The sequence below is a fragment of the Mytilus trossulus genome, chromosome 12 (genome assembly GCF_036588685.1).
Source record: "Mytilus trossulus isolate FHL-02 chromosome 12, PNRI_Mtr1.1.1.hap1, whole genome shotgun sequence".
NCBI lineage: Eukaryota > Metazoa > Mollusca > Bivalvia > Mytilida > Mytilidae > Mytilus > Mytilus trossulus.
This window is the reverse complement of record NC_086384.1, coordinates 43,574,453-43,646,541: the sequence shown is the minus strand read 5'-3', so window position 1 is coordinate 43,646,541 and position 72,089 is coordinate 43,574,453. Positions and strand designations below refer to the sequence as shown.

General features: G+C 32.6%; 2 protein-coding genes and 1 long non-coding RNA gene across 3 annotated transcripts; 2 read left to right on the top strand and 1 right to left on the bottom strand.

Moving 5' to 3' along the window:
* The first annotated feature begins 7,389 nt into the window (after positions 1–7,389).
* Positions 7,390–10,987, top strand: LOC134692478 (uncharacterized). Its single transcript, XM_063552931.1, has 2 exons — positions 7,390–7,450; positions 10,122–10,987. The coding sequence occupies exon 2, from the start codon at positions 10,187–10,189 to the stop codon at positions 10,985–10,987; it is 801 nt and encodes a 266-aa protein (XP_063409001.1). The 5' UTR covers positions 7,390–7,450; positions 10,122–10,186.
* Positions 10,988–15,112: 4,125 nt separating this feature from the next.
* On the bottom strand, positions 15,113–16,690 carry LOC134693811 (uncharacterized). The gene is made up of 3 exons (XR_010102482.1): positions 16,575–16,690; positions 15,507–15,585; positions 15,113–15,246 (listed from the first exon to the last, which is right to left on the bottom strand). It is a non-coding gene; the product is annotated as an uncharacterized LOC134693811 (long non-coding RNA).
* A 9,934-nt stretch (positions 16,691–26,624) lies between these two features.
* Positions 26,625–55,699, top strand: LOC134692161 (globin-like). Its single transcript, XM_063552604.1, has 4 exons — positions 26,625–26,678; positions 51,489–51,628; positions 53,287–53,512; positions 54,399–55,699. The coding sequence occupies exons 2-4, from the start codon at positions 51,495–51,497 to the stop codon at positions 54,534–54,536; spliced, it is 498 nt and encodes a 165-aa protein (XP_063408674.1). The 5' UTR covers positions 26,625–26,678; positions 51,489–51,494; the 3' UTR covers positions 54,537–55,699.
* Positions 55,700–72,089: the final 16,390 nt, after the last annotated feature.

The following is a 72,089-nucleotide window of genomic DNA, read 5'->3' as shown; positions in this document are numbered from 1 at the left end:
TAAGCGGTCTCGGGTAGGTTTTCGCTATATATTTTGAATATCCAACTGGCACTTTGGGCGCTCCGTAAACATAGAAGACAGGAAGTTTACCCAAATTCCTTTTAGTCACGTTTGTATCTACCTATTGACTAAATGTCTGTCAAATATTAGAAAGATTGAGAGATCAGGGGGCTCTCACCATTACCCTGTGCCCTTTGTCCTAAAATTTTGACATTTTTCGACTGAAAAGTGACAATCTTAGCCCTCCGTAGATATGGAAGATGACGTTATTCTGGTAAATCCATCTAATACAACCTTTATATATACAGAGTCAATGATTTGGTTGAATTTTATGGACATTGAAAGACCCGGGGGGTCTCAACCTCATTTAAGCGGTCTCGGGTAGGTTTTCGCTATATATTTTGAATATCCAACTGGCACTTTGGGCGCTCCGTAAACATAGAAGACAGGAAGTTTACCCAAATTCCTTTTAGTCACGTTTGTATCTACCTATTGACTAAATGTCTGTCAAATATTAGAAAGATTGAGAGATCAGGGGGCTCTCACCATTACCCTGTGCCCTTTGTCCTAAAATTTTGACATTTTTCGACTGAAAAGTGACAATCTTAGCCCTCCGTAGATATGGAAGATGACGTTATTCTGGTAAATCCATCTAATACAACCTTTATATATACAGAGTCAATGATTTGGTTGAATTTTATGGACATTGAAAGACCCGGGGGGTCTCAACCTCATTTAAGCGGTCTCGGGTAGGTTTTCGCTATATATTTTGAATATCCAACTGGCACTTTGGGCGCTCCGTAAACATAGAAGACAGGAAGTTTACCCAAATTCCTTTTAGTCACGTTTGTATCTACCTATTGACTAAATGTCTGTCAAATATTAGAAAGATTGAGAGATCAGGGGGCTCTCACCATTACCCTGTGCCCTTTGTCCTAAAATTTTGACATTTTTCGACTGAAAAGTGACAATCTTAGCCCTCCGTAGATATGGAAGATGACGTTATTCTGGTAAATCCATCTAATACAACCTTTATATATACAGAGTCAATGATTTGGTTGAATTTTATGGACATTGAAAGACCCGGGGGGTCTCAACCTCATTTAAGCGGTCTCGGGTAGGTTTTCGCTATATATTTTGAATATCCAACTGGCACTTTGGGCGCTCCGTAAACATAGAAGACAGGAAGTTTACCCAAATTCCTTTTAGTCACGTTTGTATCTACCTATTGACTAAATGTCTGTCAAATATTAGAAAGATTGAGAGATCAGGGGGCTCTCACCATTACCCTGTGCCCTTTGTCCTAAAATTTTGACATTTTTCGACTGAAAAGTGACAATCTTAGCCCTCCGTAGATATGGAAGATGACGTTATTCTGGTAAATCCATCTAATACAACCTTTATATATACAGAGTCAATGATTTGGTTGAATTTTATGGACATTGAAAGACCCGGGGGGTCTCAACCTCATTTAAGCGGTCTCGGGTAGGTTTTCGCTATATATTTTGAATATCCAACTGGCACTTTGGGCGCTCCGTAAACATAGAAGACAGGAAGTTTACCCAAATTCCTTTTAGTCACGTTTGTATCTACCTATTGACTAAATGTCTGTCAAATATTAGAAAGATTGAGAGATCAGGGGGCTCTCACCATTACCCTGTGCCCTTTGTCCTAAAATTTTGACATTTTTCGACTGAAAAGTGACAATCTTAGCCCTCCGTAGATATGGAAGATGACGTTATTCTGGTAAATCCATCTAATACAACCTTTATATATACAGAGTCAATGATTTGGTTGAATTTTATGGACATTGAAAGACCCGGGGGGTCTCAACCTCATTTAAGCGGTCTCGGGTAGGTTTTCGCTATATATTTTGAATATCCAACTGGCACTTTGGGCGCTCCGTAAACATAGAAGACAGGAAGTTTACCCAAATTCCTTTTAGTCACGTTTGTATCTACCTATTGACTAAATGTCTGTCAAATATTAGAAAGATTGAGAGATCAGGGGGCTCTCACCATTACCCTGTGCCCTTTGTCCTAAAATTGTGACATTTTTTGAATGATTAATTTTGTTTTTGTTTTTTTGGCTTTCCATATATATTTCTATTTATAGTTATAAATATTTCTAGAGTGATGGGTTTTTCTTTTTGTCTTAAAAAATATTATACACAAAAGTACATCTTTGAAGTCGTTTTATTGACAAAACTCTATAATACATATAGACAAATATGTAACATGAAAAAGGGTTTATATTCGAGGACAACGAGAAATTACGACGAGAAATTACGACAGCTTGAAAGGGTCATTTAACGATTTCCTACGTATTTTATCAGTGTTTTTAAATATGAAAATCATGCTTTATATGTTATCAAGTATTTAATTTTCTTATATTTTTTTTCACTAAATTTTGAATATCAAACCGGCTGCTAGCAGCCGATTGGATATTGAATATCGAATAACGAATAACGAACCGGCTGCTAACTTCACATACATTGATAAAAACTACATTTTGACAAATTATTAAAAAAAAATATGAATTTTATACCTTAAATATAAGAACGAGAGACGTACCCATCAACAAAATTCACCAGCACATACATGTATATATATAGGTGTCACGATATCACAGTAGCATGGGTTCGAATCCCGGCGAGGGAAGAACCAAAAATTTGCGAAAGCAAATTTACAGATCTAACATTGTTGGGTTGATGTTTAGACGAGTTGTATATACATTATGTACACAGCCATGTATCACCATCATTGATGGCGATCCGATGGATACATCTGTTGAAGGGTTGTCACTGACTCAGACGTACTTATGAATATAACTATTTTCTGTGACTGTATCTTATATTAATTTGTAGGATCCTTTACTATAGATAATTTAGCTGATCTGTAACAATAACATCTTCATGCCTTATATATCATGTACAATAGTACGCCGCTAGATTAAAACTGACGTGGAAAGGTCACACATGCCCACCGAAGCTCTTATTTTGAGAGCCCAGGCGGTCGTGTGGTCTAGCGGGACGGTTGCAGTGCAGGCGATTTGGTGTCACGATATCACAGTAGCATGGTTATAATCCCGGCGAGGGAAGAACCAAAAATTTGCAAAAGCAAATTTACAGATCTAACATTGTTGGGTTGATGTTTAGACGAGTTGTATATATATATATATAAATATAAAATAAAGCAGTCTACCAGTGATAGGAATGTTTTTTTAAGATCAGAAAAATTAACACGATTAAATCTCAGTGCACGTGGAATATATCAAATAACTAGAACTACGCTGATATATTAAAAGAAAAAAGAAGCCACAGTTCAGTTGTTTTTTCTTAACATCCAGGAGCAAATATTAAAATTTTCATAAAGTATCACGAGGAGAACAAATTGAACGCACGATATTGAATCACTCAGGTAACTAGTATAGTTATCAAAGGTACCAGGATTATAATTTAGTATGACAGACGCGCGTTTCGTCTACATAAGACTCATCAGTGACGCTCATATCAAAATATTTATAAAGCCAAACAATTTAAAAGTTGAAGAGCATTGAGGGTCCAAAATTTCCAAAGCGTTGTGCTAAATACGGCTAAGGTAATCTATGCCTGGGATAAGAAAATCATTAGATTTTGAAAAATTCAAAATTTTGTAAACAGGAAATTTGTAGAAATGATCACATTTAATACTGATATTCATGTCAACACCGAAATGTTGACTACTGTGCTGGTGATACCCTCGGGGACGAAACGTCCACCAGCAGTGGCATCTTCTTGTAGTATACTAGGCTTAAATGCTACTGAAAATAGAAAACCGGACTGTTGCCTTGAAAAAAGTTTTTCTGTAGCCCTCCAAGAGCAAAACAATATTTGCAAGTGCACTTATAGAGACTGTGTTATACCAAACTCATTGCACAACACTAAAGTAAACTTGTGTACCCTTTTTGATCGATCATTTCTGTGTTATTCTGCAAAGACATATTAAAATATTCTCATTAAAGGTGCTACTACTAGACTGGAAAAGTCTAGTTGACATATTAACATACCCCCGATCTACTCAGTCCAAGGTAGAAAAATGGTCTACAGTTCAAAAAAAAATCTGAGATACCTATTGAAAAATCATAACACAATTTCTAGTACATGTGTGAATGTGAAAAGGCGTGTGGAGTTTCAATTTAGGTTTTATGCATTAATTCATCAGAGGTCCTACAAAAAAACAGGTATTGTTTCTTTTGTTAGAAAGTACGTTGTGCATCCCATCTACAACTATTATCTCATTACCTTTTTGGGTGCATTACTAAATACTAAATACTAAAGCGACTTTTAAAGCTAGTTCAAATGATAAAAAAGTCGGAAAAATCTACCAGTGTTCTAGCTAGAATTATAGAGCAGGGGGGCAACATTTTGATTGAGATGAAGGATATAATTGTACGTTCTTGTGAATGATTTTTAATCTACATATTTACAGTTAAAATGTATCATTTCATTCTTGTCAGTTCTGAAGTACTGATTACTGGACGGTACCATCATACCTTAAGAGGGGCAACCTTTTATATGATGAAGGATACACTTGTTCTTGTGTAAATATATTTTCATTTACAAATTTACAGTTAAAATGTATTATTTCAATTTAGCCAGTTCTGAAGATCAGTCTACTGGACAGTATCGACATGCCGTAATAGTCTACCAGCAGCAGCATCGACCCATTGATGGTAAATAAACGTGTGAAACTCTTTCTTTGTGCTTTCGTCACGTGTTTTTGGAACAAATATCACATGTACATCTTATAATGGATTTCTTTCTAACCAAAACCGTAAATGATATTTGAAATTATCTGTGGGTGAGATGGGGAAATAACATACAGTATCGTTTGGTTGTTTTATTTTATATTAGATTTTCCAGCACTCTGCATGTTTTGTATTCACAGGCTTGGACTATTATACTAACGTCAGTATAATAGTCTTTAATACAGGTAGTATTCATTGTATATAAAAAAAAGTCTTAAGAAATCATATATAGTTCCTTAATTTTCATGTGGACAACCATTCTTATTTTGCGTAACAGGCCATTTAATAGTCAGGGGCATGAACAAAAATTATTGTCAATATACAAATTACAAAACACACTGGCAAGTAGGAGAATATATGCACTTTATACCAGTTTTAGTTTGTCGATCAATGCTTTGTCTCCAAATCATATTGCGTAAACCAGCATGAAATTGCTGGCATATTAGAGTTGCAATACTAAGCGAAATTGGTTGCAAGGGCCAGGTTTAGTGCTCGAGATATTTTTTCTGCATTATTCAAATAGCACCGAATATATAGCGCATAGGAAAATATTTTGACTATTTTTTTTTTACCAAACCTTATTCCTCAACCTGTACAATATGTTAATTCAATGACAGTTCCAAGTCAGGAATATGACAGTTCTTGTCTATTCGTTTGATGTGTTTGAGCTTATGATTTTGCCATGTGATTAGGGACTTTCCGTTTTGAATTTTCCTCGGAGTTCAAAATTTTTGGGATTTTACTTTGCACAACTTTTTGGAATTTTGGATCCTCATTGCTCTTCAACTATTTACTTGTTTGGCTGTATAAATATTTTGATATGAGCGTCACTGATGAGTCTTATGTAGACGAAACGCGCGTCTGGCGTACTTAATTATAATCTTGGTACCTTTGATAACTATTAACACCACTGGGTCGATGCCACTGCTGGTGGACATTTCGTCCCGAGGGTATCACCAGCCCAGTAGTCAACATTTCGGTGTTGACATGAATATCAATAATGTGGTCATTTTTATAAATTTCCCGTTTCCAAAACTTTGAATTTTTTGAAAAACTAAGGATTTTCTTAACACAGGCATAGATTACCTTAGCCGTATTTGGCACAACTTTTTGGAATTTTGGATCCTCATTGCTCTTCAACTATTCACTTGTTTGGCTTTATAAATATTTTGACATGAGCGTCACTGATGAGTCTTATGTAGACGAAACGCGCGTCTGGCGTACTAAATTATAATCCTGGTACTATTTACTGTACTTTATACAAATATACCTATCCATATTTTTCACTGTAAAACATATTTTAGCTCAGAACTCTATGGAAAAAGCTCATAAAAAAGATTTTTTTTTCGGCTTCATCTTCTTTTAGTTGCTATATATTTTGTTCCAGAAAATGAGTAATACCAACGTATTTAGAGCTGTGGTAACTTCCTAGAACTGCGATAATCCTTTTTCGCTAGACTTCAAAAATCACATTTGAAGCAAGTGCGTGTGTGTGTTTCCGGAAACCTCCGTCTTTGCACACTCCGAAAATACCCCAATAGCTAGTGTCATAGTAGTTATATGTGCAATATCTTAATACTTATATTTACTTACACGATGGCTTTTATATGCACGGCGTTGATAATGGCATACAAATAGACAGGATATACGACAAGGAATTAAAAAACATTGATTATTCGATTCTGTGATTTTAAATTAAGGCAATGAGTGAAAAAAAATGCACTTACGCTTTCTCAATAATATTTTTACGGACAGTCGGTGTGGCGTCTAAAGTTTTGGACACAATTTATCAAGTTATAGAAATTTTGATAAACTGTTACTAAACATAAGGACATATCATGTAAAGGGTAGGTTTGAATTCAGCTTTATTCACTATATAAATTGTTTTACCCTTTAACGCTTGGCACTACATTTATTTTCCTTTTAAATTCATTACCAATTTTTGTACAGAGAAATGTCATGTCTACTCTCTTTTCTTTTTTTGGCAAAAGAATAAGGAAGTAAATGCGGAAGGGATATGGTAGTAAATATGGTCACAATTTTGTTGATCTTACTTTGTAGATCATAATTGTTGTTTACACTTTATCCCTATCTATAATAATGTTTAAGACGTGATGAGCTAAAACTGACCGCGGCACATGTGTATGATCATGTGATAAATAGAGAATAATACATGGCAAAATCGGTATCATATGTCGTATCATCCCGAGACATCAATATCAGCCCAAGGGCCTTTAGACCCGAGGGATGATATTGGTCGAGGGTGATACGGCATGTGATACGGATTTTGCCATGTATTATACGCTTTATCATATGTTTTAACAGAAGAGTATTATATGAACTGTTTTCTGATCCATAACACTGGGTTACCTTCAGTTCTACTTTTGTCTTGTTTCAAAGGCCATAAAAGAACTGCTCAATTACTAATCCGAAGCACCTTGGTGACCTTACAATTTGCGTGCTGTTGTTTTAAAAATATTTTGTTTATTTTTGTATTTTTTATAGTTGCATTTAGTGTGCCAAAAAATGTGAAAACTTGACGTTCGTGACGTCACATACAATATGAAAACGACGTACATGACGTCACATATCAAACAATGACGCCATTAAACAAAATTTGAGGAAAATTTTTCTTAAGCAGAAAAAAAGACTAAAACTGACTGTATGTAAAAAAAAAAAGTAGGGGTGTGATAAAGGGTATGCGATAAAGGGTGCGCACCAAAGTTGCGCGATATGGATTAAACAGCAGGCTATTTATCACACATGCAAAACTACTGTATTTACTACTAAACATATGATAAAATGGGTTATTAATAACGTGTAGCAAAAGATAAATTATGTTATTAGATAAATGATATGTAATATAAACGTAATCAGTTTCAAGTGATACGCAACTATACTACACCGACCTATTAACGAGGTTAGTAACCATTAAGTATCATATGCATCCAACCTCATACTTTTTTTTGTATAAGTGTTTTTCTCATATTATTAGCTCGCCTGATCTGAAAGGTTAAGTGAGCTTTTCTCATCACTTGGCGTCCGTCGTCTGTCGTCCGTCGTCCGTCGTCCGTAAAGTTTTACAAAAATCTTCTCCTCTGAAACTACTGTGCCAAATTACCAAACTTGGTCTCAATTATCATTGGGGTATCTAGTTTAAAAAATTTGTGGCGTGACCCGTTCAAACAACCAAGATGGCCGCCATGGCTATTAATAGAACATAGGGGTAAAATGTAGATTTTGGCTTATAACTCTGAAACCGGCCAAAGCATTTAGAGCAAATCTGACATGGAGTAAAATTATCATGACAAGGTCTATCTGCCTTGAAATTTTTAGACAAATTGAACAAACCGTTGTTGGGTTGCTGCCCACAAATTAGCAATTTTAAGGAAATTTTGTAGTTTTTGGTTATTATCTTGAATATTATTATAGATAGAGATAAACTGTTTACATCAATAATGTTCAACAAAGTAAGATCTACAAAAAAGTCAACATGACCAAAATTGTCAGTGGTTTACTTAAGGAGTAATTGTCCTTAATAGTCAATTTTTAACCATTTTTCTAAAATTTTAGTTATCGTTTTAAAAAATCTTCTCCTCTGAAACTACTGGGCCAAATTTAACCAAACTTTGCCACATTCATCATTAGGGTATCTAGTTTTAATAATGTGTCTGATGACCCGGCCAACAATCCAAGATTTCCGCCATGGCTAAAAATAGTGCATAGGGGTTAAATGTACGTTTTGGCTTTTATCTCTGAAACCAAAAAATTAAGAGCAAATCTGAATTGGGGTAAGATTGTTTTTCAGGTCATGATCTACATGTATCTGCCCTGAAATTTTCAGACCAATCAGACTACCTGTTGTTGGGTTGCTGCCCCTGAATTAGTAATTTTAAGGACAATTTGCCGTTTTTGTTATTATCTTGAATATTATTATAGATAGAGATAAACTGTAAGCAGCAATAATGTTCAGCAAAATAAGATCAATAAATAAGTTAACATGACCAAAATTTTCAATTGACCCCTTAAGGAGTAATTGTCCTTTATAGTCAATTTTTAACAATTTTCATAAATTTTTGTAAATTTTTAGAAAATATTTTCCACTGTAATTACTGGACAATGTTCATCATAAATAGAGATAATTCTGGCAACAAGAATGTTCAGTTAAGTGAGATGTACTTATCGTCCTTCCCTACGCCTACATCACCCTGCTTTGTCTCTCAGTAGTTCTTGTTTCAAGAGTTCAAAACGAGACCAGGCATTATCAGCGACGTCACAATGTGAGATGAGAAATCATCAGCGACGTCACAATGCGAGAGAAGACGTTTTCAAGCTTGCTTTTGCCAAGCGTAAAACTGTCTTAGGGAAAGGAAAAAAAGACCAATAATAGAACGATAAACAGATAATCGGGTTTTCTACGTAAAGATATCGTAAAATAATAGCCGCTCGACACAATGTGAAACTTTTTAGCTCGTTCGCTACGCTCACTCGCCAAAAAGGTTCACATTGTGGCTCGCGACTAATATTTTACGATATCAATGTATAGAAAACCCGATAATCTACACAAACACATCACCGTCACTAAAACAAAATTTGTCATGAATTTATCTGTGTCCATTGTTAAATATGCACATAGACCAAGGAAAGCGATACAGGCTCTGAAGAGCCTCTAGTTCTTTTCTCTATAAGTATGTAATGCAATTTTTGGATTTGTTATATATTGTATTTTGTCAGCACTCACTTTTAGTTTACTTTTTCAGTCTTTCAGAAGCTATTATTTGATCATATGTAGAGTGCCATCTGTGAAGCGGGATGCGCTTTTCATTCTGTGGCACATAAGATGACCCTCAAGTTTAAATGAACTTCGTGTTGTCTTGGGGTTACTATGTTGTGTTTTGTTTACTGTTGATTGTCTTTTTGTAATTTGCTTGTCATCAATAATATAGGTTCCCTAATTCCCCCGAGTAACGTTGATTTTAATGCAACACCGTTTGTAACGTTCATTTTTATTGCATAACGTCGCCAATTTCATGGCATCAATTCACAATTGATGCTATAAAAAGTACGCACAAGCGCAGACGACATATGCAAGATCACCAATGGATGTTTCGACGTTGATTTCTGTCAATTTCATTATAATGGAGATAACGGTATTGTATTTCTAGCTCTTAATTACCTTGCAACTAATTGACATACAACTAAGAACCCAGAAAAATAAATCGAGAACTTATTTTTTTTTAATGCCATAAATCTTCTACTTACTGCTATTTCGGTAAATAACATTGTTTTTGATTTAATTATTGTTTTCGAAGTATTTTGTTTCTGTTTTTTAGAACAGCAAGAACCAAACAATTGCATACTCTTAGACATACAGGAACACCCATCTGATTTTTCAAACATGCGCAGTTTATTACTCTTAATGTTTCTCTCTCTGGTTTACGGATTTCTCCTTGATACCAATAAGATCCAGTCTGGAAACCAACCAACAACGCAGGATCAATACCTGACAGTGTCCGAATTTTTCGATTCTAAAACTGAATTGCAAAACGGTATCCAACAAGCACGTCTGGAAACGAACGGATTACGGCATGATATGGACAACAAACTGACCCTCCTGACGTCTCAGATTCAGCAAATTCTTGGATCATTTAAGCAACAAATAAGCAAAAATGATACAATAGTCGAACTACAAGACAAATATGGTGACCTGATAGATAATTTTACCATGCTACAAAATAAGTATATTCACTTGCAAGACAAATATGTGACACAGGAGAGCGAGTTATTGTTCTTACGGAACAAAACATCAAGTTTAGAAAGGAGAGTAACAGACTTGGATAATCTTAAAAGTGTTCAAACTATTAAAAACGAATTTGAGTTAAAGCAACAAGTGCAGTTATTACAATCCGAAACGCATGTGTTGACCGTGAATGAGCAAGCGAGACGTCAAGATTTTCAAGCCTTATATAATCTAACACTAAACTTAGGAAAGAAGGCTGATAAACTCGATGACAAAATCCAAAATGCAGATTTTAGAAGTAATATGTCACTGCTGGACATTCGCAAGGAAATTGATGATTTAGCGCTAAATCAAACGAATCTAACCAATGCGAAAGTCCAGAAGATTGCAAATGATACAAGCAAATCACTTGCAGCCATCAACCAACAGATTGTTAAGACCAATAAAAAGGGTAGGTAATTAATTTCAATTAAATCTAAATTATAATATACAACAACTTACGTAGAGATAAAAGTGTAGTTGAATATTCCTTTTTAGCTCACTTGACACAAAAGCACCAAGTGAGCTATTTCTCATCACTTCGCCCAGGCATCAATTACCATAGCAGTATTTGGCACAACTTTTTTCAATTTCGGGTCTTTAATGTTCTACAACTTTGTATTGTTTGGCTTTATAACTATTTTGAACGGAGCTTCACTGATGCGTCTTATTCAGATAAAATGCGCGTCTGGCGTATTAAATTATAATCCTGGTGCCTTAATCATCCTTATGGTATCTAGTTGCAAAAATGTATCCAATGACCCCGTCCATTAACCAAGATGGTCGTCAAGACTGAAACTAGAACATAAAGGCAAAATGCAGTTTTTAGCTTATCTATACTATTAAACGAGAAGACCTCATTTTGGGTGTCGCTTCTCTTCCTTCCACAATAAATCAATCATCATGCCTCTGTGTCCTATAGGTAACATGCATATTCGCATTTGTCATCTATTCTTATGATTATTCAGATTGAGTTATTTTGGGAGAAAACGACAAAAAGGAGTCCGGATATGATTCCGTCATCAGACTGACTTTTAGTCATAGATAAGACTTCCTTTTTGAAACATGCACAAATACAACCAATCGTATGATAGATAAAAAAATGAAAAATAGATAAGCCAATCAGAGCGTTCTCCATATCATGGTGTTTAGATCGCAAGAACAACAACTATTATACCTAAGAGAGGACAATTATTTTTCGCGTTTACCTACATGTAAACTACAATTATACTACTTTAATGTATAGAGACTCTCTGTATTTTGTCCACTGTTTTTTTTTTAAATGTTTACTATTTAAGGGGTTATACCAATTGCATTTATATTAAAAAAAAAAAGTAAAGCATGTGACACAAGTACAACCAATCGTAGAGCGTTCTCCATATCATGGTGTTTAGATCGCAAAAATCGCAACCATTATACTTCCTTAGAGAGGACAAATATTTTTCGCGTTTATCTACATGTAAACTACGATTATACTACTTTAATATATAGAGACTCTCTGTATTCTGTCAGGGAATTTCTATGTTAGTATAGAAAGTCCCTGATTATGTTTACTGTTTTCTTTGAAATGTTTACTATTTAAGGGGTCATACCACTTGCATATATATTAAAATAAATAAAACATGCTCAGCTTCATCTAAAACAACCTCGACCAAAAACGTTTACCTGAAGTGGGACAGACGGACGAGACGGACTTCTCGTTAATTGTTCAATCAGGCCTTTAGTTTTCTCATATGAATGGTTCACATTGTCAAGCCTAATTTTTGGATATACAACCATGATTGGTCCTGAGTAACTCTAAGAGGTATTCACTGATGTCATATACACAGATGAAGTCAACCTCTTTTGTGGAAATCTGGCCTATAGTGCACATGACTTCAAAGTGAACATTGACATTTTAACATTTTATTGTAAGGCTTTCCATTTTTTCTCTTTGAAAAGGGGTCACTCCTCTGATCACAAGGACTGTATACGGTCACATATAGCAATGGTATTCCCTGTTGTTAAAAAAATTGTCTTCTCATTTTCCGCTTTTTGTACACGTTGATCATATGAATTTTTCATGATTGACAGCCAAAGTGTGAAAATGCTCTTGATTATGTGTCTTTGAAAAAGCTTGAAAGCTTAATAAAAGTGGCATATGTTTGAAATAAATGAAAGCAAAATTGGAAAAACGTCATTAGTTTTAATACAACAGATAAAAACGTCTATGTCAAAAACAGATACATACAGGTGAACAATAATCATATTCATATGGATTGAGCAGCTGTTTACAATGTTAATATTTGACATTTTTTTAAACTTCAGTTGAAACATGTGGCTCTTATTTATTTACGTCCTTTATATAATAAATATTTTATCTAACTTCAGTCATGTATCAATCGTCCTATTATTATTTGTTGATTAATTGAAATATGTATCTATCTTTTTTAGTACTTATCTATTTGTTATTTATTTATCTATTTTGTTTGTAGATTAGTTTAATTAATATTTGTTTTTTTGTGGTTTTGTTTTAGTTGGTCTTACGGCGTGTATGGATACTACTGGAAATCGTGCAAGTGGCAGCATACTAAAATTTCATGATGTTTCAACTTCGTACAACATACATAATCTTCAGGCCTTTCAAAATACTGGAAAGTTTAAATGTGAAGAAGAAGGACTTTATCTTGTGTCTGCTTGGATTTGGGCATATCCAGCTTCATATTTTGCCATATTAAAAAACGATAACGTAATAGGGAGGGCACATAGTTATGACTCTACCTCGCACAATTCGGCTACGTTTGTTGGGGTTGTCGACTTGAACGTGAATGATTTTGTTTGGGTACAAACTGATACATATACTAATATTAATAGTGCCTCTAGGACCTCTTGTTTGACAATAATTAAAATAAAGTAATCCTAGCAAATAAACTGTCTAACCACTAATGACTTTGCCGAATTGAATAAACATTCATAATCATTAGTGTTTAAATAAACTCATCATAAATACCAGGATTGAAATTTAATATTTAAGTAATACACACAGATACAATTAAGTCTGCTTGTTATCTTGACTTATATATTAAAATTGACATTGATGGTTTGATGAAACAAAACATTATGACAAAAGAGATGATTTAAGCTTCCAAATTGTGAACTTTCTATTTCTATGTAGCAACATTCTAGCATCGCCTGAAGTTTATATATCTACATACGAGAAAACTAACAGTCTGATTAATGTACAGAAAACCAATCTAAAAATTAACAATTATGACATACAGCAAGAATTTACAACCACTGAATTAGTGGTTCCTGATTTTGGACAGGCACATACATATTTTGGTTCTCAAATATGAAACAGTTAACAAATTGAAATGAAGATTATTAATGCACTTGTATCTTTAAAAAATGTTCTTTAATATCTATAAACAATTGAATACTATGTATAATTTATCACTATAATATTATTCTATGTACTTTATAAATATGTTTTTATTATTTTGAGGACTCTCTGAAAGATTAGTTTAAACCAAAGGGATTATCCTCTTGAAATAAAGATTATTTATTTTTTTCTATTTTATTCATAATTGAGCGGGGTTAAACATGTGTTGGGGCGCTGAACTGTCTTCCCATCTTTTGACAGTTATGACACAGCACAACACAAGAACAATTTATTTAAACAGATGTTTTATTTTACTGCTTTGTATCAGTCCGATGAGTGTAGCCTTTTTTTACTGATTTTTATATTTTGTTTTTTATGTTGTATTGTTACACCACTGTTTCAGCTTAGGGGATGGCTGAGCACTTACAGATATAACTTCGTGTCATTACACTCTAAAAATTGTGTTTAGAGCCTAAACACTTTCCTAAAAACATTTGTGAAACCGATTTTTTGACATTTTTTAAATCTAAACATGTTTAATATGTAATGTGCTTACAGCCTAAACGTGTCAAGCTTTAACGTGCTTAGACTGTAAACATGATTAGATGTAAAGTGCTTAGACTAGAAACAGGTTTGGCTAAAAAGTACTTAGACTGTAAACATGTTTAGTTGTAAAGTGTTGTATCTGGAAACATGTTTAGCTCTGAAGTGTTTTGTCAGGAAACACGTTTAGTTGTGAAGTGTTTTGAATGTAAACATGTTTAGACCATAAAGGGTTGTTAAGAAACATATTTATCGTTTTAGTGCGAGTCGCCTTTTCTTCATTAGACCCCAAATAAACTAATATTCCGGAAGGCTAGACTGTAAAATGTATGATAGCTCTCAAAACTACATGTTTTCATATCATCACAAAAAGAGCAAAACGCATCAAACTAAGAAACTGGAATTTCCAAATCAAATTGATTGTGACTAACACCTTTTCAATCTGAATGAGTATTTTCTTTAATTCAATTGTCGACATTTGACTATTGAATTTTTTCTTTATTTCAAATATTCATTAAACAGTCTAGAACTTTTGATGAAATTATTATACTAATTCTAGGATTTAAAAAAAATTACAACATATGAAACAAAGGAATTTGTGTAATTGTTTATTTCCAGTTAATCATTGAACACAATCAAATATAAAAGCATAAATTCATATCAACGTACATATACATAATATTGACCAATCTAAACAATTTGAAAATGTCCTGTTTTCATTTTACAAGTCAATAAGAGCTTCTCCTTTCTTAGTACCCAACTGCTGGTCACTGGCCTGAAAGATAGAAAAATATTGATAAGCAAATAAGTAGAATTAATCTAAAAAAAAATAAGTATACGAACTAATACACCAACAAGTAAATGCATGATTTAAGATCAAGATAACAACATCAAAACCGTGCTATAAAAACATAATACTGTGCTGATGTGTCAATTGATATTTTTAATATAAAACTTCTTTTCATGCTAAATATCATTCATTTGATCAAATATATATTGACATTTTTTAAAATTAAATACACTTCGGATTCTTACCTAGCAATATAGTTGCTACTGTGCATTATCTTCTCTTTTGGCATGTCAAGACAAATGATTTCCTCTGCACTTCTCTCCTCTAGAATAAAACAATACATATTAATAAAAATATAAGAAAGCACCACCGCTTGTAACTATTGAAGAAAAACAAGCATCTTTTTATTTATTTTGAGCAAATGTTGATTGTGCATTTAGGAAGTGCTTACTAAAACAATTAACTCGATATGACACTGGTTTTGCGAATGATGCACTCGGCAGATTCCGCTTCCCTTCATGTTCCATTATAATCTGCCGAGAAGTACCAAATAAAAATTTTCCTCACAAACTCCTTTCCAAGATTATATAACTCGTCTAAACATCAACCCAACAATGTTAGATCTGTAAATTTGCTTTCGCAAATTTTTGGTTCTTCCCTCGCCGGGATTCGAACCCATGCTACTGTGATATCGTGACACCGAATCGCCTGCACTGCAGCCGTCCCGCTAGACCACACGACCACCTGGGCTCTCAAATAAAAGAGCTTTCGGTGGCCATATGTTACCTTTCCACGTCAGTTAATCTAGCGGCGTACTACAGTACATGATATATAAGGCATGAAGATGTTATTGTTACAGATCAGCTAAATTATCTATAGTAAAGGATCCTACAAATTAATGTAAGATACAGTCACAGAAAATACATTATGTACACAGCCATGTATCACCATCATTGATGGCGATCCGATGGATACATCTGTTGTAGGGTTGTCGCTGACTCAGACGTACTTATGAATATAATTATTTTCTGTGACTGTATCTTACATTAATTTGTAGGATCCTTTACTATAGATAATTTAGCTGATCTGTAACAATAACATCTTCATGCCTTATATAGCTTGCGTTATAGAACATTAAACAACTCTTATCTTTACACAAGATAGTTTACAAGCACTTGTTTCGTGGGGGAACCCCCTTTTTCTTCTCCTGCATTGACTATACGGTAGTTTACTTGTACATATACTTATAACTATCAATATTCATTTAAAATTGGCAGTACAAAATAAAAATCAGTATAATTATAACTCCTTACCTTTCTGAAACAGTTAAGTTACGGTCAGTTATGGTCAGAAGTAAACAGCGTGGCCATTGATTTCAGGTTCTTTGTTTCTTCTTTCCGCTCAAAAATTAGCACGTGGTCTGCATGCCATCTTCGGCCTATGTAAATGTGTTGTAATTCTAAACGTGTTTAGGAAAGTGTCTAAATATTGAAAGTGCTAAGAACTTAAACACGTTTAGCTTCATATACTTGACGATGTACCTAAACATGTTTAGCATAACAACATGTTTATGGCGAAGTGCTGAGGTCCATAACATGTTCAGTGCGAAGTGCTGAGAGCCAAACATGTTTAATTTTTAATGCTTAGAAATTAAACACTTTCCTAAGCACATAAGTCTTGCACGTTTAAATTCTAAGCACTATTTTTACAGTGTATAGTTGTGAGGAATGTATACATTTCCTGTCACGTCCGGTCTGTGTTTTTTTCAATATCTTTTTCTGCTGTGTACCGATCTGATTAATTAAACCTTTTTCAACAGATTTTAGCTCACATGACCTTTAACACCAAGTGTGCTTTTGTTCACAATTAGACGTCCGTCGTACTTTGTCGTTAACTTTTAAAAAAAAAACTGCTCTGAAACTACTGGGTCATTGTGGTATCTAGTTCAACAAATGTGTTTGATGACCCCGCTTGCCAATCAACATGACTGACAAAAATTTGCTAAATAATGAACATATAGGTAAAATGCTAGTGTGTTTTATCATCTTGAAAACTGCTATGAACGGAGTAAATCTGTCAGGCGCAGAAGTGCTCGGCATGATGAGATTTACATAAGGTCTTTCTAGTTCGAAACTATCAGACGATTTCTCATAGGAGTTATTGCCTTAAAAAGACGAATTTTACCAATTTTTGTTTGTCAATATTTTATGTTTTGACTTTCTTGACAACTATAAATGATTTTTTCGGGTCATGTGAGCTTAGACAATAACTTGGTACCTCTCGTCATCCGCCGTCTTCTGTCATCCGTTTACTTTTACAAATATCCTACTGACCAAAATCAATTCGGTTTCCCCACAATCATCATCGGGGAACCTGTTTTTAAAAAGGGGCTCGATGACCCGCCTGCCGACAAAAACATGATCGATATGGCTAAAAATAAAACAATTGATAAATTATAATTTTTTTTTTCTTTTATCTAGACATTTATAATTAATAGACAGAAACATTAAGCAGCATAAACGATACATAAAGTCAACAGTAGTATACCGCAGTTCAAGTCATAAATCGATTAGGCTAAAACAAATCTGTGTTACAAACTTAAACCGAGGGAACAATGTATGTATGTATGTGCCAGTCCCATGTCAGAAGCCTTTAACTCAGTGGTTGTCGTTTGCTGATTTGTTACATTAGGCTGTTAGTTTTCTCGTTTGAATTGTTTTACATTTGTCAATTCGATGCCTTTTATAGATAACTATGAGATATGGGCTTTGCTCATTGTTAAAGGCCGTACGGTGACCTATAGTTGTTAATTTCTGTGTCATTTGGGCTCTTGTGGAGAGTTGTCTCATTGGCAGTAATACCACATCCTCTTTTTTATAAATCAACTCTAGGGGAGGATTGGGCTCCAGCTAACATATCTAACTCCGCGACATGTATGTATGTGTCTGTCCCAAGTCAGGAGCCTGTAATTCAGTGGTTGTCGTTTGATTATGTGTTAAATATTTGTTTTTCGTTCATTTTTTATATAAATAAGGCTGTAAGTTTTCTCGTTTAAATTGTTTTACATTTTCATTTCGGGGCCTTTTATGTATAGCTGACTATGAGGTGTGGGCTTTGCTCATTGTTGAAGGCCGTACGGTGACCTATAATTGTTAATTTCTGTGTCATTTGGTCTCTTGTGGAGAGTTATCTCATTGACATTCATAACACATCTTCTTTTTTATATATAAGAGGAAAACAACGAAACAACAAAAACAAACCCCAATATACTGATTTTATGGCTAGCCAGACCTCTCGCTTATATGGCAATATTGAAAATACCGCTAAAAATGAGACTGGAATACAGTACAAACAAACTTAAGAACACTTCGCACAGAGATAAATAATATAATTAGTACATTAAAACATGTTAACCGCAGATTTACAACGGACACCTCCCGTGAATTTACGGCATCACACCAGGACACGTACCGCAAATGAAGTATAAACAGTGTGTCACATGAATGGATCAAGTCTACAAAAAGTGACGTAATCTCTTTTTGTGACGTTTTATTTTCACAATCACAGGTTTACTTCTAAAAATGAAATAGATTTGTGTTATTGACGAGGACAATAAATTATTAAAATGGGATTATGTTTGGAATGGTCAGAGTGTTATTTTATGTATTATCTAACCATAACTAGAATAACAAAATGGAATTGTGTTTGTAAAGGTGAACATTATTATTTGTATTTAACCATGCACGCTTTTCTTCATTGTTTAACCGTAAACTGGAATATATCATGTTTGAAAACGGGTTGAAAAATGTTTAAGCATACTAATACAAGGTAAGGATATTCCGGGTTAGTGCATTTAGATCGGGAAATTGGAAAAGCTGAGAGGATAAATATTTATACTTTGACGAAGTTCAATAACTTTGTTCCGAGTTTGTGATATTTTTGCCGGAAACATGAGTCTAGTCACTACCACAATGACTTCTAAATGTATAGCCATTCAAACTCCGAAACAGTGGTGACGTTCCTTCGCTAAATTCAACGTAGCGTAGTATATAGGCTGATACTCTCCCTTGCAACATACGGGTATCAAAGCCAAACAGATAAAGGACAGAGAACCAGTCTACGTAGTATAAAGAGGACGTAACCGCTGTTTCTGAGTTCGATAGTATAGATGGATCAAAAAAGTATCGTTTGGTCATAGAAAATAAAAGTTGGTGGTGAAAGTTATTCGGTTTTTCTCTTTGAAAACTAAATAGTAGTGTCTAAAAGTAGAGCCGTGTCGTCACAACGTCCGAAATTGGTGCCATGCTCTTTTTTTATATTTTATTATTGTTTTGTCATAAATTATCATAAGAATACGTGGCAAAAAAGCGCGTTCAAGTCGTTATGACCTTCAAATTTGAAATGACCTCTAAATGGAATTTTCTGAAGCAGGTTAATGTACACCAATTAGTAGGCGTAAATCCTGGATGTATTAATGGCTGACACAATCCGGTCATTATCAAATTATATTTTAGATGAATAATGATAATTTAAAGGAAATGGAAATGGTAATAGGATAAACGTGATTAAATAAAATTAAACAGCTAAAAATAAAATCTAATTACAAATGTACATGATAATCGAAACATATACACATGGCGTAATGTAGAAATTATTATCAAGTATATTAGGGTAGATTAGTGGTTATACTTTATTAAAAGTCCATTATATTGTTTATATCAGTAAAGACGCAAACCTACAAAATATAAAAGTAAGGCAATTTGACATGGTATCTTATGCGACAAGTTCAAAATCCAACACAAAACTTAATAAGGGTATGGATGTATAAGTTAACAAATAAAAAAGCCTTCAACAATGTACAAAACCCATATTGTATAATAAGTTACATATGTACAGAAGACCCCGAGATGGCAAAATTTGGTAAACTCGTTGTTTTTCTTCACAAGATAAAATGTAACATTGATACTTGATAATGATGTTGACAAATACAAATTAAGTCAAACGAGAAGACGTCCAAAATGTGTGTGCAGAATAATTAACAAAAACCAAATATGATATATAGCATATAAAAATAATCACTGAATAACAGGCTCTTTACTTGGAACAAGATAATACAGAATTTGGCGGGATTAAACATGTTTGTGGGCTCCAAACCACTCCCCTATTCAAACACTACACCAAAGCTTCATAACACACAACTGCAACCACAAACAGAACACCAAAAATCCGTATTCTAATAATGCAACCACACACAGAGCACTAAAGCTTCATCATACACTAATTCAACAACAAACAGTACACCAAAAATCCGTATTCCAATAATGCAACAACAAACAGTATCAAAGCTCCATAATACACTAGTTTCACCACAAACAGTATACCAAAGCTTCATAATACACAAGTGCAACTACAAACAGTACACCAAAGATCCGTATTCCAATAATACAAGAACAAACAGTACACCAAAGATCCGTATTCCAATAATATAAGAACAAACAGTACACCAAAGATCCGTATTCCAATAATGCAAGAACAAACAGTACACCAAAGATCCGTATTCCAATAATGCAAGAACAAACAGTACACCAAAGATCCGTATTCCAATAATACAAGAACAAACAGTACACCAAAGATCCGTATTCCAATAATACTAGAACAAACAGTACACCAAAGATCCGTATTCCAATAATACAAGAACAAACAGTACACCAAAGATCCGAATTCAAATAATACAAGAACAAACAGTACACCAAAGATCCGTATTCCAATAATATAAGAACAAACAGTACACCAAAGATCCGTATTCCAAAAATACACGAACAAACAGTACACCAAAGATCCGTATTCCAATAATACAAGAACAAACAGTACACCAAAGATCCGTATTCCAATAATGCAAGAACAAACAGTACACCAACGATCCGTATTCCAATAATACAAGAACAAACAGTACACCAAAGATCCGTATTCCAATAAAACAAGAACAAACAGTACACCAAAGATCCGTATTCCAATAATACAAGAACAAACAGTACACCAAAGATTCGTATTCCAATAATACAAGAACAAACAGTACACCAAAGATCCGTATTCCAATAATACAACCACACACAGAGCACTAAAGCTTCATCATACACTAATTCAACAACAAACAGTACACCAAAAATCCGTATTCCAATAATGCAACAACAAACAGTACCAAAGCTCCATAATACACTCGTTTCACCACAAACAGTATACCAAAGCTTCATAATACACAAGTGCAACTACAAACAGTACACCAAAGATCCGTATTCCAATAATGCAAGAACAAACAGTACACCAAAGATCCGTATTCCAATAATACAAGAACAAACAGTACACCAAAGATCCGTATTCCAATAATGCAAGAATAAACAGTACACCAAAGATCCGTATTCCAATAATACAAGAACAAACAGTACACCAAAGATCCGTATTCCAATAATACAAGAACAAACAGTACACCAAAGATCCGTATTCCAATAATACAAGAACAAACAGTACACCAAAGATCCGTATTCCAATAATGCAAGAACAAACAGTACACCAAAGATCCGTATTCCAATAATACAAGAACAAACAGTACACCAAAGATCCGTTTTCCAATAATACAAGAACAAACAGTACACCAAAGATCCGTATTCCAATAATGCAAGAACAAACAGTACACCAAAGATCCGTATTCCAATAATACAAGAACAAACAGTACACCAAAGATCCGTATTCCAATAAAACAAGAACAAACAGTACACCAAAGATCCGTATTCCAATAATACAAGAACAAACAGTACACCAAAGATTCGTATTCCAATAATACAAGAACAAACAGTACACCAAAGATCCGTATTCCAATAATACAAGAACAAACAGTACACCAAAGATCCGTATTCCAATAATACAACCACATACAGAGCATTAAAGCTCCATAATACACTAGTTTCACCACAAACAGTATACAAAAGCTCCATAACACACTTATGTGGACACAAGTTATACACTCCATAATACACTAGTGCAACCACATAGACTCAGAGGTCACAAACACTCGATCCATTTTATACTATTGCAACCCAAAACAGTATGTCTTATGTGATAACACACTAATGCAACCAGACAGTACACCAAAATTCCATAATACACTCGAGCAACCACAAACAGTACCCAAAGGGAAAACAAAAAAATTAAACACATACATGTAATATGATAAGTCGATTTTTTAGACATATGCCCAAAAAGTCTCAAACTATCTTCGAATAATTTCTACCCGAACTTTAGAAGAACAACAAAAACATAGAACGCATATTGAGTGAAAGAAATTAATCGGTTTGTCGAAAAGCCAATTAGATGGTCATTTTTAAATTTTACGTTAGGTCATGGCGGTGGACTAGTTATGTATGTTAGATCTGACATAGCATGCGACAGAAAAGACAAATATGAACTTAAATTTACTGAATCGATTATGGTAGAAATGCATATTAATAATAGAAAATGGTTAATTGCAGGACTTTATAGACCTCCTTCAATAAAAGATGATACTTTTAAAAATGAATTTATATGTACATGTGATAAATTATCAACTATGTATGATAATTTTCTTCTACTTGGTGACTTAAATTATAACATGCTCTCACAGCAAAAATGTACCCCCTTAATTGACATCTGTGATATTTTTGATTTCACAAATTTGGTAAAAAACCCAACTTGTTTCACAAAACATGCCCCTGCCACATTAAATGATGTTATTCTTACAAACCAAACAACTTATTGTCAAAATGTTTTAAATTTCAACTGTGGTCTGAGTGATGTTCATAACATTATTTCCACTTAAATTAAAGGCAAACTACCAAAAATTAATAAAGGTTTCATAAATTACAGAAGTTTCAAACACTTTGATCATGAACTTTTTTTGACAGATTTAAATGAAAAAAATTTAACTGATATAATAAAAAAATCAGCAGATGTAAATAAAGCATATGAAACATTCGAAACTACTTTCATGGAGGTTATAGACAAACACATACCTATGAAAAAAAAGAAAGCCATCAACAAACCAGCACCATTCATGAATCAAACTTTACGAAGGGAAATATATAAAAAAAAGAATGGCATACAACAAATTTCAAAATTTTAAAAATAAAACAAATTGGGAATGCTACAGAAAACAAAGAAATCTAGTAAATAAAATTAAAAAGAAATCCATCAGAAACTATTTCATGGAAAGATGCATAGGAGGACCTAACAGCAAAGATTTTTGGCCAACAATCAAGCTATTCCTAACAAACAAAGGTTCACATTTTTCAAAAGACCTAATACTTTGTGAAGAGAATAAGATAATTAACAATCAAAATGAAGTAGCTGAATTATTTAATATTTTTTTTATAAATGTTGCCAAAGATATCGGCTCAACAGATACTGTAATAGATGACCATCATCCAAGTATTAAAATTATTAAAGAAAATAAACCAGAAAAAGAAGAACTAAATTTTAGCCCAGTAGATCCAGAGTTTGTTAAAAAACAAATTAATAAAATTAACATCAAAAAGGCAACAGGAAAAGATGGAATATCTTCAAAAATACTAAAATTATCCGAATCTGAAATATCCAATCCAATTTCTAAAATAATAAATAAATCATTTGAATCAGCTTTTTTCCCAGATAAATTAAAAGAAGCACAAGTAATACCCCTGCATAAAAAAATCCTGTAACTATAGACCTGTAAGTATATTGCCCATGATTTCAAAATTTTTGAGAGGTCTATAGAAAATCAACTTGTTGAATATTTTAATTCATTTTTCCACATTTTTCTGTCAGCTTTTCGAAAAGGATATGGACGCCAAACCGCTTTATAAAAAATAATTGAAGATTGGAAAAAGGCTTTAGATCAGAATAAATATGTAGCAGCTATATTAATGGACTTGTCCAAGGCTTTTGACTGCCTACCCCATGACCTCCTCCTACTAAAATTAAAATCTCATGGTGTGTCCGCCTCATCTCTTAAACTTTTGGAAAGCTATTTAACTAATAGAAAACAGTGTGTTAAAGTAGGTACTAATTCAAGCTATTGGCAAACAATGTTTAAAGGGGTGCCACAAGGATCAATATTAGGGCCAACATTATTTAATATTTTTTTAAATGACATTTTCTATCTTATTCATAAAAGTGAACTCTATAATTATGCAGATGACAACACCCTTTCATACGCAGATAACGATTTAGATAAATTAATTAAAACTTTAGAAGAAGAAAGTAAAATTTTGATAAACTGGTTCTCAATAAATAAAATGAAAGCAAATCCAGAAAAATTTCAGGCAATAGCTGTAGGTAAAAAAACTAAAGACAAAAACCTAAATTTAAATTAGAAGGTAATGAAATAGAGTGTGAAGATAACGTTAAACTGCTAGGTGAAACAATAGATTTTAAACTAAATTTCAATGAATGTGAACATTGATTGGTTAAATATTTCTCAGTGTGTTTGAATTTATTTGATAGCCTTTTGGTCATGACTGTTTGTCTCTAATATTTAATTAACTGTGCATTTGTATTCAGATATCGCAGATCAAATTTATTCGTTCTTTGTGTAATCATACGTTTTTTGATTGAGTTAAGTCTGCTAATTGATATTTTATCGTATGTTTTTATATGTTGTGATGTTATGCTATTGTTTCAGAAAAAGGGAGAAGGTTTGGGCCCATTAAAACGTTTAATCCCGCTGCAAATGTTTGCACCTGTCCTAAGTCAGGAATCTGATGTACAGTAGTTGTCGTTTGTTTATGTAATATATACGTGTTTCTCGTTTCTCGTTTTGTTTATATAGATTAGACCGTTGGTTTTCCCGTTTGAATGGTTTTACACTAGTAATTTTGGGGCCCTTTATAGCTTGTTGTTCGGTGTGAGCCAAGGCTCCGTGTTGAAGGCCGTACTTTAACCTATAATGGTTTAATTTTTAAATTGTTATTTGGATGGAGAGTTGTCTCATTGGCACTCACACCACATCTTCCTATATCTATGTCTCTATAATATGTAAAAAAGCATCCAAACAATTAAATGTATTAAAAAGAATAGGTAAACACCTGACTAAACTCGGAAAATTAACAATTTATTATTCTTTCATAATGTCCAACTTTAATTACTGCCCACTAGTTTGGCACTTTTGTGGGGAGGTAAATACAAAAAAGATAGAGAAAATTCAAGAGAGAGCACTAAGGTTTATCTACGAAGACCATTCAGCAAGCTATGAAGATCTACTCTGCAAATCAAAATTACCATCTTTAAAAGTAAGAAGAATGCGACCTTTGGCGATTGAAGTTTTCAAAATTATAAATAAAGATTGTCCTGTTTATCTCCATGATTTGATTCACTTAAAGGAAAACACTTACTCTTTCAGATACCAGAATACAGCAGATCTACCACATGTAAGAACAACTGCATATGGCCTACAATCTTTCAGGTATGCAGGTGCTAGGCTTTGGAATGAGCTGCCAGATGAGCTTCGTAAGCAATCATCTTTAAATCAATTCAAGAACTTGATAAATTCTTGGTCTGGCAGCTCATGCCAATGCTTTGCCTGCAAAACCAGTTAATCTCTGCTTATTATTTTTTGTTTTGTTGCTTTATTTTCAGCATGGCAAATTTATTCTAATATCTTTACTATAGTGCTTCTGCTGCTTTTGTGCTAATTTTAGAAACTTAATGTGCTTTTATGCTTTTTATGTGCAAACCGTTTCATTTGTGTTTTGTGTTTTTATCTCATAATTGCATGTATCAGTATGTGTTAAACTTGTAAGATGCTTAAAGAACTTTTGTGCTGCATGTTTATATACTGATTGAACTCTTGCTTTATATGTTTGATGTTGTGTGCATAACTCGATATACATGTATGTTTTGTTTTATTTGTTGTTATGTCGGTTTAAAAAGCTCTTCAGAGCTTATGTTTGTAATTGCTTACTTATACCGACTCTAAATAAAGCTTTATGTCTTATGTCTTTATGTCTTTATATTAGGTCCACAAAAGAATCGAATTACTAATGAATTAAAAAATCGTTGAAATTATTAAAGAATGGTTAAATAATCTTTGTCTTATATAAATATGATAATGGTAAAAAATCGAACAACATTTTAATTTCACATAATAAAATGTCTTTAAAATAAACATTTCAACCTAATTAAACTTGAAATGGCCAGCCATTTAAGTGCTTTAATTGCTCAAAAGAGTTGCAATGGGTTAAAGTTCATAATATTTAACAAGTTGTAAGAAAGGGAAGTTACTTTGACAGGTGTGAACTCTTTCATAATAAGGTGATAACGTGTGGATTTAAACTATTTATTGAGACGTATTACGGAATGGAAGACTTTACTATTATGTATTTTCATTGAAAAGCAGGACTTCCGAAAGGCAGGTAGGTGATAATGATAAGATAAATACACTGCGTCTAAAAATACTATTTGAATTCTAGATATTACATCTGGAAACAACCGTATCTCTCGGCACTCGTTCGATTAACCGTTTTATTTCAATTTTTTTTATTCATTTTTTTTGTGTAAAAGATTGTCACAGATGTCGCGTTCACTAGTTTAATATAAAATCTCTTAAAAATTCGCTATCGAGTACAAACACAACCTAGCAAAGTTAAGTTTCGATTATCACATACAATGAAATTGACTTTATAATACGGTATGGGTTTGGCTCATTGTTAAAGGCCGTACAATGTCAAATATTTTAATCAAAATCCTCTTCATTTTTTCTCTAATGGATTGTTGTCTCGTTGTAAATCATATCACATCCCATATCCTTTTTGATAGTCAAAAGTTAACTATATAACTGTTTTTCTTGAACGTGTCAATTTTTTTAATGTATGTTGCATTGTCGTTTTTTGTTGCACTTCAGTGTTTCTGTTGTTCCGTTGTTTTCCTCTAAATAGACTTATAGATAATGTGTTTCACTCGGTTTTAGTTTGTAACCCGAGGCTTAGTTTTCTCTCAATCGATTTATGACTTTTGAACCGCGGTATACTATTGTTGCCTTTATTATATATCTTTATTCTCATAAACCAAAGTACAATGGTACAGAGACATATACAAATAAATTAACATAGTATAAATTTTAAATACAAATGTAAAATAGAGACATAAAGTGATTACCCAGGAGATTCTAGGCATTTAATAATAATTCTTATAAACTTGCACAGATTGTTTAGTTCAGACGGGTTGCTACTATTCATTAGACTTTGAAATTTTAAAATATTTGGTCTGTTTATAAAATGATGCTTTAGTAGCTGTTGTCTACTATCGTTTATTGTCGAGCATTTTAAAATATAATGGAACTCGTCGCCAATGTCACCGGAATTGCACAAAGTACAAATACGATTTTCTCTTTGAATGTTTTTCCATCTACCAATTTCGATAGGAATTTTTGTGTTCAGCGTTCTAAATCTACAAAAAGAAGCAATATTTTTGTCATCTAAAATATCAAAGTAGGTTTCGAAATTTATACTATTTTTGAATAATTTATAATTGAGAGCTTTTGGAGAATTCTGTACAGTAGCATACCATGTCTGTCTGAACTGGTCAGTTAATCTTAATTTAACAGTATCATACAACCAGTTTTTACTTATAAAATATTTAGAGTTCCATATATTTGATAGTCCACAGTTATCAAGCACAGATTTTACATTCTTACACCAAGCTATATTTCCATTATAACTACCAGTAGCAAGATTGTATAGAATTACAGGAAGTTTCTTATTTTCCCCAGTTACAAGCTTTTCCCAATAATTTATAGTACGTAATTTAATAAAAATATCAAGTGGGAATCGGCCAAGTTCCCCATATATCATATAATCAGGCGTGGATTTTTTAAGATTAAGCAGTAATTTACAAAATTTTAGATGAACACGTTCTATAACAGAGGTGTTACCCATTCCCCAGACTTCACACCCGTATAATAATATAGGCTTAACTACTTTGTCAAATAATTCTAGTTGACATTTAATATTCAAATTATGTAATCTCCCCTTTTTTAGAATATCGTACATAGCCCTTGTTGCTTTATCAGCCTGTGCCTTTTTTGCTTTTGTGAAACTTCCTGTTCTAGAAAATAATACACCAAGATATGTAAATTCTTCAACAATATCTAACTCAATATCAGCATATTTAAAACTAACATTTTGTAGTGGTCTACCTTTAGAAAAAATTACTATTTTGCTTTTCGGAACATTGACTTTTAATTTCCATGTTTCACAATATTCCTTTAAAGCGTCTAATTGTTTTTGTAGATCTGCTTGTGTTTCTGACAAAAGTACAGTGTCGTCTGCGTACAATACAACAAACAGTTTTAAATACATACAAAGCTCGTTCTCTATTTGATCTGATAAAGATTTCAAACCATTTATATTTTTGTTCTGAAAAAAGCTTTCTAAATCATTTAAATAAATAGAAAAAAGTATGGGAGATAAATTTTCTCCCTGTCTTACACCTACATTACATGGAAAGTAGTCTGAATATTCCCCATCACTAAAAATTCGTGATTTCACATTTTTATACATATTAAATATAGTGTTATACATCTTCCCATTCACTGTATGTAAAATGAGTTTTGACCAAAGACCAGATCTCCAAACTGTATCGAAAGCTTTAGCAAAATCAATAAAAGCACAAAAAAGTTTTGTCTTTTTTTGTCTCAGTAATTCAAATAAAATATGCAGAGTAAATATACTGTCTATAGTGGAATATCCCTTTCTGAAACCAAACTGGTTTTCATTTAACAACATATATTCTTCCAAAAAGTTACTCAGTCTTAAATTCAAAATTGACGTAAAAAGTTTACCCATACAGCTTAATATAGTTATTGGTCTGTAGTTTTGGGGATCTGACTGGTCACCTTTGTTTTTATAAAAAGGTATAACATTACCAACAAGCCAAAGTTCAGGCACTTTTCCAGTATCAAATACAATATTAAACAGTTTTACATAGATTGGCATAAAAATCTGAGTGGTGCTCTTAATATATTCATTAGTGACGAAGTCATCGCCACAAGCTTTGCCATTCTTGAGATTTTTGATGCATTTAAAAATTTCATTTTCCGTAATAGAACTGTTTAATAACAAATTAAGTTCGTTATTTTCATCTATAATAGTTACATCACCAGCGTCAGGATCTGACGAATTTAAATTTTTGAAAAATTCAAAAAGTACATCAACAGGAATATTATTCTTTTTTCTTTCTTTATACGAGTTTAATATCTTCCAAAATTCTTTAGAATTACTATTTCTTAAATTATTCATCTTTTTTCTCATGGCTTTTTTATGCTTATTAATAGAAATGTTCATTTGCCTCTTATATTCACGTTCTGTATGCTTCATCTCTTCTCTTTTTAAACATGTTTTATTGTATTTATATCTTCTTTTTGAAATTCGAAAGCACCGCCTTTTTTCCCAACATATTTGGTCAAACCAAGGTTTAATAACTTTTTTTCGACATTTGTTTTCATGTCGTTTATAAGTGAAAGATCCAAACACCTTTTCGGCTGAATCCAGCATTAAACCATTTACAGATTCAACTATTTTATTAATATTTTCTTGAGCCAGTATACTGGTATTCAACATAGTTAAATCATTATTTGACATGCTTTATTATGTTGTAGTTTTGATAGTAGACTTTCATGGTTGCGTTATACATAATGGCTTTGACGTCAGTTGAATCAGTGATGTTGTGTTCTCTTTTGTTTCTGATTTGGGATTTGTTTTGTTTTTTTCGCTGTTATGTTGTTGTTGTTTTTTAATAGCACAATTTTACCAATTTGGTTTCATAATTACACTACTTTAAAGGGAAACTTCGCAAAAAAATCAAAAATTGATATTATGTCCATTCTGTATTAAAATGCTCAAATTTATAAATATTAAAGTTTTATTCCGCTAGATAAGAGATCACCATCGATTCTAAATTTTGAGTATCAGTTATCTTCGTTCCGCCATTTTGTTATCTTGTCAAAAAAAAAATCACGATATGTCTATAAACCACAAAGAAACAAAACTACAGTAACCGATGTAGTCGTAATAACGTGTCGATATCTTGTCAATCGTACGGTTGTTTTATCTGACTAACTAACTTGATACGGAAAATGTTCTTATTTTTTTAATAACCATATAGTCTGTTATTTTTAAACTGTTAATATTGGAATTAGTTAAAAAGTCAAAGTTCAAATCATAGATAAGTGTTCCGTGAAAATTGTTTTCGAAAATCTAATTCGTTCATAATTCAAGTAATATACTTTATTCAAATAAATTAGGATCTTCGCTCCACTGATCACCCGCATGGCTTAAGGTATTACTCCCAAAGGTATTGTGAGGGGTGTAAGGTGACACGTCCAGGTATTCAAGCGATTTCCTGTCGGACTTGCAAGTTCATGCATCGTTTCACTTCTGTAGGTATTGATCAGTATACACGGCCGATAACTTATAAATTTCCATTTTGAACTATCAGGTGCATGTATAATATACATCTCTGTCTTGCGTGTCCGAAAGTGATATAATATACTAGTCATTACTTAACTCATACGCTTGTTTATAAATAAAATTTCTGGTGTAAAGAATATTATTTTAAAAAAAAAAATGATACCAAAAAAAAAAATACAAAAAAAAATTGAAGATATACAAATATACGTATTTTTTCCAAGGGTTAGTTTGGGAAAATCAGAGACATATAATTGTATTATATGTCTCTGGGAAAATGTAATATTTACTCGTTGTCAATAGTAAAGGACATAGTTGGATCATTCCAGAAATGTTGATTAAAAAAAAATGTGCGCACTTGTCGACGATTCGTTTATACGCCCGGATATAAAGTTACGGAACTATACATGTATACATTGAACATAAGAAAGAAACATACATTTTGTGCAAATTGGGGTAAAAGTTTTGTAAATAGACTAGTCCACGTATACCAACAGTATGTAATCATCCAATTCGATAGACTATTGTATACCAAAAGAAGAAGAAGAAGAGGACCAATTTGATTTAAATACAGGTCGATCTATAACTTGCTTTGGTTCATCGAAGTTATGAACATAGTAAAATCACAGATTTATATATCAATTAGATTGTTCTCGAATAAAGAAAGAAATTCGTCATCACCACAATTGTTCCGACATATGCAACTGGACGTACACTAATAATCCCCGAGGGATGTGAATATTTTCTAGGAAAGCTATTGAGTATTAAAGTTTCAACTCATTTTCGGGATTTATTTTCTTTCTTGATATTCAATGACAGCAAATTTAAAGAATAAACTGCTTGTCAGATATTTGACCGCTTTAGGGGTATTCTTGCCAGTTGAACAGACTTATAATTGCATAAAAAAATAGGGAAAGATGACATTAAATTCGTTGTCTTTTGTTTTTAAACATCTTTGGTCAAATAGTTATTAAGTATTATACGTTGTGAGACAAAGACTATTTTAATAAGGACGTCCCCGATTATGATTAAATTTGGTTGACTTTTTTCACACTTGTCTTGATAAAGAATATCTATTCGTAATTTTTCGATTCCATTCCAAGAAGACCTTAAATTTGCTGTCAATTTTTTTAAAACTTCTCAAGTACAAAAGTATTTTTTCTTTATTCGTTCATATTATATTCCGCTTCGGTAGAGTTATCTTCAGTGAGTTCCAGTTATTAATTTATACGTGGCTTTTAAAAAGTCTAAATCTAAGTGTTCTCATTCATTTATTTGCCTAATAAAGACAAATAAAAGTACTTTGGTAAAGCTATTTATAATTTCTAAGTTCTCCTTTTTATTAGACATCAATCAAGGACAAAAGGTGTAAATCATTTCAATCGGACATATGAATTAAGTTTCCCGTCTTTAACCGAAAATTGTGTATTTCTTAGTAAATTAACTTATTTGAATTCAAATAAATAATAGCACCAAATATAATTAAATAATTCCACGGCGATCAATTTTTTATTTGTCACCAACTTGAATATATATTTTAAATATGTGTATTGAATGGTCCCTTGTCTTATAATTTACTGATCCGAATAGACAGTCACACGTGGCAAGGTGTGCCCGAAAGGCGTGGTTGAATACCGAAGTGCAAATAACAATTTACCTTTCAACAAGCCATCTACGAGCATTGCCTCAGAACCGTGAATACACACATCGTATCAACCAAGTCATAGCAGAGATAGTAAAAGGTCAATAAGAGTACACCAACATATTGTCTTTACAGATTATTGTACTTTACTTTGTTCACCTTATCAGTCCGAAAATACATTAATTAAAAATAAATTTATAACTTTTTGTGTTGTCTACAAAAATAATTCGAATATATACGTTTAACATAGAAAATTTATCTCATGAATATGTACAATTGAACGTCTGTGCGTTTTATCTTCTTTTTATCGGATGGTTATTAGATAAAGCATAAGTCATCGGCGCGCTTACGATTACGTTAAAATTTGATTAAAAACCAAGACTTTTAATGATTGTATTTTAAATCCCGGCATGCAAATACCAGGAGAAAACGTCACGACCTACAGGAAGTAGTTAATATTTTTTCATTAAATATTGAATTTCTCCTTTATTACTGCACATATAGCGATAAAACTTTGTGAATATATATATTATGTCATAATGAACATATTTAAACCATAAGTAAAAAATCGTGAATTTTCCCTTTAAGATTGTGGTAATGCTATATTGATACAGTAAAAAATACAAATAGTTCTGTTTCGTCATTTTCTTCGATTGCTCTCTCTTTGAAATGCAGCAATATGTTATAAAATGAGCAAGGCGTTTGATGTAGGTTCATTGCTGTATTGCTGTTAAATTCTGTGTTATTTGGTCATTTGAGACGGGTTTTGTCTCATTGTCAATCATACCACATCTTCTTTTTTACATGTAATCTTATAATATTAAAGATATAAAGTTTCCCTATTTTTATGAACGGGATGTGTCAAAATATTTGTTTTTAAAATACTACAAGGTTGCTAATTTGAATTAACACCAAAAGAGCAAAACATCCGCTCAAACAGATAGAGTCATTAAACATGTGAAGTTTATAAAACAAAATAAGACAATCCATCACACATTTTGTTTGAAGGACATATAAACAAAATGGTGTATGTAGTTGTCTTTAATTGTTAACTTACCATATAAATAGTAAATCTTTTGTTATTTCTAACCAAGTTGAATGAAATATGAAAATAAGCTGTAAAACAAAGATGTAGTGCCGTTTTTTATTTCAATGAAAGTAGTATATATATTTTAACTGTTAAACTAAATAGGATCCGATCCTTATTTGTTCGGTGATGTTGTTACTAAAGCCCGTAAATTCAAATAACATCCATGTAAACTTATTGATTCTTGGGGGGGGGAATTGAAATGTTATAAATGTAACATTGTGGGTGAATGGGGTACCATTAAAAACTAAAAGTCCATTAAAAGCGGCACTTATCATTGGTTTTTTTATCAAATGTTAACATTATATCTCTGTCCAAATGGCATGCCTAAGCTTATATAGATCTGCTAAAATATTTGAAATTCTTGTTTTTCATTGTTTTTTTTTTTTTTATTATTTCGACTCTAATGACAGCTTTTAATTTGTGTTCGAAAACAAGGGAGGAAAATCCAACGGGTATAAAAAATGAAGAAAAACGCACCGTGAACGCCATTGCCAAAAATGATAAAGAAGAACAATCAAAAGCAAAATATTCAAATCCCCCTATAAAAATAAAAAGTTATAACACAACAAAAAGTAATATCTTATTCAATCTAATTTGATAAACGTTTTTCTTGTGACAATGACAATGCATATTTGAGAACACCAAATCAATAATGTCGATTTTCAACACCTGTAGACTATGATTGCATAAACGAGATTGTATTTTTAACAGTTTGAAGTAGGGTGAATTATCCATGATATATTCAACAATAATATGCACGCACTGACATACAATGTAAGATATACAACCCCTTGCTTTCTATGTTAAATTCTTCAATTTCCAACATACTTGGTGATTTTGTCCTAATTTAGATAAATTGACAGTCATTGCATATCAGCACAATCATACCTTAAGGCTAGCTTGTGCTTAACTAATCAATATCTAACTGCATGTAAGAACGAGCTGGTTCCTGGAAGTTTCTAAAGTACAAAAACAGGTAGCTTCTTCTGATCTGTGAAATATGCAAAAAAGCCTTTCCATTTTATTTGCATACCCAATTTTATTATCAAAATAAACTTTACTTGTATGAATTGTTATTTGGATGGAGAGTTGTCTCATTGGCAGTCATACCACATCTTCCTATATCTATTTAAACAGAGGTGCAATATTTATCATAGGTTCTAAAGCTTTCATTTCATACCAAAATCCTTCAAATGTTTCAAAGTTTTACTATGCGAAGGAACTATTTTGTTTGCAATATGTACCAGTTTCGGACAGGGTCCGAAAAGTGGTTCAAAATGTATGTATACCATTTAAGGTTATGTCAAATGATTTTTATCAATACGATAACACAAACGGTAGTTTTGTCTGATATTACATTAATGGAAGATAAACAATGGAAATAACCCCCGACACGAAGTACGTTATCTTGAATTCAAGTAAGAACAATGTAGAGGATTAAATATTTATCCATTAACTAGGTCATTACACTGAGCAACCAAAAACTGGTACATCTACTTCATCTGACCTCAGGTGGATATTTGTCTAATTGTCAATCATACCACATATAATCTCTATGCGTTTATTTAGCAGCAGGTGAACCAGAGGCGGATTTAGGGGGGCAGGGGGCCCGACCCCCCCCCCCCCCCCTTTTTGGGAAAAATGTGGTTGCTTATATAGGGAATCACTGAAGCGTGACTGGAGCGGGCCCCCTCTTAGGTCAGTCAGTGGACCCCCACTTATGAAAATTCCTGGATCCGCCACTGGGAACTCCTGTGTCTATACTGAAGATAATGTAAATAACAGATATGGGATATGATACTGTAATTAATTGATACAGCAAACAAACGATACACAAATCACAAATTCATCTGGAGATTGAGGATATGCATCAATGAGAAAAAGGAATTGTATACATGTATTTAAAATATACAACTCCTTGATGAGACAACAACCGCTAGACAAATAAACAAACAATATAAATATACATCCCTGCCGATTCGAGATTTTCCGCTCGCTGTGTTGAAGACCCATTGGTGGCCTTTTGTTGTTTTCTGCTTTTGAATCGGATGGTTGTGTGTTTGACACATTCCCCGTTTCCATTCCTAATTATATAAGGATTGCATTTGAGGGGTTTCAGGGTATACATTGACGAGACAACAACCCAGCAACACTGAAAACCAAAAGACATACATTTAATGATTGAAATACAGGAGATGCGGTATACATCAATCTAACAAAACTAAAAACACCAGAGAAATCTGAAAAATTTGACAAAGGAGACGAAGGACATACGTCGATGGCCCAAAGACACAAAAAAACAAAAGACTAAATTAAGAAACTGATGAATTGAGATGCAGGCAATGATAAAGTAAACGCGGGTGTACATCAATGAAACAGCAAAACCATGAAAACCAAATGTCATTTGATAATTGAATTGTTGGAGAAGTAGGATACCAGTCAATGAAACAACAATCCAAATGATTAAAATCAAGAGGCGGCTCACATACAATTATAAACAATATAAAAGTTTCTGCACCAGCTCCAGACTGTCCAATCGTTCAGTGAATAGTGTTTGTAAATTCCGTTCAATGTCATGGGTTTTTTTCACATAACATTTAAAAACAATGATCGTTGTCCAATGTATACATGACCTCTGTCAATATATCTGCTTGGGTTCCCTCGTATGTTAAGGAATTTCATTGATTGTTCAATCATAACTTTGATAGTTATTATCTGTAAATTGGTCTAACTAAATACCTAATTGCTGTTATCTGGTGGCATCATGTTGTGTGTTTCATATACGCTGATAGACAGCGAGTCTAACAAACACAACAGTTATAAAAGCATACGATACAGTTATAATCCCACGGTTATTTTTAACGAAAATTTGCATACGACCTTTTTTTATTTAAACAATTCAAATATGTAAGCAGAAACTAGATGTGCTAGCTACTTTTTTCCAGATATATATCGACAAAACAGTTGACATTAACAAATTTTAAAATATAAAATACGTATCAATAGCAAAAATAATATTTGACATCAAATTATGATTTGAATGAGATCTAATTAAGCATTTTGGATTTTATTATGCTAAAATAGTCGTTGATCTTTTTATAAATCTGCTTCCATTTTCATCGAAGTATATTGATATCGACATGGTGTCTCAAATATTTTTGTTAAATTACACTCATTTGTCATGTTCGTCCTTTTCATCACTGAAACAAGTGTGGTACAATATTTATGTACATTTGGCGTAAATAAAAAAATGCAGCCTATATATTTTTCCGTGAAAATTCAATTCAGATTTTGTTTATGCAAAATGAATGAGCAAACTAGATATAAATAAACCTTTCAACCTCATTCGAAGCGAAACGACCAGCAATTTCATAAGTGCTATTATTGTCACAGGGCAAATTGGGATAAAGTGTATACACTTTTATCAATTGTGATAACCATTGTATTATACGTAGTGAATTATATCATTGAGGGTGATAAAACGAAGATTTAATCTATTTTATGAAGCGTGTGATGTGTATTAGACAAAATTCACCGACCGAATTACTCATTTATAGTAACACTCGAATTGCATTTTGACCAATCGGTATATGCTGAACAAGGTGAATAAATATTGTTGATAAATTTTGTTATGTTAACGTCCAGTGACAAGTACTACATGCATGTATAGAGAACTACGTTATTAGATAAAGCGCATATAATGCAAACTAGTCTGCATGGTGCTGTAATTTGTCAAATATATAAAGATAAAGCAGTGGATGTCCCAGGTTGACTCTCTAACTGACCCATAACAAATAAAACACATATTGGGCACTTTGTTTCTTTTCACATGCTTGGGTCTGCTGCAGATAGCTGAAAAATTATAATCTTTGGTTTTTTATACAGATTTATACAGTATCTTTTAAGTTGATGGCTATTGTATAGTAGTCCATGATGTTATCTGCTCTATGGTCGGGTTGTTGTCGCTTTGACACATTCCCCATTTCCTTTCTCAATTTCATATCTCAAGAGTACATTACTAAGTTAGGGTAGTGAGAAAAGCTGGTATATAAAAGTTTTTGTTTTCAACGCTCACAAAGTGTCTTTTTGTGTATTTTTCAACAAACAATCAGCTTTTCACTAGGTGCCAAAGGTGCCCCTCTTTTTGCCGATTTGATCCTTTATTCATATGAGGCTGCTTTCATACATGGAATTCTTAGAAAGAAAGCAAATAAGTTAGAATTATCCTTTATTAAACTTAACTTTCCGCTATATTGATAATGTTCTCTTCGTTGAGGATGCCATCAAGATTTACTTGACCGTTATGGAATATCCATTTCACAGATGATGGCGGATATTTTCCTAATGTCGTAAGACAATCCCGTCCCCTTTTCCCGAATGTGACCTTCTGAATAAGACTTACAATGTATTGCCGGGTTTGTACTAACATGAGCAACCCGACGGGGTACCACATGTGGAGCAGAATATGCTAACCCTTCCGGAGCATCTGAGCTCACCCCAAGTTTTGGTGGGGTTTTGTTGCTCAGTCTTAAGATTTCTATTACGTGTTTTGTGTACTTTTATTAGCCTGTTGATTTTTTTTATTGTTTAGTCATGGCGTTGATAATTTTTTTCGACTGATGAGTTTGGATGTCCCTCTGGTATCTTTCACCTCTCTTTCTTTTTAAAGAGATGACGATCTATGTACGCGCGTGTGGCGTATATACTAAATTTAGTCCTGGTATCTATGATGAGTTTATTTATATATTCGCACACTGTCTTTATACGGTAAAGTGATGATGGTTGATGTGTTTATATCTTTACACATTGTATCTATCCTCGCGGTATAGTGGTGATGGCATGGTATTCTGTAGACTTTATTTTATGTATTCTATGTATTCACTGAATATATAAAATAAAGTCTACAGAAAATCACCGAGTATATTTTCACAGTATGCTAATGACGATAGCTGGTACATGTATTTTTATATATTCACAAAGTGTATTTTTTATCATTTATGGAAAGTGTTGATGGTCTTCATTTCCATATTTACAAAGTGTCTTTTTACGATTTTAGGCTGTTGGCTAGCTGTAGATATAGGCTTTGAAGTTTGTTTATTCTATAAATGTCTCGATAATAGATATTTAGCCTTGAATTTATGCCTTGAACAATTGACTATTAAATTTCAAGATTTACTATACATTGTAACACAATTTTAAATGGTCTCCTTACTTCAGGAGACTCTCTACGGAGAAAATTAAGTGAGTCTGACAGATTTCAATTTTCTCATTTTGATAGGTTTTTCACTTTTGATACAGTTAAATTTGATATCTTACTTTGTAATTACGTTACCCATAAAAACGACGCATTAGTAAGCAAGAATTATTAAGAAAATTGTCACTTAATATTAAAAAAAAAATGATAGATTAACATGCAAGAATTATCATGAAATTTGTCACTTAATATCGAAAAAAACCTAACCAGATTTTGATTATGCAAAATAAATTAATTGAAGAGATTAGAAAGCAATGATAGTAACTAATTTAAAATGAAATAGCCAGCAATTTAACAAGTGTTATTAATGTCAGTGGCCTCATTGGAGGGTTAAAGTGTATACAAGTTTATCAATTGTGATAACCATTTTATTATACGTAGTGAATTATTTCATTAAGGGTGATAAAACGAAGATTTAATCTATTTTATGAAGCGTGTGATGTGTATTCGACAAAAATCTACAAACCGAATTACTCATAAACCGAACCACCTGGTAAATCTGTGAATAACAAGACAGGTAGGTGATAATAAAGTTTAGATTTGATATTCGTAATAAGTATACTAGCTTTATTGTCGGATCATGATTGCTCGGTTGTATCTTTTGTTTTACTTTTTTCTGTAATAAAGCAGCATTGTAATTCACAAATGATTTTTTATATCGTAATAGGAACTACATGTAGCTTTATTATTGTATCATGCTTGCTCAGTTGTATCTTTTTTTATCATTTTTTTCTGTGACAATGCAACGTTATAATTCACAGAGGACTTTTAGCAAACGATTTGTTATTTGTAATAAGTATACTAAGTGTATTGTTGTATCATGATTGCTCGGTTGTATCTTTTTTATGATTTTTTCTGTGACAATGCAACATTGTAATTCACAGAGGACTTTTAGCAAACAATTTGTTATTCGTAATAAGTATACTAAGTTTATGTTCTATCATAATAGCCCGGTTTTTTTTCAAGTTTACATTTTTTTCCTGTAACAATTCAACATTGTAATTCACAGAGAATATATATCGAATAATTGACAGACAAGTAATAGTTTAATAATTGTATTAGCTTATGAAAATAACACCGTATTACTTACGTGCTTTCGAAGCGTTATCGTGATTTGTCTCCACCCGGAACTTTCAATGCCGTATATAGCAATACGTTATTATAATAACCATAATAATGTAAAAAGAGAACTTACAATTTATTAGAAGTCAACTTCGCCTAAAAGTGTTAGAACCATTGATATTAGCCATTTTTATCATTGTAAACGCTACATGTGTTTAACATGTGTTGAAATAGATAGTGTTTCCAGTTTGATTTACTAAATATTAATGGTTGCTGAATTCGTTTGTTTCATTAATTTAATCAAAGCGCGAAAGCGCTGTAAAGGCAGTTAATTACAGGTTGTGTTTATTTCTAGTCCAGTTATATCATTATCTTCCATAGAACAGAGGTGGTTTGTAGAATTTAAGATTTAGAGTTCTTTTGTACCTAGTTCACCTATATCTATAGTCTACTGTTTACAGTATATTTTCTGTGCCTCGCCATGAAATGCATTTTTAGCCATGGCCTTGTCAGTTTGCTTTAAATTTATGAGTTTGACTTTCCCTTTGGTGTCTTTCGTCCCTCTACTTTAGACATATAAGAATTTTTCCTTTTCAATATAAATAGACTATTTTTAATTATTGATTGTATACGCATATTCTATGACTCCCATAAAAAATAGTTCAAAAAGATTGACTAGTCTCTGTACTGTGTGTATAGCAAGAACATCAAGTATCATAATGGTAAATGTACATAGTAACATGTCAACTTTTTTGATGACCATACCTGCCAACTGTCAGTATTTGCAGAGTATTTCCCCCATCGAGCTCGAGGCTCCCAAATGGAAATTTTGTAAGAGCAATTTTGTCGACTATTTAAAGAAAACAATTAATTCAACAATGGCTATAAGCTTGTTAATGCAAGAAGAAGCCAAAAACCACATTAGAATATATTTGAAGGGAATCCATGACAATCGCCCCATTAGCAAATAGCCCTACTTTTTCACTAACTCGCCCCACTTTAAAAAAAAACTGACCCAACCTGGATTACCAAATCGCCCCACTTGTGAACTGTGTTAAATCCCGTTAATATTACTCTATTCTGTGTAGATTAGTTTTCATTAAAGTGGTGCAAGTTTTTATTTTTAATTATATATATATATATTTATCTAAAAATTACCGTTTTTTTATAAGTAGGGTGAGTTGGCAGGAGTAATATTAAACAGGGTTCTCGCTAAGGCGAGTCCATGAGTCCTGGACTCATCAAAATCTGTCTGGACTCACCATTTTCAAAACTGGTGAGTCCACAAATACATCAATATTGAAATATTTTGTATAAACTGAACAGTTACCATGACTCACCGTGGCCAAAAATGACGAGTCCCTGGGCTCGCCTTCAAAAATCCTTAGCGAGAACCCTGATTTAACATGATTTAACAAATTTCACATGTGGGGCGAGCTGGCAGGAGTAATTTTAAACATGATTTAACCAATTTCACATGTGGGGCGATTTGATAAATCAGTTTGAGGTGTTTTTTTAAAAAGTGGGGCGATTAGCCAGTGGGGCGACTTGTCCTGCTTCCATTTGAAGGCCCCCTTGAAGGTTTTGTATGACTATATGAACCATCTTTCACGTAAAACCCCCATGTGCATTTTGAAAACTTGGCAGATATTTTTCTAACTCCAGGCAAAATCTACCGGTATGAATGAAAAAGAAGTTTTCAATAATGGCTCTGTGGCCATAACAGCTGTCTAGTTAGCATTTTAACCACTTCCCATATTTGCAATTAAAACAATAGAAAAAAATTATTCAACGCATAAACAAAACTTACTTGTAAATATGAAATTCTCTTTACGGTATGAGTTTTTCTCATTGTTTGAGATTGTACAGTAGTACCTGTAACTGCTTATACCTATTTCTTATTCACTTTTGCTTGATAAACTCACTAAATATCATATACATTGTACCACATCTCCTTATTTTTATATGCATTCCAATAACATGAACAATTATAATTCAATTCTACAAACCAAAGCAAAATGAACTGCACCACTTTCATTCACTAGTATGCATCTTTTGGCAAAATACAAGTTCTTAGATGACACAATTAATATAATATATATTTATTGATAAAAAAATAAAATTTAGTATACAACTCTTTAAAAAAAGCACAGCTGTGTCATAAATTGTGAAATCTGTGCTGAAAACATAGACATTGATGGTATTTGAGTAATTCCATATGTAAAGCTCAACATTAGCTCGTCAGTTGGTGGTGGACAGTTATAGTTCCTTTCCGCAGGCTAGGATGAATGACTTTTCAGGAAAACCAATTTCACAAATCAAAACTTTCCTCTAGATTTCTCCTACAATATTCATCCAGTTTAGTTCTTTTGTTTTAATTGGACACCGTCCTGATTTTTAATTTTGCAAACCATTTAGTCTCTTGCTTGCAAATTGTGCATGAAAATAGGATGGGTATGGCAGTAGACAAGTCTCTTTAAAGTGGGTTTGTGCCCTGAAAAAAAGTTTTATAACTTAAGTTTAATTGAAACTTGTGCAACACATATACCTAAATAACTATATAACATAGAAGAGAGCATCATTCGTGTCAATGTTTTGTTCCTGTTTACATTGTCATTGATATTTTTTCAGAAAGCCTGAGGCATAGCTCGTGAATTCCTATCATTAGACATTACATCCTAAATTAACATAATTACTGCTAGAATAATTATCAGTATGATATACACTATCCGGCATTGTAAAGCCCAGGTCTTCAGTATATGTAATTGTTGCATTCATTCACTCCTGTGTTCAGTCGTTCAAAAATATTTAAACATCAACAAATGAACTTTAATAAGGACAAGAAAACACTAGAAAAGATACATACACACAACCCGTGTTTAAGTGTATTTGAAAGAGAAATAAATCTGGTTAAACGATGTAAAAAGGAGAAATATATCTGGTTTAACGATGTATAAAGGAGGAAAAAAATGTAGATATTGCATTACGATGCGTTCTACCTTATAGCACGTGGATATGTTCACATATTTAGACTTGACCTAGTATGACCCGTACCTTGTAGGTCACCGCCGTCGTTTAAACACTTGACTTCAGTCGTGTATAAGCTAGACAATAAAAGCTTAAGCCTGTACTATTTGTGTGAAGTAAATGTGTTTGTTCTGAACATTTAAATTGCTTTACCTGATAGCAAGAACGTATATCTATCCGTTTCCTTCTCAATTCACTTTGTCAAATTCTTCGAGCTTCTTCAAAACATACGTATTACTGCGCCCGGAAGTGAAAAAAATATGAGAAATCCTCGTAAAATAATGCTATTTTCAATTTTGTGGAATCCATTTTGTTATATTAATTATACAAAGATAAAAAAAAGTTACAATTAATTATGAATTTGCATATCATTATACGGAACGTTTATGGACTATTTTTTAAGTCGGTCATTTTGACGGGAAATCATGTACACAAACATGCACGTAGATTGGCTGGTACCCGATTGTAATGTTACACATCAAATATATCAAATAGCTAATACCCGGAACGTAGTACCGGGAACCAGGATAATACGTAGACAACATACATAACTAATACCGAAATTGAAAACGCTTTACGGTTTCTCGTTCATAAACCGAATTCCGCTTTGAATTATAGAAGATGCAATATTAATCATGTTCAGTCGACTTTTCATTGTTATATCAACGTCTGAACTAATTAAAGAATCTTTAGATGTCAGATAACACTTGAAATTGACCCGACCTCTTACCACACGGAATATACAAATAATGATAGTTTGTAGTCAGGTTGACTGCTTATAATGCAAAATACACACTAATAACAAGTTCTATAAAACGAACAATACACACTGATCGTTTCTTTAGTCCCCAATGTAAATGAAAGAAACAAAAATCATATCATACCATAAAAAGAAGAGGAGAAATTCGAACATTTCCGGATCTATTTCTGGCCAAAAGACCCCCAGCATAGATTGCGTGTGAAAAGATGAACCTCATGACTTAAAAGTCAGGCCTTAAAGCACTGCCTTTAAAAATTGTGTTTTACTATAATGACACGCAAATAAGTCTTTGCATGGACATACTAGATAGAAATCATAGTTTCTATTTTCTCTCATAACAAATGCAGCTAATATATTGTTATTTTCTTGGTTCCACTCTCGTCTAACTAAAAATTAGAATCATAAAAATACCGAACTCCGAGCAAAACCCAAACGGAAAGTCCCTAATCAAATGGCAAAATCAAAAGCTAAAACACACCAAACGATTGATTATACTGTTATATTCCTCCATGATTGGAAGGTAATTTTCTCTATAGAAAATGGTGGATTTATCCTGGTTTTATAGCTAGCTAAACCTCTCACTAGAATGACAGTCGCATAACATTTCATTATATGGACAACAATGTGTGAACAAAACAAACAGACGCATAAACATTATTTGTTATTCAAAGAGACACTTATTCCTTGCAGCAGAATTACTAACAGCATTAAATTGACACGACATAAATGTCATGATTCCAAGGCGCATTTCTTGATAAGACTCTCATTAGGAACGCTCAACACCAAATAGTTGAAAGCCCGGGACGTATAAACACGTACTTAATAATGCAAGGGCCAAAATAATCAAAATTCGACCTTCAAGAAATAGCCAGAATGAGCTTAGACGAACACATCCAATTTCCTCTACTTTTGACTTTGACTGCATGCGGTAGTTCGAATCTTGAGTAATTTTTCTAGTGGGGGAAATTAAGAAAAATGTGTTATAAATCATGTCAGTGTTTACAAATTTATTCTCGAGTTAAATCTTATGCACGCATAAACAAAAATGACGATAAATTTAACAAATACTATATTTGACACACAACATATATAGTTGATATCTAGAATTTATCAAGTATGATTGAACAAATAGCTGTATGTATTGGTACATATCTACAATTTGATTGAAGAAAGAAAAGCTGTGAATACAATCTATTGAATGAAACATGTTGTGTAAACTGTTCAAGTGAAATTTGAAGGATTAAACATTAATCCGTGTCTTGGTCAATGGCCTGAACAGCTGGAGTTTAGAACGTATTGCAATGTAAAGCGTTATTACCAACAAGTCTCCATAACTACAAAATATATACATATTTATGTATTAGCAGTTGGAATACTCATGATATTGCTTAAAATCAAGTGTATACACGCAAAAATGTCTCCATTACATAGCCACACATTTATTAGCTAGTATTCGGAAACTCGTGCAACAAGTTCCAATTTCTTCAAATTTCCGCATATTCATTTGTTCGTTTGAGAACTCGTATTGCCTAAATTTTATTTTTAAGTTTATATAAACACACCAAGTTTTCATTACTTCAAAATATCCACATATTTAGTTAATTAATTTAGCAGTTGGAGAACTCGTGATATTGCTTATATATACACATTTCCATTAGTAAAACAATTTTTCTTTATGATATGTGATATTTTGTGAAAGGCCTTCTTATGTTTCAATTAACTTTTTTTATTCTCAACTTTCTAAAAAGATTTTAAACAGCGTTGGGTTATAAAATTTACACAGTAAGGAGAAACGTTTCCGTAGATTGGATATGTTTTCGATTTTGCTGTAAAATTTCACACCTTTCTCTGTAACTGGCCATGAGGGAAGATACAAATAATTATTTCTTTCAAAAGCTGGTTTAAATCAATAATATGGATTAACCATCACTATTACCTTAAAATCAGATTAACTGACGAGCCCAGATAGCCAATGGCGGTTGAGTAATTGTCCATTTGTGTTATGGTCATCATTTTTGTACTAGCTACATTCATGATTTCAGTTTTTGACCAAACCCAAACAAGGACCAATAAGAAATAGTTATTCGAAAGGAATGATAATTTAAACAAAACCAAAAATGAAAAAAAAATGTTCTGACTTTGCAATTTTTCAATAGATATAGGAAGATGTGGTGTGAGTGCCAATGAGACAACTCTCCATCCAAATAACAATTTAAAAAGTAAACCATTATAGTTTAAAGTACGGCCTTCAACACGGAGCCTTGGCTCACACCGAACAACAAGCTATAAAGGGCCCCAAAATTACTAGTGTAAAACCATTCAAACGGGAAGTCTTTTAAATAGATTGCAGATTCAAATTAAGATTCATATATGTTAATAAGATTAAAATCCAGATTCATATATGTTAATTATATGCTAATATAATTAACATGTATGAATTTGAATTTGAATCTGCTATTTTTAAAAAGACTAGAAAAATTGCAAGTCAGAACAAATTATTTTCATTTCTGGTTTAGTTTAAAGTATAATTGCTCTTTCGAATTAACTTAATTTTTATATTGTGCTACATACATCTAGTTGTACATTATTTGAGATTGTTTGAATAATAATTAATAATGGTTGTTGTTTGCCATATTTCAGTGGCAAATATTTCATACATGTTCAGGACAAAGAAAACAACAAATACAAATGTTTGGCCCTGTGATTGGGATCGTCCGGGAAATAACATTGACATACTTATTTTGTATGACCTGAATGACCTAACATAGCCAATGAATATAATCTTGGTATTATTCGTATTGCATTAGTCAAAACGTACACGAATACTATTATCATATGAAGATGCATGGTTGCCAATTGGACAATTATCCATAGACTTAAAGACAAAGATGTGAACACCGTACAATTCAAAAAGCCGTAGTGTTTACCCTTTGAAGCGTAGCAAAATATCAGAACTTTGAAGAAACAAAAAAACAATCTCAAAAATTCGATAAAAGATCTTCTTGCAAATATTTTTTCATTAATCATGTTCTGTACCACCTTTTCATTTCTGTATTGCACCCTCGCTATTTTCTATTCAAAATTTATTCACTTAAGGTCTTAGACTGGTTTTATCAAGGTTAAATTGTATTCCACTTAAGGTTTTCATTGCATCCTTATTACTTTCCTATTTCTCTGTTCAGTACCTTCATCAAGTACTGAGTTTTATAAAAAGTGATGAGATATTTTCATTAACATACCTAGGCCTGCGCTTAGTAAAGTTGTTCTTTATATAATGTTTGAAATTATAAAAAAAATCACTTTGAAATAACTAACAAACAAAATATTAGCCCTTTGATAGAACTTAGGCATACTGAATCTTTTCATCTTTATAATATCTCAGACCTTATGTCTTTTACTTTGGAACTCTAAAATAATGTTATGATTAATGACGAAATGAAATGCATAGGTGAATTCTTATGTCTTTTAATATGTCCTTGACCTTTTTAACCCTAAAATAATGTTATGATTAATGGCGAAATGATATGCACAGGTGAATACCGAGTTATTAATATAGTTGTAAATAATACAAGTTTCTGCCTATACTAACAATATGATCTATTTCATCTTTCATACATAAACAATACACTGTTACATAGTATACTGAGCAACACTCGAAAAATGGCAATGAACATATATCTTCCATTCTGACGTATTTGAGCGTTGTTTCGTAAATTTGGACTAATTATTCATATTTCTTGTTCGTCGTGAAAACATCGTAATTTTGAATAAGTTAATTATATAATATGCTGATAGTTTAAGGTAATATTGCATTTATATTTTGGTTCTTTAAACAACGAATTTTCAATATATCGTTTTTCTTTGTGTGTTTGTGTTGTTTTCAGACTAAAGAAAAAGGAGACTTGATATGGTTGCCAATGGGATAACAATCAAACAAATAACTTCAATTGAAGCAATGATAGGTCACCGCATGACCTTCAACAATGTGGAAAACAAATACCGTTAACTGCTGATAATGAATCAGCTATAAACAGATTAATAAATGATAAATGCAAAGAGATACTAAAAGTTACCCAAAACAGTATATTATGTAAGCAATACAGATTTTCCCATACTCTGATATTGGGTCGAATATTATTATAGCTCATTAAAAGCAAATTAACTCGCCCGATGCTTCATGCAGATTAGAAACTTCCAAAGTAATGGTATTTGGGAGAGTTTTTTCTTCATTTTCTGCGCTCTATTAATAGAACTTGACCATTTGGGGTTACTTGTTATTTTTAGTGCCAAGTCATCTTGAATGGTCAATTTTGTGTGCAAAAATTAGGATGCCTTCATTCAGCGCTCCTTGTGAAATTGAATTTCAAATAAGAAGAGAATAATAGAATTAACTTTCCAGATCAGATAACATATGTTTACGTGTTTTTTTACCTACTTAGTATAATACATGTGATAGGTATGACTATATATAATTATATAGTATACTATGTTAATATATCAATTTTCTCACCAACATTTCATTGTAATTTAGTGGGTAATTTGTGGTGGCTTGTGAATATAACCCTACACATCCATTCTATTCTGACGTGCCTGACAAATTGTATCTCTTTACAAAAGATCTCCCAAACATTGCGGTGCGATCAGATTACAGTCAAAGCTACCTGTCCATAGGCTATTTAGTTTTACTGATACGTATAAGAGGGTAGTTAACCTGAGAAATATTGTACATTCGGATTAACTATCAACATTATATATACCTAAAAGATTATCTTTAATCGGGTAAGTCTCAATTTATTGTTTTTACTCTTTCTTTTTTTTTCCATTTCCATTTTGTTTATCTTTCATGCATGGTTGAGGTAATATTGTTTTATATAGTGAATTTGACAAGATGTTAAGATAAAATTTATGAAAGTTTTATTGATTGATGTATTCAATGGTATTTTATTCAAGTTATTATCGCGAAATATGCATGTTTAAAAGGCATTTTGTGGAAAATAATTTTTTTATTCTAAATTTGATTTTGCAATTTTTTTAAAAATATATTATTATGAAAAAAGAAGTTTATTTTCACTCAGATACATGTTGTAACATTAAATATTCAACAATACCCCCCCCCCCTTCCTTTTGGATACACACACAATCCTCACCCTTTGAAGTTATCAATAAACCAACTTCTAATATATCTTTATCCTTCTTTTTAGATAAAACAAATAAAACCTAACTTGTTATCATTATAATTGACGTATAAAGAATGTTATACTTCCTCAATGGCATTGCTCATCCCATGCCTTTGGTACTATCATCTCGCATACGCATTTTATAGTACAGTTGTACTACAATACTTAATTATTAGTATTTTTTTGTATTTTTTCCCTATTGCCGTTGATCGTCGGTAAAGACTTTAAATCATACCAGATACTATCTTAGACATACATGTGGGCCGTTTCCAAATCTTGAATCTTTTGTTTATACATATATATTACAGTTGGACTTATCCCCAGGTGACTTTTTAAATCGAATTTCAATATTATTTACCTAACATGTGCTCTTAAATATGGAATGGTTGAAATATAGCTATGATTAGATTGCATGCAAATTGTTTTCGTATAAAATTATTGAGGATTGTGATCTACGTGCGCTGCACAGACTGGTGTGTGAATTATGGAACAATTATGAATACATGTATAATCACTCCATCAATTATCTTGTACACCATCAGTCTACACACTTTATTTAATATTTCACGTCTGGTGGTCTTCTTAAGATTTCAAACGACTCTTTAATGTATTATCTTATGAATGTCTATTGGAATTTAACTATAAGGGTGATACACATTTGACGTGGCTCGGTACTTATACAGCCTGTCATTATGTCAATGTGCTATGGTATATTTTTGTATTCTTGTCTTTCATTTTAGTTTGTGCGCTTATGTCTATGCCTTTATTGTATTTTTTGTTTGTTCTATATTTGTTTTGTTTTTTTAGTGATTAAGATTACATTTATGACTGTTCTAACATTACCCTAGTTTTGACATATTTAGTAATTTACCATGTATGTCTGCTTGTTTTGTTCACATATACTAGTATTTTTCAATATGATGGAATTGTATACGACTGTCTTAACAGTGATATGTTTAGCTAGCTATAATACAAGGTTTAATCCATCATTTTCGGTTAGTCGGTTTGATTAATCGTCTATGATATATTTTAAAAAGTAAAACTTATATCATAGATGTTCAATTTGAAACATATTAGAAACCATTTCTTTTAAAATCGTCAACTATTTTAAGCTCACACAACACTGTGTGCATTCATAATCAAATTTTCTGATCATTGAAACTGATGTATTTTTTTTCATCTATAGTCATCAATAATATTGACTGTACATAGATATAGGAAGATGTGTACATGTATATACTACAATAAGGTTTTTTATAATTAGTTATGATGATAAATGTATGCCAAAATTTATTCAAATTTGAAGATTTTATCTATGTCAGATCTCATTTTGATATATGTCATGATAATGAGGTATAAAGATGAAAATGAATTTCAAATTATTTCAATTAGCTTTGTTAGTAAAAGGATGTCTAAAATAACATTACTTTAAATAACTTAAAATGACACTTAACCAACATGATAATAGGATATTAAGTATACCAAAGCAACTTATACTTGTACAAGTAAAATATTCGAATATTGTACAGCTGTAGGGTCTGTTTTTCATAACTTGGTATAATGTACATTTTGCATTCTATGAGAAAACATTACATTCACACAGCATATAAAAATACCGTTGAAAATTCATTAACCATTGGTGAAGTAATTTAAACTAGATAATATATCTGACCGCCACGGAATGGCGCAGTCATATTGAACGTGGCATTAAACATCAATCAATCAATCAATCAAATTAGCACAAAATAGCTTAAAGTAATTCGGTTTCATTAGAATGCTTAGATATCATCATTGTTACTGTATGGAACAAACGCGACACTGATATTAAAGATTTATTTTATTTGTACAAGTTGATCCCTTTAAATGACCAAACGCTAAATAATTTGATACCTGTAGATAGCCAACTGTTGTAGCTATTTCGTTGTGTTTCTTTATAATAGAAGTAAGGTATCATGCTTTGAAACTGAAACCAATAAATTAAAAAGTCTTCATATAAACATTAAAAAGAACAGAAGTGAAATTAGTCTTTCGACTAGCTTCCAGTAACATCGAGTTCTCTAAGATCTGTACTGTGGGCATGAATTTTTTTTGTTATTTGTTTTTGATTGGAACCTTTCTGATGAGTATAATTATGTCTTTCCCACTGATTTATGAAATGCTGTTACACAACTGTCTCAGATTAGGGGAGATTCGAGTCCTACGATGTACATGTAACAATCATGTTCACACCAGTGAGCAGTGCATTTTTCCATGGCAGAAACTTGCGTTAAGTTGTCGTCATTGGTTTCTCTCTGACACGATTGTGTACCATTGCAGCATAAATTAGGTGGTCGATTTTGATTTTTTTTTTCACATTGTTTCGTTTCGAGGTCTTTAAAAGATATGCCCAAGTCAGTACGGTGATCTGAATTTACTGAAATCGTTGACCTTTGGTCATTTATTGATGGTTACCTAATTGACACACCAAGTCCTTATTGATGGTTACCTAATTGACACACCAAGTCCTTATTGATGGTTACCTAATTGACACACCAAGTCCTTATTGATGGTTACCTAATTGACACACCAAGTCCTTATTGATGGTTACCTAATTGACACACCAAGTCCTTATTGATGGTTACCTAATTGACACACCAAGTCCTTATTGATGGTTACCTAATTGACACACCAAGTCCTTATTCTAATATAGAAATCAACATAAGTTAAACATAACTGTTAGCAATAAGTGCACTTAATTCTATTTTTCAGGTCGACATGACAGAGAACGGGTCAACAAATGGATCTGATTCCGGTTCGCCGCTGACTAAAGAAGAACTTGATGCCATTCATGAAACTTGGGCACTGGTTTGGAGTGACAAGAAAAATAATGGAATAGAATTTTTTGTAAAGTAAGATTTCAGAATAGATTGTACTTTCAAGTTGACTCATTTTATGTAATCGGATAATGGGAGTGGTTACATGTCTCCCTTTCACAAAATTCTAGAGGCCTATTGCGGGAGCTCAAAGGTTCTAACCCCTGTCGGTTCATACCAACGACTCTAAAATTAGTATTTGCTATTTCTCCCCTTAGTATAGGATTATACGAGTAAGAGCAAAGATTGATCGGCTCGGAGCCAGAATATTATTTTCGGGAAGGGTGACATATCTTCCTTTCGAACTGTAGCTTTGTGAACTAGCACGTTAAAAATCCGTCTTAGCGTGTCTATCTAATGCATAGCAGGACTGATACTTGTATTCATATCTCATTAACACCATTTTGTCCTGAATATGCATTTAAGTTGCCGCTGGATATTAAACAACCATCTATCACCATTCTCATTATCAACATCGTTGTTAAAATTACTACTTTAGCAAGTCAAGACGAGGCGCAGGTTCTATTAAACTCTTTTTCGCCATTGTATTATAGTACGTTCGTATATGATCAGAGTGTCCCTTTTCTTTAATAGTAAGCCTTCGGTTGCTCAAGATATTGGAGCCTTATCCGACCATATAGAAATAATTATGCAATACAAATATCTTGACAAAACCAAATTAACCCAACACCCAATATCGCATTTCTAAATAACTGAAATATTTCCTTCTCGTTATCTTCATAAGATTTGACCTAACTGTCTAGAATAATTTTTCAAAAGTGATATCCACCAATTAAAAAGATCTACTCTGAATTACAAATACTAAAACATCGGGATGTTAATGACACAAGAGAGTAATGGGAGACTTTTTTTATGATAGAGGTCTTTGTTAGCGTAATGTAATCCTTTTCACATTGAACCACAGCCCAATATATCAAAATATATACAGATAGGTACAATGTATAAACAATGCTGACATTTTAAAAACCATATTTATTTAAATACACCTTGTTCGTGTCTAGATTATAGTTACAGAAACATGCATCGGAAAAACAGATTTACTTTTAACGTTTTGTCTGTCATTGAAAAGGAGTTGTTTGATTAGAAAAGTCTATCTAAACCCTTACTTCTTCGAGAAAGTTGGCCTCCTTTTTTATGACTCTTTCAGTTCGTATGCTCTTAAATGTTCTATATTTTTATCTATCGCACTTTTTTTGTCACGACCAGACAGGGTTATTTTATAGACACGTGTTGTACGCGCAGAAATGATTTTGACTGTAAAAACTGTTAAAAAATAGTGTGCCAAGGCAAACGAGGGAAATATCGCAATAATAATAGTGATCTTTTTAATACGCATAGGATTCTATGTTAAACGAAATTTAGTTACATGGCGCAACTCAAAATTCAAAATACGTTTCGGAAATCAAAGAGGCGTTACGGAATCTAGTATCATAATATAGCTTCTAGAACATAGCATCATCAATGCATACACAAAAAGTATTTTACATGTCATGTTAAGAGATTGTCGTAGTTGTTGTTTTATCTTTCTTTTTATCATTTCGTTTAATGGTGCTGACACACAAAATCCATCAGTTCAGTAATAAATAGCTCGGTCAGTAGTGCTGAGATCACAACAATTCTTACTAAAATGTTATGAAAGTAAAAGAACAAGTAGATATTTGTTTATTTTTTAGGTTTTTTACCCATTTTCCGGAAGCACAAGATAAATTCAAAGACTTCAAAGGATTGTCAATTGAAGAAGTGAGAGCACACAAAAAGTTACGTGCGCATGCGTTATCGGTTTTCTATGCTATAAAATCATATATTGACCATCTAGACGATCTTGAAACGCTGACAGAATTAATTCGGAAGAATGCACGGAATCATGTAGATAGAAAGGTTGGCGGGAAAGAAGTAAAGGTAAGTTAAAAACAATGAATATACAAATTTGGAAAATATTGAATTAATTTGTACGAGCTTTGGAAGCAGGACGAAAAACTAAACTCGTCGAACTTTTCTGCTGACTTAGGTACTACAAATAAAATGTATATAACATAATATTTTACCCTGCAATTTAAACCGACACTTAAACGTTTGTTTTGTATTACCTGGTTTTTAATTTTTAAAGAAATCAACATGGCTTCAACTCGAACCGAAAATAGGACCCAAAACCAACTCTGAAATAAATTGTCAGAAATGTTAAGCAATGTCGTTCGTTTGAACAAGCGCAAATGAATAGATAGACAGCATGTCAGTAAAACAAAAAAATGCAAATGACAAAGGATTGGCTTTTTCAAGATTTTGTCCAGGAATTCACAATATAACAGTTTTTTTTTACGACAATGGTAATTATTGTACGACAATTGTGGACAATCGCAAACACATCAGAAGATCAAACAAAGGGAGAAGGTACTAAGGGGTCATAGAAAGTCACGAGTCAAAATATAACAAAAGAAATTATGAAGGCTGAAGGACAAACAAAAGACGAAAGAATAACAACCCACAAAACAGATAAGTAGAAATTGAGTTAACGGTTGGATATTTCAGTTAAAGAGCAGCGTTCAACGCTAAATGACAAGTATTAGGTTTAAACTATTTCCATGTATGTTGATACCATTTGTGTATTTGATACCATTTTGTTGTCGATATACTTTGGTATATATAAACTTATCGATTAATATGCAAATGTATCGATTTGTATGCAAATGTGTCGATTTACATGGAATGTATCGATATTTTATATAAGAGTATATTGAAATGATAATGGAAATATCGAATTTTGATGATATAAGGATATATTTTTCAGTGGCTTGTTCCTCCATTCGTTGAACTCCTTCAAGAAAAGACGAATGGAAAAGTTACAGAACTACATAAAACTGCATGGACAAAAGTTTTTGATGTAATTGCTTCAATATCAGATGAAGAGATTGAAAAAGCAAAATAAACAGATATATAGCTGCATTAATATGTGGTGACACAAGTTTTTCAAGACAATAACCGGTATTGGTAACCGACTAGGACGGTTGAGCGACTCCAGTAATTTATTCAGGGTTAAAAGGTTAATTTTTGAGTAAATCAATTATGTGAATCGATGAAAAATATACTGAAGAGATTTCATTAAAGGTGCGATATGATGAGGATCGAATGCGAAGCAGTATAATCATATTATCCATAGCTATCGATACATGTTCGTGTTTGTTTGTTTGTTTGTTTGTTTGTTTGCTTGTTTGTACTGTTTGTTATGATTAATTATATGCGTCGTTGTTCTATTGGCCTATAGCTGGCTTCCACTTTCTTTTATTGTATTGGAATTATAAGTAATAAGGCCAAGATATCTTTCAGGAGTTTTATCAATTTTCGGCAAATTCGGCAGACTCACTTGCAACCTAATGAACTCTTGAGAAACTGTGTTTATGTTAGTGGGTTTGTGAGTAAAAGTTATCACATCAATAAATCCTCAAAGATAATCGTATAACTACATCCAAAAATGCTCTAAAAGTATGCCAAGCTCAAATATTTCATGATCAATTACAGAACCACTTTTAGAATTAAAATGCATAAACGTGCTATCAAGGCATGGGTATGAACGTGTATTAACTTTGTTGTTGTCGTAAACCAACAAGGAAGTAAGACCCAAATTCTTCGTCACAACTCGGCCAATTCCGTACGTTCGGAGAGTAGCGGATTTGTCCGAGGATTGCCGATTGAACTAACTTATATGACATCGTATGTGTTTCTTTAACGCAGCTGGTGTTGTTCGTCTGTTATAAAATTCACCAGGGACAATCATAGTCCTAGTCAATAATGAGAAAATAACAAAAAATCCCAAACATTGTTTATCTACGATTCATTCTACAAACAAAGAATATGATATACATGTAGTAATTATTGTCGAGTGGAAAACAGACAGCCAATATATTATTGAACTGGTCATTATGAAAACGGGCATATTTAAATATTTTTATTTTTACCTCTTGTATATATAAATGAGATACATGTTTTTATATGAATATACATTGTGTGTGTATTATATTATATTTGTTATTGATATGTTGTATTAACACTATTTTATTGGACTTTGGAAATAAATAAATATGTTATCGTTAATTTGTTTTCATGAATAAATATAGTGCTAATGTCTACAATCCAAGATAATGTAAAGTGTTAATGAATAGATTTTGAAATAAATGTCCAAGAACATCCAGATAGGAAGACCATATATATATTGCCAACTTTTAACTCAAGGTTTTACATTTTTGCGATAGGTAACAGTCTTAAACTGGACCCCTGTTGTGTGCATTTATCGCTACACTAAACTTCGGCGCGAAGCTATAGATGGAATGGCGGACCAGTTTAGTTACATTTTTGTGTCTACTCTGTGGTAGAGCATCCTGATACTCGGTCAATTACGAGCAGCCAAAAACAATTATGATTGGTGCAATTTAGGGGGAAATTTACTATTTTTCTTTAATTTAGTAATGTATAGAAAGCATTTATTAATAAACAGTTAACTTTCATTCAAAATTATACTGATTAATATCTCGAATATACGTATTTACGTTGCTCTTGCTTGGTCGAGTACCATGTTGTCCTACCACAGTAACCTGTCAATAAAAACAAAATCCGGAGTCAAAAGTCGATAATATGGACAAGACTGTTCCGGGTACACAATCCGGATGGACGAGTGAATTAATGAATTAAAGGACGAAAAGCAAACACGTTAAATCTCGTCACTGTTATGTTGTGCTGGTGATCATCTAATATGAAGTAATTATGTTCGTTTACCTTTCTACATTGGCTAGAGGTAAAGGGGGAGGGTTGAGATCTCATAAACATGTTTAACCCCGCCGCATTTTTGCGCCTGTCCCAAGTCAGGAGCCTCTGGTCTTTGTTAGTCTTGTATTATTTTAATTTTAGTTTTTTGTGTACGATTTGGAAATTAGTATGGCGTTCATTATCACTGAAATAGTATATATTTGTTTAGGGGCCAGCTGAAGGACGCATCCGGGTGCGGGAGTTTCTCGTTACATTGAAGACCTGTTGCATGGTGACCTTCTGCTGTTGTTTTTTCTATGGTCGGGTTGTTGATACATTCCCCATTTCCATTCTCAATTTTATTAAAAAATTTAAATTCATATTGAAAAGTTCAAAGATTTTAGATTGTTTGTAGAGACATGTGAAATTGAAGTCAATAGAACACGTGACCATGTGAAATTGAAGTCAATAGAACACGTGACCATGTGTACTCACGACCAATCGAAGCAAGACTTTAGTAACTAAGAAAGAAGGTCTCAAAACAATACTTACTCGAATGATGCAGCGCCATCTATCGATCAGTGTCTTCTTAATGTAGCGATCTATAGTGAGTCAGAATATAACGACTGGATTAATCGGGTTCATGGGTTACAATAGTACAAATACTATATACATGTATGTATGTCCACTGAATTGTGGTCAGATAATCGGATCTTTCCGGTGATTTTTTTTTAACGCTGTGTATATATATCTCCATCTTCGCTAGCCAAGGGTGACGATCCACATCCGCTCCCAAGGGTTACGATCGACATCCGCTATCGGGAGTGGATCGTAACCCTTGGCTCGCGAAGATGATATTTCTCGTTTTCTAAAATTCTCCAGGACTTTCCGTAATTCACTTTTCTCCTTATATATACATAATCAAAACTGAAATTAAAAATACACCATGAATTTATTATGAATAAATCTATCTCCCATTTCAAGCTCTCTAATAATGCTTTAAAATGTAAATTACATACATCAGCATAATTGCGAACAACAAAATGTATTAGACATACATCCTTTAGCTAGTTTTTTTTATTTGTATATTTAATGTGAACCTTTTAAAAAATGCATAATTTAATCTATATTCACTTAAAAGTACAAAGTTGTGTAACTGAAAGTCGTAATTTTTAGTTAAATAGTTTTTTTAGGTTTTTAATATAAAAAAAGATGTCAATGACACGTCAGCTATCCACAAACGACCAAAATGACACAGACATTAAACAACTATGGGTCACCGTACGGTCTTCAACAATGAGCAAAGTCCATACCGCATAGTCAGCTATAAAAGGTCCCGATAAGACAATGTAAAACAATTCAAACGAATTTCAACAATTTAAAAATTTTGGCTTGACTTGGGAAACTTTGCTAATGCGGGGTTCACACATTGCCGATTATTGCTCCCGTTTGAGATCAGACAGCAATACGATACGAAAAGTGAAAAAGTCGGATTGGTATCCTCAATTATCTGGAATGTCCTATCATTGTCTGAACGCATTCGTTTTAGTTCGTAACAGATTCCTACGGATCGGGAAGGGTCCGAATAGTTCGGCAAAGCATTCCGACAGTTAGGTGCGTCCCGTAACATTCGGGGCAACTCAGCCGATTTTGTCTAATCGGATTACAATCGTGGCTATGTCGTGACAAATTCTGCTGTATCGGATCGAATTCCTAACAATGTCTTGTGTATTCTGGACGGTGTCCTGTAGAACGGGAATGATCCGGAGTAATTTTTCATAGCTGTTTTTCTGCCGATTGAGTCCAGATTGCATCCAGATCTTGTCGATTGCGAACCGTTTTTTGCCGAAACCGTTCCGAAACAGTCCCGTTATTAATACGAAATTCGTCAATGATACCCACGTCAGAGTCCCGACAACTACAGAATACAATACGACTGAGACCAGACAAAGCCGTTTGCAATGCGATAGAGCGGACCGTGATAGGATTACGTTCCGACAGTACCTGATCATCCCGAACCTGCCGACAGTTTTCGAACAAATAACTTCCGTCAGCGTCGGTTCACTGTCTGGTCACTTTCTGATCTCAGTCGGATTACATTCGGTAGAGTCGGGACGCAGTCGTGACAGACTCGGTCGAATTTTACCTGGCGAAAAATACAAATCGGATTAGAAGCGGATTCAGAACGGGATTATCGGGACTTATTCGCTTAGAAACGGTTGAATATCGGTGCTTCCTGAACACTATCTGATTGTTGTCGTGATCAAATTTATTTTTTTTACAAATTTTAATTTAAGTTTGAATTTCCATCCACGATTCACAGAATCTTGATCAGACTTTTAATAAATTTTAATCGGGAATGGTCCTGTCAAGAACGGTAGTAAAAATCGTGAATGTGTGACCCCAGCTTAATGGAAGTTAGTATATATATACATTATGCAATCAACGATCCTTTGTAATATGGTTCAGTGTATATATGCATCTTCAAGTTCACATGGCATTCAGAGTATGGTATTTGCGGTATGGGTTTTGCTCATTTTTAAAGGCTGTATAGCGGCATATAGTTGTTAAGTTCTACCATATGTATTTTGGTTTTTGGTAGAGAGTTGTCTTGTAGCCGCAATCATATGTACCACATCTTATTATTTTTTTCTGACCAGAAAAATTGCCAAGATAATCATATTCAAGCCAGTTGCGGGATTCCGGGGGTTGGAACCCCAATTTGAAGAGAAAATGATGGGATAATTGGGTATGAAGAAAAGAGAAAACAGACTTATACATCAAAGAATACGGAATTGAAGGACCCTTTTCGGGTTGTTTGTTGCTGTGGTACATATTTGTTTTTCAGTCATTTTTTTGTACCTTAATTTAGATCGTTAAGTTTTCTTGTTTAAATTGTTTAACATTTGTGATTTAAGGACCTTTTATAGCCGACTATGCGATATGGGCTTTGCTTATTGTTGAAGGCTGTATGGTGATATATAGCTGTTGATTTTATTGTCATTTTGTCTCTTGTGGAGAGTTGTCACATTTGCACTCATCCTACAACTTCTTTTTCTATATTCGTTAGGTAACACTGTTCATTGTGAATATTGCATACCTTTACGTGAAACGTTGTTATACCATTGGCGGATCCAGGGGTGTGGGGGGGGTTCCGGGGGTTGGAACCCCCACTTTTTTTTGCCGATCAAGGCATTTGAATGGGGACATATAGTTGGAACCCCTCTTTATCCTGTGTTGGGAACCATCCCTTTTTAAAATGGCTGGATCCGCCCCTGAATACTCTTACCCATGTGACGTAGACCTGATGTATTATTTGTTAAATTCTTCTCCCACCAAGCAGCTATTTCATTCCACTTTTGTTAATAAAGAACCACTTAACGCAATTATATGCAAATAAAGCAATTAACCTTCTACTAATAGTCCAGTCAATCTAGCATAAATTTGACCCTAACCTGAAAGTAATTGCAACAGAAGATTTTTAAGTTTTAATCTTTAGCATTATACCCCAAATATACACAGAAAAAAGTCCCATAAAATCTAACTTGAGGAAAACTAAAAAAATCACCATTTAAAATTCCTATGGAGATTTGCATTGAAAGGGAAATAACTCTTGCAAAAAAGGCAGAAATATCTATAAAAATTGATACAAAATTATAACTTTACCGCTTCTATTCATCAGAATGTATTGATTCTTGATTTTTAAGCGGTCTTCAGAGTATAACAAACAACTCTAAAGTCGTTTTCATATATTTTATCAAGCTATTATCTAGATTTCATAATTTATTAGTTGACCATTCTATGAATTTTTCAACATGTCAAGGTAAAGAATCTCAAATTTAATAAAAATTATTAAGCATGTATTCTTCTTTTTGTGGTTTAAAGTTTCTTAAGATAAGTAAATTGCTGAAAAAACATAATATACAGATATAAACAATACCAAATTTTCACATTATTTTTTTTTAAATGGTTACAAAGCTTCAAATTTGCAATTTCTTTAATGAAAAATGTACGAAAAAAATAAAACTACCCATAGCACTTCTGTTTTGTACATTTCATGAGCAGAAGATTATATAATTTAGTCAAATACAAACTTACAACCCCATCAAAGTATCATACTATACATAAATTTCAAGAAAAACAACCAAAAACTGACCAAAAAAGACTAATTTTTGCAAGAGTTATCTCCCCTCCCAATGTTAATTTCCATAGGAAATTTAAAATGCTGATTTTGAGTTTTCCTCAAGTTAGATTTTATGGGACTTTTTTCTGTGTATATAAAGGACATAATACTATAGATTAGAATTAAAATATTTTCTGTTGCAATTAGTTTGAGGTTAAATCTTAGTTTGACTGGACTATATAAGACATATTTAGATATCGTCTCATTTTTCATCTTGACAAACACGAGTACTATTGGTCATTCAGGTACAATGTAGATAAAAATAGTTTATGCCTGATCTCTGAAATGATAAAAATACAATGTAAATAAAAACTTACATATGCGTCTTGTCATGTTTTGAGATAAAAGTAATACTAACAAGATACACCGTCAAAACAGTCAACTTGGGATGATAAAGCAAAATTGTTGACATTCCATGAATATGTCACAATTGCTATGTCAGATCATGATCTAAATCTGATAACCCCCTGTTTGACATTGTAGAGCTGCATACTATCAATTTTGCGCTTTGCTCATTGTTGGAGGCCATACGATGACCTATATCTGTTAATTTCTATGTCATTTTATCTCTTGTGACGAGTTGTCTTATTGGCAATCATAACAAATCTTCTTTTAATATTTTTACAAATAAAATATTGCAAAGGATAAAACTTCTCCAACTTAAAGATCCTAATCAAAACTTCTTTGTATGCCCCTACGATAGTAGAGAGGCATTATGTTTTTTGGTCTATGCCTCCGTTCGTCCGTTCGCCCCACTTCAAGTTAAATTTTTTGGTCAAGGTAGCTTTTGATGAAGCTGAAGTCCATTCAACTTGAAACTTAGTACACTTGTTGCTTATGATGTGATCTTTCTTATTTTAAATTCAAATTAGACTTTTGATTCCAATTTTACGGTCCACTGAACATAGAAAATGATAGTGCGAGTGGGCCATCCGTGTACTTAGGACACATTCTTGTTTTAAATCATGTAAAGAAAGTATCTTTTTCGGCAACTACTGGGAGATTTCCAAAGAGCAATTCACACTTGCTGTGCCAGATCTGTACATTGATTTGATAATAATTCCATATTCGCCACTGGAGGGTTAAAATTATGTATCTTCATACTAATAAAGTACCCCTTTCAGTAACTACTTTGGATTTTTGTGAATTTCTTCGGTACAGGGAAACGAAGAAGTTTTAAAAATGTTCAACGAATTACAAATATTCTAGAAAAATCTTTACTTATGCAAAACGAAGATATTAAATACACGAATATTTCATAAATTAACGAAATTTGATAGCCACGAAAATAAATGAAACCAGGGTGTTGGAAGATATCCAAAGAGTCTTTTTATTCTTCTGTTATTAACGTCCAGAGACAGATATTTCATGCATGTTCAGGACAAGAACAAATTGAACAACGCATCTAATAAATAGGTTGGACAGACATATTACAGCGAGAATTCTGACTAATGAATTAGAGAATACTAGATAAAAAAAAACATATCCAAAGAGTATATGATCCCGTTGCTTGGGTATACAACAGGCAACGTTACGGGATCATTAGAGTTGTATTAAAAATACTTAACGTAGAATGAAAGCGACACTTTCTCAACACCAAATGTCGGATTAAACATCCCTTTTCGAATCTTACGTGACTTCGTATTTTTTATTTTACTTTTCCGTAACATAAGTTGGGAAGTCAAGACCGGAGAGAATGGAAATCGGAAAAAAAGAAGATGAAAAACGTCATATGTGATATAAATGATTCTGCTATCCTAGTTAAAAAAAACTGCATAGCGGTTACCCTGAATTATTCTCATTTACTCCATAAAGGCAAGGAAAAATTACCGCATTTGTGTATTCGAGATCTAGAATTCAAGAAAAAAGTTTAGAAAATGTTTGTTGTTTCTACGGAAATTTCCACCACAAACAGTCTCCTTGACAACATATATGGCGCATTTTAGAAGACGTATAGAAGTGCACGTATTTTTTATTTTTTTTTATCTTCAACGTATATTTTTATTTGACCTCATTTTACTTAAACCGTGACTAACATGTTAACTACTCGAACATATCTGATCTGAATTGTTTCAATTATAGTAATGAATATGATATTGATGATTAAATCTAAATGAACGTGTCAAAAAACATGTATTTTATACAATATAAAATTTGCTATAGTGACCGACAAAACTACAATTATGAATATTCTAAGTGGAAATAAATTAAGAGGATATTGTAAAACCTACACGTTTTTAAATGAGCATATATGTAAAAACGATTTTAGATATACAAAACTTGCAGAATTTTAACCCCCACCCCAAACTATTTGATTTAAGTTGTTTATCCTACATCGATCTTTTGGTGTCGTCCCTAACGTCCAGTTAAATGTATTTCATGCATGTTCAAGAAGAAATAAACACATCGAATAAGTAGGTAAAGCAAAGTGGGTTGTCCGGTATTTCTGACTGCCATTTGTAAAAATGTGAATGCTTGAACATGACAATAAATCAGGCTGCATATAAATCCTCGGAGTTATTCGTAATGTGCAGAGAGGCCGACACTTTCTCAACAATAGGAATCGGATTCAAAACCCCCATCCGAATTAGATTTTGACATCCGTCACAGCTAAGTAGATAATATCGCCTTCCCCGCAGTATGGGTTTTACTGTCGAACAGGGAAAGTACAGTAACCTTATTTTGTATGAGGAAGCAGTGGAAAGGGTTTTTTTTTGCAGAAAGACAACTAGATGCAACAAAAAAACATAAATATTTTAATGTTGGGGCCAATTTTGATCCATTAATGGAGGAGTGACCGTTTGAGTGTGTTTGAGACCAAGAACTAACGCTTAACCTAAAAAGGAGAATTTTGAAAATAACTATGTTTGATTACCAAGGGTTTGCATACTAGCACTACGAAAGTTTCCCAACAAGCAACTTTTCCGATAACCTAAGGCACATTGAAGTAGTAACCTTACAGTAGTCCTTCTTAATCATTTTTATCTTCATTGAGTTAAAGTAAACCTCTTTTTAAAATCCCACTATTAAACATGCAAATTATTCTAACATATATAATTTCACTTACTTTGAATAATTTTAATATGTTTAAATCCACATGTGCGTCTCAAAAACATTTATATTACACAATATATCATTTTTATAGGAAAAACATAACCATACTGTTAACCAACTTATTTTCGCGAGCGATTTATTTTCGCGACTTTCGCGAGTAGAAAAATAACGCGAATATAAATCGTCGCGAATATGTCAATCTTTGCTCTTTCCTTAATAAACTTCATCAAAATAATCAGATAATCGCGAAATTAAATAGCCGCGAAGTGGTCATGAAAGGGTAAAACGCGAAATAAAGTATCCGCGAAAATAAGTTGGTTTACAGTAATAAGTCCACTTATAACCTTGGTTATGTGCTTTGATTGTATGCCATAACAATCTAAATATCTTTTCTCTCGTTCGCATACTAACACACAAATAAAGTCTGCTGCCTCATTGGCTAAATGCATCCCGCACATTTTTTAACATTAAAAGAATAATTTGATATTATTGTTGTCTTCTTTTTTCTCCTTTAGTTAAGTTTTTATTGTTCAATTAAGTTATGTTTTGTACATTTTTTCTAAATTACAGTAGATAAAAGAGGGGCAAAAGATACCAGAGGGACTGTCAAACTTATAGATCGAAAATAAACTGCCTATTGGCTCAGTGAAAAAGAAAAACACATACACAAACCCCACCAAAACTGGTGGTCATATCAGGTACTCCGGACGAGTAAACAGATCCTACTCCAATATACAGAAAAAAGACTGAACAGAGACCACAAGCATTTTCCGTAGTGGACATGCTTTAAAATTTATTGTTTAGGCATTAATGGTTAATGATGTTGTTTCTCACTACGTATCTAATATTTATCTGTTTGTTTTGTCATACAAGTGAAAGGTTTTTCTAGCTATAAAACTAGGTTTAATCCACCAATTTTTACTATTTAAAAGGAAAATTAATGCCTGTATACTATGTGACATTTGTTATCAATTTATATGATGTTTTTGAGATTTTAATTTTGTCATTAGATTAGGGATTCCGTTTGTAATTTTCCTCGGAGGACAGTATTTTTGTGATTTTCCTTTTTACGATCTTAATCAGACTTTGTTTGACTGCGTAGTGAAACATTCTGCAAAGTAAAACTAACTAAGGACTCTTGCACTGTAAATCTGCTATTTGAGGTCTGTTTGATATATCCTTATTATCTTTAAAAAAAAATTATTTAGAATACTAAATTATGTATTTTATAGTAGGGTTAATTGTATTTAAATTAATTCAGATCTTACCTTAAAGATATGAACACCACAGACATATAATTATACACAATTTCCTGTGATCATTCAAACGTGTCTCAAACATTGTTTTCGTGTTCGTTTTCTGTGCAGTTATACAGTTATAAGGTCTTATAAGTAAAAAAAATAATGATCATTAAAATCCCGCTGTGTTGCTTTAATATCAATCATGTTCTTATTTAAAAATTGTTTTACTTAATTCGGACCCAATTGTACTATTCAGGAAGAGACCTTATTGCAAGTTATAAGAATCTATGACAAACGAGACGATTTTCATTTTAAAATTATCAATTTCCCTCACCTTAGTAGCAATAAACCAACTTCACCTGCATATGGGATATACATTTCATACCTTCCTACTCAGACTCTGATTAACTTCTCTAATGTCTGAGCAGAAAGATGATGAACCAGGGGTAGGTCAAAGAACGTCTCGTCTTTTTTTCTTCTCTCAAAATAGAAGTTATTCAGAAGGTACCGTATTAACTTCACAAATAATACACGATGGTTTTGAAGTATAAATTATGGGTACTGACGTTGTTTATCATCTTAATAATGTGTTAAAGTATTCTTTTATTTTTCTTTATGAGTATTACTTAAATTTTTTGTTTCATCTGTTTTTGCTGAATCTGTACTTATACATCCGTCATCGTGTTATTGTTCTGTGATAATTTTTGTATTCTTGTCTTTCATTTTTGCTTTGTCTATATGCCTTTTTGTATTCTTGTCTTTCATTTTAGCTTTGTCTATATGCCTTTTTGTGTTTCTTTGATACCTATGACGTGGCTCTGTACTTATACATCCCGTCATTGCGAAATTTTGCTATTGAAATGTTCTGTATTCCTCTTTCCTTTTTGCTAAATAAATGTGCTTTCTCTACATGCCTGATGAAGATTATAACACATTGTTGACTGCTGTGCCCATATTTTGACATTTTTCTATAATTATGTCTGTTTGTTTTGTTCAATTCATCATTGTCCATATTTGGACATTTTATCTATAATTATGTCTTTTTGTTTTTTTCAATTATTCATTGTCAGTATAATGGAATTTGATGCCACTTTCATACAAGTGAGAGGTTTAGCTAGCTATAAAACCAAGTTTAATTCACCATTTTCTACACAAGAAAATGACTGTACCAACTCAGGAATATGACAGTTATTATACATTCGTTTGATGTGTTTGAGCTTTTGAATTTGCCATTTACATCGGGACTTTCTGTTTTGAAATTTCTTCGGAGTTCAGTATTTTTGTGATTTTACTTTTTGTCTATACTGTACGTGTATATCAGCGTCATTTTAGTTCTGGTTGATAGCTATCGTATTGGCAATCATACCACATCTCCTTACTTTATATAAACTTAAGTAGGTTCTTCAAAGGTTTGAGTGCGTCATTAATATTTAAGATGATTTGGAAAACCTTAACGATATATTGTTGGAGTTTATACTTGACAAAAAGTGTCACTCAAAATCGTAAGGCATCGAACCTAACGTTAAAACTCTAACTTGTTATAAACGTTTCATGATAAAAACATATCATCTATTCTTAATATGATATTGGCTTTAAATACAGAGACGATAATTTCTGTTTTCGAATTGCGGTCTTTGTCTCATTAAACACTTGGATAACATCTATACAGACAAGCGCTTTGGTTTTAGCTTTCCAGATTTCAGGTACCTTTTGTAGTAGTAATATAATATAAACAAGACCTCTCTGTGTTTTTGTCAGAATGATGTTTTCTATTTGTATCCATCTGATGAGTTAAGCCATTTTCAACTAATTATTATAGTTCGTTCTAACTTATGTTGTTCTATTACATCACTGCACCCAACCTTTTATAGCTGACTATGTGATATGGGCTTTGCTCATTGGTGAAGGTCGTACGGTGACCTATAATTGTTAATTTCTGTGTCATTTGGTCTCTTGTAGAGAGTAAGCTCACTGGCAATCATACCACATCTTCTTTTTTAAAAGAACCTTTGATATATACATATTTTCATTGATGCTTCGTGCCAGGGCATAGTCTCATTTATGGAAAATAAACAAACAAAGGTTTTTATTTTAATAGGCTAAATTAAATTCAAATGGAGCAAAGGAAGAACGGCGCATCATAGTTTCTAGTTGAAATGGTAGTTTGAAAGTGCACCCTGTAGTCTCATTGTAGCGTGTTTCCAAACAACATTTTTAGAAGTAATATTCTAACAATAAGCTAGTTGGCTCGGACTCAGAATATTGTGCCTTGTTATCGAAGAGTATTACAGACCCGGCCAGTGTGTCTGTCTAGTACGATTAAGCAAGGTTACCATAGATATTTTTAAACTGATGGAGTTATCGCCCTGAATACAAATATACTGGCTGTCGCTGGACGTAAAACAACTTTCCCTCACAAAATGGTTGATCGTTTTAGTCATTCAAAAAACTCAATAGTTGGACAAAAAATATAGATGAAGATAGATATAGGAAGATGTGGTATGAGTGCCAATGAGACAACTATCCAGCCATGTCACAATTATAAAAGTAAACCATTATAGGTCAAGGTACGGTCTTCAAAACATAGCTACCTTTACTTCCCCACCGGATTACGACCTTTCATGGTACTTCATGCACTGATTTTATATCTGGATATTATTGTGCATAAGTATTTTTAAACTGAATAATATAAATATATAAACAGGTATAGGACAAGTTTTCATACTAAATGAACGAAACAGAAACATGTATTATGTGTGAACATAGATATACACAAAAAATTCTATAAGACTGGCGACATTATCAATGGGTATTTTTTTTGTGATGAAATTTATAAATTGAATACTTGTACAAATTTAATTGCTACACCATTGAGTAGATGAATTAGTTCAATTTAAATTTTCAATTGGTATTTGAAGTATTTAATTTTAATAATATACTCAAGATCCTTTTGAGCAGATGTGTGTAAACGCATTTTATCAATTTACATCATAAATGAGCATTGTGTACACTATTGCACCATAAGTGGATACGAAAGAAAATCTTTACAAGGACACTTTTTTTCAAGGCCAAAGTTTGATATGCAAAATGAGAGCCACGAAAATCTCAAATGAAAATAAAATTGTATTGAAATCGTCTCTTTTTTCATTTTTAGTATTTCAAATGATCAAATTTTTTATACGCGTGTTATTTTAAATATCTTTTGGTGACCTTTCATGTAAAGAAACTAAAATGATGCCAGTAAGATCTGAATATATACATTCCACATTTTGTTAAGAAAGCATATTGAATACATGTTTTTGGTAATTATTTTAATTTTGATTTTAAATTTCGTACTGAATTATTTGGTAAAACAACCCTTCTTGTAGTTCTTGTAATATGAAAGGTTACTCCAAGGCACCGCATGTATGTTAATAGAAAAATATTATAATGCATTCCCTAAAAGGTTATGGATGTAAAATATCAACCATAAAATAAATATCTATATATAAAAACAATAAAACCGAAGAGGTCCAAGAAAACAGACCGTGAAACAAACAGAAAAACTGACAATACATGTACTATATTCAAAAAGAAAATTATTAGAATATTGACATTACACAACACGGAAAGTTAAAGATTAAACATCATGAATCTTATGAAGTATGGTCGCTCTACTCTTTTGAGTTTTTCGCCAGAGATTCGGAATCCTTTAATCCATGTAGTGCCATTACAAATTGTGCTCATTAACTTCTACTTTTTTTTTTCATTATTTCATTGCATATAGTTTAAAATGTCATCTTTGAAAATCTTATGAAGTCCATGTTAATATTTTATTATTTTTGTAAGAAAATCCCGGACGAACTCTGAAGCTCCAGGAGTCTGAGTATAATATTTTCCATTAGTGACACCATTATACAACATAGAACTATTAAAATGCAATTGAAACTGTCAATATCTAAAATTTGATGTGTTAAAAAGATGACTCTTTTTGCTTGGTCCAATTTTTGTCTGTTCCTGAAAACAAATTTACATTTTTTTGGTTGAGATATATTTTATCTACTATTAGTGTCAACAATTATTTTTTAATACATCCGAATATACAAAATTCATTTCTCTCAAGGGATTGTTAAACAAGTAGATTAACACTTATATAAATTCCGTTCCCAGGACTATTGAAATGTTTCAATATCTGTTTATATAATATCATATTAAACTCGTTACCCTACAAAACGCATGTAACTGTTTACATATTTATATCACACGCAGCTAAGGTCAACTTTGTATGAGGGAGTTAAAGCCTATAAGTTAGTTTTTAAATTATTTCTTAATCTTTCAACGGAGAATTTAAGAATAAAATGTCAACAATCAAGTCGGTACAGACGCACTAATAACTAATATGGTGACAATACTACAAAAGCCTTGGAGTGCCATTCAACAAAAAAGTACAACTGGTGCGAACAAGTTACTATCTTTTGTGCACAAGTTACTTTTTTGTGCGCACAAGTTACTTAATACCCTCGGGGACTAATAGTTGGATCACCAAAATACCGAGCTTCGAGGAAAATTCAAAACGGAAAGTCCCTTCAAAAGCTCAAACACATCAAACGAGTCGATAACAACTGTCATATTCCTGACTTGGTACAGGCAATTTCTCATGTAGAAAATGGTGGATTAAACCTGGTTTTATAGCTAGCTAAACTTCTCACTTGTTTGACTGTCGCATAAAATGTCATTATATTGACAACGGTGTGTAAAAAACTAAACAGCCAAATAAATAGTTACCTGAATTATTCAGTCGTTTTATTCCGCTTATCTACGATGGCTATTTTATCAAGCCCTCGCATGGAAGAAAACCGGACACGGAGAGGGATTAAATTATTCGAGTTAACACAATCGGTAATGTCAACATTTCCTTTTTTGAATTTACTTGGAGATCAGTATTTTTGTGATTTAATTTTTACTTCTCTATGTAAATAATATGTGCATGTGGTTGAACAAGCAACAACTCAGATATACTGAGAAGGGGTTTGCTTATATTTATATCAAGATTCCAATTTGTCAAATCTGATGAAATCTTGCATATAAATACAAATTTATTGAATTTTTACAATATGGTTTCAAATGAAAATTCGCTTGACATGCAACAAAGGTGAAATGCAATATAAATTGCTAATTCCAAAGGCATGTCGACATGTACAACGCTTTTGATTTACAGCGCAGGTAAAATTGTATATGCAAAAAAGAAAACTACTAATCCCAAAGGCATGTCTACATAGGGGTGTAAGGATCAACAGGTTGAATTGATATTAGATAACAAACAATCTTTCACTCGGTTTTATTGAAGAATTTCACATAATGTTTTTAAAAAAGTATTACAAGGACAAGAAAATTTATAAATGTTCACATGTGAAAATAGGTGATGTCACTACAACCTTGTCTACAGGTATTAACGTGGAAGGAAAAAAGGGTGTCCGAAGTTCAAGAAAGACAGACAATACAAATAAAGTTACTCATCATAGATACCAGGATTAAAATTTTATATTTACGCCAGACGCGCGTTTCGTCTACAAAAGTCTGATCAGTAACGCTCGAATCAAAAAATGTTTAAAAGGCCAAATAGAGTACGAAGTTGAAGAGCATTGAGGATCGAACATTTCTAAAAGTTTTGCCTAATACAGCTAAGGTTGTCTATTCCTGGGGTAGAAAAGCCTTAGTTTTACAAAAAAAGTCAAATGTCAAAAGCAGAAGAACGACGCAGGAAACATCGACGGCGGAGACAACGTAACGAACCCAACAAAAAGTTTAAACAGTTCCTAGTTAGTTAACAGGCTCGATACAAACGGGTTCATTTGTTGCCTATTGAGTATCCAAACATCCACACAAATGATATTTCTGCCCTTATTTGTGTAATTATACATCATTTTATTCAGTGAAAACTTCACTTCTCTACCCGGTCTACCGAGATTTTCATATCGGCCTGAATACGCACGTAATATAAGTCATAGAACGCAAATTTGGTCCGGTATGATAATTGCTGTTCTATGAAATAGATTTTCGTGGTTATAAATATAGTAAATAGTTAAGTTCCCAAGGAGGGAAGACCGACATTTATTGATTATAAAAAGTACTTATCTGTACCCGTCAGGGCATTGTTTTTCACATCTATAATACGGTCCAATTGACATTGAGGGAAGGAAGGACACGAGACACCAAAACAAAGTCAAAAGAAAACCTTGTCCTAATTTTTTATATAATTTTTTTTTCTAAATCATTTTGTGTCAGAGATAATTTAGGTGCGCAAGTTGTCCCCCTCCTACATTTATGGTAAATGTAGAATGTTAGTTTCTTGAGGGTATTATCTTTATTGCAAAAAACATGAAACCCTGACGGGTTAAAATGCAAACATAGTACATTGTATACACACGTGACAAGAAACATAAATATACATGATAAATGTTTTTAAAAAGTGAAGTCGATATTAATTACATATATCAATATATATAGATGTATATAATAATTGACCAATGTGGACCTTATTTTCGCAATTCCATAGATTGCTTTATATAGTCTACAACACTAGACAAAATATCTTTATTGGGATCTAGAATAGTTTTAAGTTTAGAGTTTGAGTCAAGCTCGTTAAAATTAGGATAATGGGTTTTAATTGCATTTGTAAGGGAATGTCTTACATTACTGTTAATTTGGCAATGAAGGAAAAAGTGTTCCTCATCATCTAAAATTTTACAAACTTTGCACAGTCTGTGTTTTCTTTGAATTTTTTTATAACGTCCTAATTCAATTTCCAAATTATGATCACTTACACGTAATTTTGTTAAAAGCTGACGACTATTAAAATTGTTTAGATTGTGCAGGTAGTCCTCAAATTTAATTTCATTTTTAAGTTTACTATAAAGATAAAGTTTTGAACTGTTATCAATATTTGAAAGTTTTTGAAGAGTGATGTTATTATACTTTTCCTTCACTATACATTTAAAAGTTTTTTTGAGTGATTTTTTTATAAGTTTAAAAGGTTTATCAAAATCAACATATTGTTCTTCAGCAATATTAAATTCTTTAAAAATATGCTTGGCAAAAGTGTACCAAGTATATATTCCATCTTTAGACATAGACTTATTTACTGCAAAAGCTTCTTTAACAAGAGGGTTTATTTCATGGCAGTTTATTCTACAAAAATATAATAAAACTTGAGTTTTAATAAAAGAGTCAAGTGGAAATCGTCCTAACTCAGACTTTACAGCTATATTACATGAGGTTTTTTTAA

Bases quoted from the DNA above. Each gene is read 5' to 3' on its own strand.
- LOC134692478 (XM_063552931.1), top strand. From the start codon at position 10,187: ATGCGCAGTTTATTACTCTTAATGTTTCTCTCTCTGGTTTACGGATTT.
- LOC134692161 (XM_063552604.1), top strand. From the start codon at position 51,495: ATGACAGAGAACGGGTCAACAAATGGATCTGATTCCGGTTCGCCGCTG. The intron at 51,629-53,286 runs GTAAGATTTCAG...TTTATTTTTTAG, and splicing joins GGAATAGAATTTTTTGTAAA to GTTTTTTACCCATTTTCCGG. The intron at 53,513-54,398 runs GTAAGTTAAAAA...TATATTTTTCAG, and splicing joins TTGGCGGGAAAGAAGTAAAG to TGGCTTGTTCCTCCATTCGT.